Source organism: Grampus griseus (genome assembly GCF_964374135.1).
Source record: "Grampus griseus genome assembly, chromosome: 11".
NCBI classification, from domain to species: domain Eukaryota; kingdom Metazoa; phylum Chordata; class Mammalia; order Artiodactyla; family Delphinidae; genus Grampus; species Grampus griseus.
Genome location: NC_139005.1, coordinates 41,481,791 through 41,553,879, shown reverse-complemented (window position 1 = coordinate 41,553,879; position 72,089 = coordinate 41,481,791). Strand labels below are relative to the sequence as shown.

The following is a 72,089-nucleotide window of genomic DNA, read 5'->3' as shown; positions in this document are numbered from 1 at the left end:
CACCTAGTAAAATAGCCTCAGGTCCAGATTGGAGAAAAACTCTGAGTGGCTGCCAATACTACTTTACTGTCTTATTTTGATATCCTGTGATCTCTTAAATAAATATTAAATGAGTAATATTTATTATCGTTTTTCCTACAGAAAACTCGAAAAATAGGAAAATATAGAAAATGAAAACCGTCTAGAGATGAATGACTATTAAATCCTTCCACGTTCTTTCCTTTGCCCGTAATTTTACAAAGTTGAGGGTCATATTTTATATACATTGCTATAAGATATCTGTGTCCTCCCAAAATTCATATGTTGAATTACAAAAGATTAAGAGTCCCTTATAAAAGAAACCCCAGAGAGCTCCCTTGCCCCTTCCACACATGAAGACACAGTGAAAAGACTGCCTTCTATGAACCAGGAAGCAGGTGCCCACCAGACCTGAATCTGCTAGCACCTTGACCTTGGATTTCCCAGCCTCTAGAACTGAGAAATCAATGTCTGTTGTTTATAAGTCACCGAGACTATGGTATTTTGTTATAGCAACCTAAATGAACTAAAACATACATTTTGAATTCTTTTTATTACAGTTGACTTATTTTATGAAATATTTCAGGTATTAAAAAAACACACAGGGAATTCCCTGGCAGTCCAGTGGTCAGGACTCCTCGCTTCCACACCAGGGGGCATGGGCTCGATACCTGGTGGAAACTAAGATCCTGCATGCTGCAGCCAAAAAACAACAACAACAACAAAAACATATAGATAGTAACAGAACTTTACAGATACAACTGAAGCCCCCTGTGTATTCTTTTCCATACAATTCTTCTCTTCCCTCCTCAAAAGAAACCACTATTTTGAATTAGGTGTTTTTCAAATTCTTGCACTTTTTATATTATTACCACATAAACAGTGTATCCATTTATAACATAAAGGACTGTTTTGCATGTTCTGAAACTTTGTATAAATGCGAAATATTGATCATATCCTGAAACTTGCATTTTTCCGTTCCACATTATGGCTGACATTTATTCCTTCTGACATATTTTCTGCTAATTCATGCATTTTCACAGCTTCATAGTAGTGGGTCATTGTTTGACTATACCACAATTTATTTACTCTCCTATTGATGAATCTTTGTTACTAACAGTCTTGCACTATTGTCAACAACACTACCATAAACATTCTTGTCCAGGCCGCCATGTGCTCACGTGAGAAAGTTTCTCTTGGGTGTATATATACTTAGGAGTTCGATTACTGGGTTCTAGAGTATACGCATTTTTAATTTCTACACTTGAATCTTAAACGTTTTAAATAATAAAACTGAACAGTTCTTCAATACAATTATTCAGGAATACCTTCACCCAAGTATCCCTTCTCTGGTTTGGGGCAGGGGATCATAATTTAGTAAATGTGGACGCCTCAAGACAATGAGCGGCAACCAGGATCTATACAGACAGCTTGCACACAGTGGCACAGAGATGGTTAAACAGTAGTTACACCTGACTATCTTCAGTTTAATGCGCTATGAAGGAATTGTTGAGGCATCCTTAACTCTTACCAGGAGAACTCTCTTCAGACTACATTCAGCAGGAGAAATAAAGAACAAAGGAGAGAAAGACGTATTCTGGGGTCATAAAGAATCGGTAACAGGGGTTTCCCTGGTGGCGTAGTGGTTGGGAGTCCGCCTGCCGATGCAGGGGACGCGGGTTCATGCCCCTGTCCGGGAGGATCCCACGTGCCGCGGAGCGGCTGGGCCCGTGAGCCATGGCCGCTGGCCCTGCGCGTCCGGAGCCTGTGCTCCACAACGGGAGAGGCCACAGCAGTGAGAGGCCCGCGTACCGCAAAAAAAAAAAAAAAAGGAATCGGTAACAGAAATTTTGCAAAGCATATTGGTAAAAGCAAACCTCCTTAGCCAAACAGTTGATGAATATTCTCACTGAAAATGTGATTTTTGAGCAAACAGAGACTAAGAAAATGACTTTTTTTAAGTGGACATTCCACAGCAAAACAATGTGGGAGATAGGTCAGAAAAAAGCTCAGAACCTTGAAAATGATAGAAGGGAATACAGAGATGATTTCCCCTTGGTCTCTGCCTTCCAAGTATTTCTAACTCTCATCTGTGCGTATGTACATACGTGTGTAAACACATCCAAGTGTAAAGTAGATATGTTAGAGTTTGAAACAGCCCTTGGGAATTCTGATACACCACTTCCCTCGGCAATCTCCTTTCCTCTGCTCCCCCTCCCACAGCCTTGGAAAACATCGCTGTGGGTTCTCTATCCAGATGACTGATGCCACATGTAACACAGAGCTTTACAAACGACCTCCACATACGTTACTGCGTTTGATTCTCAAAATAACTTGGCGACGACAGGTGCTGCTATTATTCACATTTTACAGAAGAGAAATATAAAGCTCAGAGAGGTAAAGCGACTTGCCCAAGGTCACAGCAAAGGATGGGGAGGGGAGCTGTGAACGCACTTGAGGAAACAGAACAATGAATGTAGGCTTTGTAAGGCAGACCTCCTACAGGGAGGCTAAGCGCTCTGCAAAGAAGGTCTGTTCAAAAGAGTTGGGGAGGGGGGCGCACACGGCAATTCTGGGCTTCAGGGGAACCCATGATGATTTCTGACATTCAGAAAGAGACCTAGTAAATATTATATTGTATTATATTATATTATTCTCTATGTTTTTCTGTATGCTTAAACCATTTCATATTAAAAATAAAAGAATTCTGTGGGCGAAGTTTAGAGATACCAACATATTGAGGTTAGGATGCCAAGGCGTAGACAGTACCTGAGACCTAGGTAGAAAAGGTTTTACTTCTCCAGGAATCAGAAGAGGTGAAAGGTATAACTATGTTTAGGATGGAGGTTGACACAAGAGCACACAAGCAAGAGAGACAGTTATGCAAGCAGTAGACCTAGAGGGGAACTAGGGAGCCCCCAAAGAAGCCAACAATACTTTACACAGGGTCAAGCTGATTTCAGTAACCTGAGGCCACACACCTAGGACGAACTTTCTCCGTAAACTGTTCTGAAATGATTCCCCCGCTTAACAGAAAAATCGTTTGTGCTTTTTAAAACAGCTGAATGTATCCAAGCACAATGCAGTGAGTCCCGCGGCAAACAGGCATGACTGGTTTGAAAAAGAACAAAGACTAGGAATGCTGGGGTTCACCTTGGAGGAGAAATTCCTCCTTACTTTAAAAGTGGAGGGCTTCCCTGGTGGTGCAGTGGTTAAGAATCCGCCTGCCAATGCAGGCGACGCGGGTTCGATCCCTGGTCTGGGAAGAGCCCACGTGCTGCGCACAGCAACTACTCCCGTGCGCCACAACGATTGAGCCTGCGCTCCAGAGCCCGCAAGCCACAACTACTGAGCCCGCGTGCCACAACTACTGAAGCCCGCGCACCTAGAGCCCATGCTCCGCAACAAGAGAAGCCACCGCAACGAGAAGCCCGCGCACCGCAACAAAGAATAGCCCCCGCTCGCCACAACTAGAGAAAGCCTGTGCACAGCAACAAAGATCCAACGCAGTCAAAAATAGATAAAATAAATTAATTTTTAAAAAAAAAAGCTTGAAAGAAAGAAAAGCGGAGGCTATGGTAAGTTACTTGAGCAAGGGTGGTGACAAAGCCTGGCCAACCAGGAGTCACAGGGTAGGGGGCCATGCTGCCTCATAATCTTGCTGGGAAAACCATTTTATGTAAAAAAAGTCTTCTATCTCATGTGTCGTGCTGGTTTTACCTATTTCCCTAATCCTTCCATATTAACACGGTGGGGGTGGGGGGGGGGAGGGATGTATCTTGCTGAAGGTGCATGGCTGGGCCAAGAATAGAACTCCAGCATCCTGTCTCTCGGTTCACTTCTGGATCATGCTACCTCAGGAAGGAACATTTGGAAACAGTGATTCTCTCCCACCTTGCAAACAAGCTGTGCACAAGCACATGATCGATGAATGAAGCTGGCTAAGTGACTCAGCACCAGGCTGGCTCTCTTGTGAGTCAGGCCCAGAATCCTGAGTGGCTGGAAGCACAATCTCTTTAAATGAGACTTTAAAACCAAGGTCTTTACCACCCAAGAGCACTGAAATATTTCAGGGGTATTTTATTTCGTTTGAACAAGGATCAGGATGTCACTTCTCACATCTTGGGTGTGAATCAGCTTGAGTAATTGTATCGTCCATAATTTTCATGGATGTACTTTCTTTGTACATCGTAGGTGGATTCAGGTAGTAGTCTTAGAGTCCAGAACCAGGTAAAGTGGATAGAGGCAAGCGCATAGACAGGACAGTGGATAAGCGGCTGGACTACAGGAATTAACTAACGATTTAGGATCACATCTGCATCCTTCCTCTTTAATGCAAAAAAGACCCCAAAGTAAGGCCTTCTCATATTCCTCTGAAGATAACAACTAAACACACAGCTTTGGGGGCATACGGGTAAGCTGCCCCAACCTGACCCTGTCAATAGCCGTTGCTTTTGACCACCTGCTCCCAGTAGGGAAGAAGCTAGCCTCTGAGCAATGACCCCTGTGACAGATGGCACGGCACAGACAGAAAAGGGTCAGCCAAAAATATTCCTTCCCACACAGGGAGGGAGCCTGGGTGTTTAAAGGCAGGAGTCAAAGGAACAAAGCAATGAAATTCACCAAGTGTATCTAAAACTTACCCTCAGGATATCAATAGTCTTTTGAATGACAAATGAATCAAAACCCTTGATGAAGGGACCTCAGGACCCTGGGCACAGCAAGCTGCCACCAGCAAGGCTTTAGAACAAATTATCTTGGGGAAAAATGTGACAATGGAGCCATTAAAGAGAACCTGAGCACTTAAGGCAACCTTAAGATCAACTCCAATTTCCAGAGACTGACTAGTCTTGATATAACACAAAGAGTTCAGAGCACAGTGATTGCAGACATCCGTCCTGGAATGGACTTTAAGTGGCAGGAAAAAAAAATCCATTAGCCCCTGCTTTGCTTTGATTACCAGTACTAGGAGGGAGATATAAAAGAAGCAAAAGTGAAGAAGCTGGCATAAAAAATGGTGAGGAAAGGAAATGTCACTTATCATGTGCCCATGCCCGGCACTCCTCAAGGAGCCTTTACACACAGTACAAAGGAAGCATTATTTGTTGCCATTTTTAAACAACAACAACAACAGAAAAGAAAATACCGTAGCAGCATTATTTGCAGTAGCCGAAAAGTGGAAGCAACTCAAGCGTCCACTGATAGATGAATGGATAAAGAAAATGTGGCATATACATACAATGTAATATTGTTAACCCTTAAAAAGCAAATTCTGACACAACCTACAACACGGATGAAGCTTAAAGACATTTTGCTGAGTGAAATAAACTAGTCACAAAAGGACAAATACTATATGATTCCTCTTATGCAAGGTACCTACAGTAGTCAAATTCATAGACAGAAAGTAGAATGGTGGTTACCAGGGGTTGGGGGAGAGGGAAAATGGGGAGTTTCTGTTTAAATGGGTACAGAGTTTCAGTTCTGACAGATGAAAAAATTCTGGAGGTGGATGGTGGTGATGGCTGTACAACAATGTGAATGTACTTAATGCCACTGAACTGTACACTTAAAAAATAGTTTAGGGGCTTCCCTGGTGGCTCAGTGGCTGAGAGTCCGCCTGCCGATGCAGGGGACATGGGTTCGTGCCCCAGTCCAGGAGGATCCCACATGCCGCGGAGCAGCTGGGCCCGTGAACCATGGCTGCTGAGCCTGCGCGTCCGGAGCTTGTGCTCCGCAACGGGAGAGGCCACAGCAGTGAGGGGCCCGCTTACCGCAAAAAAAAAAAAAAAAGTTTAAATGGCAACTTAAGTACCCATCAATAAATGAATGGATAAAGAAGATGTGGTACATATATACAATGGAATATTACTTGGCCATAAAAAAAGAATGAAATCTTGTCATCTGCAACAAGATGGATGGACCTAGAGGGTATCATGCCAAATGAAAGAAGTCAGGCAGAGAAAGACAAATACTGTATGAGCTCACTTACACGTGGACTCTAAACACCAAAACAAATGAACAAACATAATAAAACAGAAACCATGTCACAGATACAGAGACCAATCAGGTGGTTGTCAGAGAGGAGGGAGTGGAGGGAGGAAAGAAATAGGTGAGGGAGATTAAGACGTATGAACTTCCAGTGGCAAAATTATGAGTCATGGGTATGAAATGTACAATGTGAGGAACAGAGTCAATAGCTGTGTAATATCTTTGTATGGTGACATATGTAACTAGACATAGGTGGTGATCACTTTGAAATGTACAGAAGTACCGAATTGCTATGCTGTGTAACGAGAACTAGCATAGTGTTATAAGTCAATTATATTTCAAAAACAGGCAAACTCAGAAAAAGAGATCAGATTTGTGGTTACCAGAAGCGAAAGGGTGGGAGGAGGGGGAATTGGATGAAGGCAGTCAAGAGGTTCAAATTCCCAGTTGTAAGATAAATAAGTAGTAGGGGGGAAATGCTTAAAGTGGTAAACTTTATGTTATGTATATTTTATCACAATTTTTAAAAATGAAATAAACAGGGCTTCCCTGGTGGCGCAGTGGTTGAGAGTCCGCCTGCCGATGCAGGGGACACGGGTTCGTGCCCCGGTCCGGGAAGATCCCACATGCCGCGGAGCGGCTGGGCCCGTGAGCCATGGCCACTGAGCCTGCGCGTCCGGAGCCTGTGCTCCGCAACGGGAGAGGCCGCAACAGTGAGAGGCCCGCGTACCGCAAAAAAAAAAAGAAAAGAAAAGAAAAAGAAATAAAGCATAGGAAACAAGGTTAAGAAATTTGTCAGGTCAAAACTCATAAATGGAGGAGCCAAGCTTCAAGCTCGTGATCTCCTCGGGCACTCCTCCCTCCTCCACCCCAGAGCTGTCCAGGCTTTCAGAGGGAAGGAAAAGGATGAGGAAGAGAACATTGATGTGCTGCTTGACCACAGTGGACTTGGCTGTAATGGCTAATTCACATCTCTCCCCTTGCTCTAGTCATTCGGGTGTCTTTACTCAAACCTTGTCTAATCTTCTCATTTTCATCGCATAGCTCTCTCCCAAGAGTATGCCCTGTTTAAGAAACGTCCTGTATATTCCAAGCTCATGGTCACTCAACAGGTTCTGAAAACCTTCCAACCCTAGAAAGCCTCCCAGAATTGGAAAGTAACTGAATACCACGACTCCAATTATGCAGGCCCTCTGAACAGTTCTTTCTTGCTGAAAAAAAATGTATGCTGCAGAATTCACTTGCAAAGCAAAAAAAAAGTTTAAAAAGTTCTGAGGCACCTTAACGTCACCTGGCCCAGAGGTTCTCTACTGGAGCAGTTTTGCCCTTCAGGGAACATTTGGCAATGTCTAGAGACATTTTTGAGTGTCACAACTCGGGGCAAGGGGAGTGCTACTGGCATCTAGTGGTAGGCCAGGGTTGCTGCTAAACATTCTACAATGCACAGAATAGCCGCCACATCAAAGAATTCTCCCAATCAAAATGTCACGGGTGCCAAGGGGAGATATGCTGATGCTGACAGCCCAACCATTCCATGCCACTTGCACTCCCTTTACAAACTGCCAAGAGACAACAGCCTCTGCTGTCGTGATGAACAGAGAGCTGTGACCTGAGGCAGTTCATTTCATCTGTGAACAAATAAGTGCATTCCTCACACGCCATCAGAATTTGCCTCTAAGGAGCTTTCACCTGTCAACCATAATGCTAATTCTTGAGGTCAAAAGGTAGTCAACTCCCTGATCTACGTGGCGTCCTTCAAAACCAGAAGATAGTTACCACATCTTATAAATGTAGTAGATGGACATTTATATATTGTCTAGACATGCTTTTATGTTTATTTTGGTTTAAGAGCCCTACACTGAAATTGTCAGGCAACATGTCTAAATTGTGTTGCCCAGTTTACCAGTAAAAATATCCAGCCTAGTACTTAATAGTATATAACTAGTACTCATTACTATATAACTAGGTTGATGGTGAACATGAAGGAGGTGACACCTGCCAACCTGCTGTAATTCCTGGATAAGCAAAAGGTTCCCTTATTTTACAGAAGTACCATCACTAGCCCACACAAACACAGGCCTGTTGATATCAATGCTCGACTCCTCTTTCCACTTTAAACAGTCTCTACCACGGAGGCCAGCATGTAGACACAGACACACACACACACACACACACACCCCAGCTTGTGAGAATCCCTACACAGCAAGAATTCTCTTCATCCTCCAGAAGGAAAGTAACCCAAACATCTCCATAAAAGGCTGCTAATTCCTGGCCTATCTGCTTATCTGAGCTACAAAACTGCTAAAAACCCCTGACACTCTACATGGATTATATTATTAATGACATCAGCAGTCTAAGAGATTGGCTCTGCAGAAGCAAGAGGCTTTGTAAGCATTAAGTCTAAACCTTGAAGAGCTACTCCATACAATGACAAGGACTCATTTCTGAACAGAGTTCGAAGGTTGCTTGTTTGACTCTGACAAATGTATAGCCACAGTGAATAACTGCAAGTTTTAAATGATTCCTAAAACCTCAACAACTTGGCCTTTACTACTGTCCCACCAGTTCATGCACCTCCTAATACGCCACTGTCATTCCGACCTCTAACCCTCCATCAGGCATGCCCTTCTTTTGTCTCCCAAACTAAACCTCCAGTGTCTTTAAGGTCTACATCAGGATCTGCCTCAAACCTTCTATCAAGTCTTTTTATTAAATCCTTTCCTTGATGATCTCTCCCAGGCAGTACACCAACTTCTCACTCACTTGCATATATTCTGCTTTAGAATTAGTTCTCAAAGCGTTTAGTTAGATACCCTAAACACTGAACCAGTATCAATGAATCAACAAATATTTATTGAGTACCTATAATGTACTTTGCACTCTAGGTTCCATAGGAGATAGGAAATATATATACTTTTTAGTTACTCCCCTTAAAGTGCCAAAACTAACTCACTCAAAACAATCACGAAATATAAGGAAGAACATAATTACTAAATTATAGCTACAGATGATAAATACTGCCGAAGTTCAGAAAATAAGATCAAGGTCGCTCAGTCCTCATTCCTTGGAGTGAATGTCAGAAACAAAAGAAAAAAGAGATATATTCATTCATTCCCTCAGTATCTTCTGAGGCTTTTTATGTATAAGGCATTGTAATATACCTTACATTTATAATGGACTTTAAGTCTTATTATCTCATTTCATCTTTAACGACAATGAGATAGGTAGACAAAGTGGTAATCATCAACCCCATCCGTAAATGAGGAAACTAGGCTAGAAGGGGGAAGACATCTGACCCAGATGCACATGTTAACAGCAAGGTCAACAGCAGAGCAAGTTTCCTGACTCTAACTCTCTCCTCACAGCCCCAAATAGTGCCCCACAATCCCTCCTCCCCTAACTCCTTCAGCTACACGCACATGACTATGCTCCTTCCCCCATCGCTGCTTTGCAGATGCAATAGTAAAAAGACAACTACCTAAACACAACTTTGGGTTTTTAAAATATCTGCTCCAGATCCTTAAAAGAAAATCTGTCGATCATATGCCGTTCCTTATATCTGTCATGAATGGGAAAGCTCAAATCCATAAAATAAGCTCCTCTAAATCTAAAGTATTGGGTGGGCCCAAAAGTACCTTCGGGTTTTTTTGTTTGGTTTGATTTTGGTTTGGGTTTTGTTATTGGGGTATAGCTGTTTTACAATGTTCTGTTAATTTCTACTGTACAACGAAGTGGAGTTCCCTGTGCTATATAGCAGGTTCTCATTAGTTATCGATTTTATACATATTAGTGGATATATGTCAATCTCAATATCCCAGTTCATCCCTCCCTGCCAACCCCCTTGGTGTCCATACATTTGTTCTCCACATCTGTGTCTCTATTTCTGCCTTGCAAACCGGTTCATCTGTACCATTTTTCTAGATTCCACATATATGCAATAATATACGATATTTGTTGTTCTCTTTCTGACTTACTTCACTCTGTATCACAGTCTCTAGGTCCATCCACGTCTCTACAAATGACCCAATTTCGTTCCTTTTTGTGGCGAGTAATATTCCATAATATATATGTACCACATTTTCTTTATCCATTCGTCTGTCGAGGGACATATAGGGTGCTTCCGTGACCTGGCTATTGTAAATAGTGCTTCAGTGAACACTGGGGTGCATGTGTCTTTTAGAATTACGGTTTTCTCTGGGTATATGCCCAGTAGTGGGATTGCTGGGCCATATGGTAATTCTATTTTTTGTTTTTTAAGGAACCTCCATACTGTTCTCCATAGTGACTGTACCAATTTACATTCCCACCAACAATGCCAGAGGGTTCCCTTTTCTCCACACCCTCTCCAGCATTTATTGTTTGTAGATTTTCTGATGATGCCCATTCTAACCGGTGTCAGGTGATACCTCACTGTAGTTTTGACTTGCATTTCTCTAATGATTAGTGATGTTGAGCATCCTTTCATGTGCTTGTTGGCCATCTGTATGTCTTCTTTGGAGAAATGTCTATTTAGGTCTTCTGCCCATTTTTGGATTGGGTTGTTTGTTTTTTGATATTGAGCTGCATGAGTTATTTGTATATTTTGGAGATTAATCCTTTGTCCATTGATTCATTTGCAAATATTTTCTCCCATTCTGAGGGTTGTCTTTTCGTCTTGTTTATGGTTTCCTTTGCTGTGCAAAAGCTTTTAAGTTTCATTAGGTCCCATTTGTTTATTTTTGTTTTTATTTCCACTACTCTAGGAGGTGGGTCAAAAAAGATCTTGCTGTGATTTATATCAAGGAGTGTTCTTCCTATGTTTTCCTCTAAGAGTTTTAGAGAGTCCAGTCTTACATTTAGGTCTTTAATCCATTTTGAGTTTATTTTTGTGTATGGTTTTAGGGAGTGTTCTAATTTCATTCTTTTACATGTAGCTGTCCAGTTTTCCCAGCACCACTTACTGAAGAGACTGTCTTTTCTCCATTGTATATCCTTGCCTCCTTTGTCATAGATTAGTTGACCATAGGTGCGCCTTCAGTTTTTTAAGTAAAAATAAAAGACACATTTTTCTTTTTTTTTTTAACATCTTTTTTTTAACATCTTTACTGGAGTATAATTGCTTTACAATGGTGTGTTAGTTTCTGCTGTATAACAAAGTGAATCAGCTATATGTATACATATATCCCCATAACCCCTCCCTCTTGTGTCTCCCTCCCACCCTCCCTATCCCACCCCTCTAGGGGGACACAAAGCACCGAGCTGATTTTTCATTTTCACCAAGAACTTTACTGAACAATGTATTCACCCTTTTGTTCTACTACCTTCTGCCATTTTTCAGGCAACTTCATAATTCCATCTTCCCAAAACTTTTTATCTCTTGAGCAAAGAACTGTTCCAGGTGCCTTTTACAGTCTTCCAGGGAATTGAAATTTTTTCCATTAAGAGAATTGTGTAAAGACCGAAATAAATGGAATTCCAAAGGTGCAACGTCCGGTGAATACAGTGGATGAATCAGAACTTCCCAGCCAAGCTGTAACAGTTTTTGCGTGGTCATCAAAGAAACATGCGGTCTGGTGTTATCCTGATGGAAGATTACGCGTTTTCTGTTGACTAATTCCGGATGCTTTTCGTTGAGTGTTGCTTTCATTTGGTCTAATTGGGAGCAGTACTTGATGAATTAATCATTTGGTTTTCCGGAAGGAGCTCATAATAGAGGACGCCCTTCCAATCCCACCATATATACAACATCACCTTCTTTGGATGAAGACTGGCCTTTGGCGGTGGTTCATTTCGCTTGCCCCATGATCTCTCCCGTTCCACATTATTGTACAGTATCCACTTTTCATCGCCCGTCACAATTCGTTTTAAAAACAGAACATTTTCATTACATTTCAGTAGAGAATCGCATGCAGAAAAACGGTCAGGAAGGTTTTTTTCGCTTAACTTATGTGGGACCCAAACATCAAAGCAATTCACACAACCAAGCTGGTACAAATGATTTTGAACACTTGACTTGGATATTTTGAGTATGTCAGCTATCTCCCGCGTGGTATAACATTGATTGTTCTCAATTATTGCTTCAGTTTGATCACTATCAACTTCAACTGGTCCACCTGACCATGGAGCACGGTCCAGCGAGAAATCTCCAGCACGAAACTTCCAAACCACTTTTGACGTGTTCAGTCACAGCACCTTCTCCATACACTGCACAAACCTTTTTTTGCATCTCAGTTGCGTTTTTACCTTTCTTGAAATAATAAAGCATAATATGTCAGAAATGTTGCTTTTTTTCTTCCACCTTCAATATTAAAATGGCTACACAAAAATTCACCAAATTTGATGTCTTTTTTTAAATGCTCGCTGATAAGACAGCTGTCACATACAATCTAACAAAATTGTTTCAAATGAAGTTAAATACAACGAAATGTTACTAGAGCCATCTTAGGGGAAAAAATGAACGAACCTTTTGGCGCACCCTATATATTCAGAAAACAACTGGAGTGTAGGGGGTAGAGGGAAATTGGAAACACAGAGCAAAATAAGAGGATGTATTTTTGTATGAAACATTAATGTTTATAAGGGAGAGAAACGTACCCTATTTATTTGGTTACAAGCTTTCCATCTGTTAGATTAAACCCTGTGTCTTCAGAGACTAGCAAGTGCCTGGCACATGGCAGATGTTCAATAAAAGTTAGCAAATGAATGAATCTGTTTTTTCTGATGTATCATGAGCTCCCTGCAGGCAGAGACCTCATCTCATCCACTTTTGTACTCCTGTTTCATAGTAGGCAGTCGATAATGTATTGAATTAGATTATCCGACTGCTGGGTAGAGGCAGCACCATGCAGGAAGGCTCCATCCGTGCTCTGTGTTTTCGCAGAGCCTGGATTTGTCTGTTTGGCATCCATTAATCACAGGGCCAAACTAATGCCCAGCATCGTCTACACCTCCCCTGCCAGCAAGAGCCCATATTCGGGACGATCTTATTTAACTCTCACACACAAGGCCAATACTTCCCCTGCCCTAAATCAAGCCAGGGCCAGGTACCAGACAACAAGGAACAGCCCCTAGGCCCCAGGATCCAAGGAATTATTCAAACCAGCCAATTCTAAGCCATTTCCCCTGCCCTGCCTTGCCTTTCCCGTGGAAAACACAAAGGCTCTGGGCCATGCCTTCTCCTTGCTACTGACCAAACCAGGTGCTTCTCCTTGCGTCCCCGTGTGATGTGGCATGTCCCCTTCTCCTGGGAAATGTAAATGATAAATTTTTCTTTTAATGGCATTGACCTCTCCACGTTTGTCGCCTTTATATTTATTTACTTATTTTGGCCAAGGGATCCTAGTTCCCTGACCGGGGATCAAACCTGGGCCCTCAGCAGTGAAAGCGTGGAATCCTAACCACTGGATCACCAGGGAACTCTCTCAGTCACCTTTATAAATTAAGACTTAGGCACAAATCAGTTGGATACTATCGCTACCACACCACCAGACACAAAGAACCAAAACTCAACCCAGACTAATCCTATACGCCGGCTTATACCACTGCTCACAATATCTGACCTCCCCTATCAGATGGTACCTCCTTTGACGACTTAAACAAGACCTGCTCTTGTATCACGGACTCACCAAAGTTAATGCTATATACACAGCAGCCACTTGATAAGTTGAATGTTCCAAAGATAAGTAAATAATCAGTTGACTTTTTTCAGCCCAAATTTTATCAATTGTTAATTATTCCCTCTGCCCTCAAAAAAGAAAAAAAAAACACCTGAAAATGGGTGACTAAACTCTAATGCCGCACAGCTGAGCAGTTTACTTAAGTGTTTAGAGCAACTTTATAACTTTAGTTATAGTCCTATAACTTTAAACTGGAAACAACCAAGATGTCTTCCAACAGGTGAATGGATAAACAAATCGTGGTGTATCCACAGAACGGAATATTATTCAATGACAAAAAGGAACAAGCTACTGGTTCATGAAGCAACATGGATGAACCTTCAATGCATTTTTGCTAAGTGAAAGACTACAAATCGTATGAGTCCATTTATGTAACATTCTAGAAAAGGCAAAACTATAGGAATGGAAAACAGATTAGTGGCATTAAACAGAGTAGACAGTGTGACTGCTATGCGGGGACATACGTGGAAATTTTTAGGGTGATGGAACTGTTCTATATGGTACTGGGGTGGTAAATATCTGACTTTATGTGTTTGTCAAAACCCAAAAAACTATACCTTACAAACAGTGAACTTGAATGTACACAATTTTTTTAAAACTCAAAAAGGATATCAAGGGATCCCAAGATAGAATGCAGACTGTGACAAATGAATCTCACATATTATAAATGTATGACATAAACTCACTGAAGGGGGTGGGGGGAAAAAAGGAGCTGACCTAAGTAACCTTGGAAAATGTTGTTTCAATGGGGAACTATAAGGCTAAAGACAAAAGGAACTGTACATAAACACTGTATGCTAATTGGTAAATTTACTGCTCACTGGAGTATGGACTGACAATTCTGAACTTGCTTCACGTGTATACAGAATTAAATAAGTAAGTAAACCCGCCATCTACTGTGGTGGATGGTGACAGGCAGGTTTCTCACTGTCAGAGAAGGAACTGCAGATAAGCAAGGGGGGAAGGCTAGAATAAACTCTGTGGTACTGGATTAGAGTCAGAGATAACACTGTGAATCCATGTTTAGCTTAATATATATGCAGATGGATACATAAATAATTATACATATGGATATACATGTGGGTTAGTATACAGATGTGTATTTCCTAGCTCTCTCTGCTGAGGGGGCCTACTAGCAATGCACACACCCAATGCTCAGATCTTGGTTTCTCCAAAGAAAAGAACCAGGGCTCCTGAAGAAAATGCTGATTCTAGAGCAAGGGCAGGGAAAATACAAGATGAGCCTGGAACATCTCCTAGTTCCAGAAAGTAAGGAAGTGCTCTAGTGGCAAAAGGAGGAGGGCATGTCAAAGGGATACAGAAGCCAGCCTGGAATAGTTCCCAGTAGCTAAAACTGGAACAATTTGAGCAATAAAATAAATAGCATGGTACTGTATTATAACCCAAAATATATGAGTTCATACGGATATAACTTAATGGCAATTAATAAACACACGGGTAAAAAGAGTAAGTCTTCCTTTACAGAAGAATTCGAAATAATATAAGCAGGCAGTACCTCCTCCAGGAGGTGGAGCTTAATCCTCACCCCTCCTCCCCCAACTGTGGGCTGGACTTAGTGACATTTCCAAAGAATACAGCAGGGAAAGGGGAAAAGAGTCACTTTATGGTGGAGAAACCTGGCAAACACTACCTTAACCAAGTGATCAAGGTTAACATCACTGGTGATAAGTCATGTTAGCACCACATCCCCAGACGGGATGTGATGAGGAAGACACTTCATCTCTGAGGTATTCGTCCTCAAAACCCATAACCCTTGTCTAATCATGAGAAAGACTTCAGACAAACCCAAATTGAGGAACGGTCTACAAAACTCCTCACCAGTACTCTCAAAACTGCCAAAGTCATGAAAAATATGGGAAGTCTGAGAAACTGTCACAGACCAGAGGAGCCTAAGGAGAGAGACATGATGACTCAATGCAATGTGGTACACTGAACTGGATCCTGGAACAGAAAAAGAGCATTAGTGTAAAAACTGGTAAAATCCAAACAAAGCCTTGAATTTAACAGTAATGCACCGATGCTGGTTTCTTAGTTTTGACAAATATACCATGGTAACTTCAGATGTTAACATTAGGGGAAACTGAGTGAGGAATGCAGGGTATTTGCAAATTTTCTGTAAATCTAAAATTATTCCAAAATTGAAAGTTGACTTTTTAAACAATCTAACGCTGGTGTGGGGTCAAATTAGTGAGGAACAATTAACTAAATTTTTATTTGCAAGACATCTGTATGACAGAAGTATAGGATCACATCATTGGGCACATCTTTTTACAGAGAGCAAATGAAGTGCACCTGACACACTATCTTATAAACTGAATCTACTGTAATGATACTTCTGTTGATGGAGAAAATGCATTTCCATGGCACATTCACAGTCAGGTGCTTCTTTACCAGAGGGAGAAATAATCCTCCCAGTATAGGACTACATGTTCTTTCTTTGACAAGAACTCCTCCCTTCCCTCCCACACCTCCAGATGAGATTAAGTAGGTTTCCCTGGCCATTTTTGCCTTTGTAGCAGAACTCTGGCCTCTCTTGAGACCCTCACCTTGTCTGGTCTGGACCCTGACGTGCCTATAAGAGGCCTAGGGCTGTGACTGAGACTCTGCCCCTTCCTTCTATCCACTATTGCCTCTGACACACAACTGAAGAAAGCTGAACAATCCCAGTCTTTCCATGTCCAGATTAAATCATTCCCAGAAGCATCACTGTGTACATAAACTGAGAATAGCAATGTCTTAGCCTACAGCCAAATAACTGCATAAGGTATTCGAACTGAGGAGTAATACCCTACTGTCACAATTTTGAGAGCTCACTATCTAAAAGAGGTCATCATTACAATGCACTTTGTATTCCTAAATGAAAATCAGCACTATTTAGGGTAATGATTTAAAATTCAAAGAATTCATCGGCTGCCTTCTCAGAAAGATGAATACTGACTCTGATCTCTAAATCCAACTTCAGTAAACAACTTCAAAAGAGAGAGAGCTTCTAGACCCAAAGAGACACTGTAAGTTTATGATAAGGGCCACACTTGATTAACTTGCTTTATACGATAAGCAGAGAAGATCACAAAACTTTATGATGATAAAAGATAAAGCATTTAAACAATAAAAGTTTCCTTTTTTTTTTTTTGCAGTATGCGGGCCTCTCACTGTTGTGGCCTCTCCCGTTGCGGAGCACAGGCTCCGGACACGCAGGCTCAGCGGCCATGGCTCACGGGCCTAGCCGCTCCGCGGCATGTGGGATCTTCCCGGACCGGGGCACGAACCCGCATCCCCTGCATCGGCAGGCAGACTCTCAACCACTGCGCCACCAGGGAAGCCCCAATAAAAGTTTCTTGACAGTCTTTCCTCTACTGCATTACTCTGTAAAGCCACAATCTGAGGAAAGGCCAAGGATACACCATGAACCATCCTCAGCATCTTCCAGCAAGCCCACTCCATTCAAGTCATTGTAAGAACCGTCACACTCTTCCTTTCCAGTTGGCCCCAGTGCTATCTGATCCTAGTCTTTTTTTTTTTTTTTTTAATTTGACTGACGTGGAACAGGTTTGAAGGGCCATTTCAAACAAGAAATTCCAACAATGTTTTGTGTAACAACTGCTTCACTGTATTAAGTGCACAGCCTTCCAAGATCACTGTTTTCCTTTGTTCTGTATTTTCTACTGAGTTATATTTCTTTTAAAAAGTAATACATGCTCATCCAAATTTTTCCAAAAATATAGGGTTAAATACATAAAAATTAAAAGCAAGATGACTATTTGAAGAGCCACCCAAACCAGTTTTATTACTTAATAATTTACCCAATTAGGGTCCCCACTTGGAGAGAACACACCATTCACTTTAAAAATAGTCTTTTTTTTTCCAGATTAATTTTATAGCTAATTTTATTTTTTAAAATTAATTGAAGCAGATAACAATACAGTCAAAGCCAAGTAAACATGAAAAGTTTTAAGCACCTCACTGATCTGATTTCTAGTCTCGCGTGTAATGTAAGGACTGTTACTAGTAAAATGCTCCATCGTGTTGGAAAATTTGTATGTCAGATTTTCCAAGAAAGCCTTGCTTTCAAATAAATACTATGAACCATCAGAAAAACCGCTAAGCAACAACTCTTTGGTATCCATAATAGTAAATATGTCTCCAAGATTGCTTCACATTAAACATTTTCACATCAAATGTGTTGATCTAGGGATCAGAAAAAAAAAATCATTATGGGCTTCCCTGGTGGCGCAGTGGTTGAGAGTCCGCCTGCCGATGCAGGGGACACGGGTTCAGGCCCCAGTCCGGGAAGACCCCACATGCCACGGAGCGGCTGGGCCCGTGAGCCATGGCCGCTGAGCCTGCGCGTCCGGAGCCTGTGCTCCACAACGGGAGAGGCCACAACAGTGAGAGGCCCGCGTACCGCAAAAAAAAAAAAAAAAAAATCCTTATACTTGTAGGGCTTCTGTTCCACCATAAGTATAGCAAATAATAACAGCTTTCACTTGCCCTCTCTACCTACCTATATGGGCATGGTTGTGTAGGTGAGAACACATGATAGAGAAAATGTTCCTCAGAAGAAAGGCTTTAATGCAAACCAACATTTGAGGTTTAGGAACTGATTGTCCAATCAACTGGTCCAAGATCCAAATCCTCCTGACTGTTAATAGCCTTCCTTTTGAATAGTTCCTATTTAGTTATTTTACAGTATTTTTTTCACAGCTTGTTGGCATGTCTCTTACTAGAGTAAGAAGGGAGAAGAAAGAAGGAAAATGCCAATTAACACATTTTCCTTTTCTTCCATATCATGTTGGTAAAAGACTAGGCAGAACCAGAGTTAGATGTTAACCAGAGTTAGAACACGACTTAAGATTATATGAAGGTTTCTATTACCTATTCTAATTTTACTCTCCTTACCAAGTCTTAAAAAATTGATGGATTATTTGCAGTTGTATGAAATAAGGTATCAATACGCTATTAACAATCTGGTAAATTTAAATGAACACACATACTTTCTAGTCCAGCAATGTCACTCCCAGGTATTTATTCTATAGATATTGCCCCACATATGTTAAATATGTATACAAGGGTATTCAATATAACTTTCCTGTAATAACAAAGGACTGAAATTGATGGAATAAATATTTATTTGCTGACTAAATAATCATTTATTGGTGGAATAAAGTCCATCAATAAGGGACTTATTAAATGAATCATAGTGTATTCATTCAATGGCATTCTCTGCAGCTGTTAAGAAGAATGAAGCCTTCGGTAGCCACTGCTATGGAAAGGTCTCCAGGACATATTAAGAGAGAAAGCAAGGCATACAGCAGTATGCACAGTACACTGCTGTTTTTGTTATTATATGCACACATTCCCATTTTATATTTGGTATTGTGGGGAATATCTCTGTAAGGATACACAAGCAATTGGTACATGGGTGCCTCCAGGGGAAGGAATTGCGTAGCTAGGGGATAAGTAAGTGAGGGAGACATACCTCTCACACTTTGTTCCCTTTATATCTTTCAAATTTTGTACCGAGTTCAAATATAATCTATTTTTTTAAACTTTTAATTTAAATTTAAAAATTAAAAAGGAGGAAGAGAGAGCATCCTGCACTGAAAACACTGGAGCCCTTCCTTGAGGTGTCTTCTCCACTAGGGACCCTAAGGCCTCAGTCCAGTCATTTGATCTTTCAGGATTGATAACCTGCCTTGAAGCCAACACCTTTCTTGCCGCTGCCAACCTTGGTCCTCTCTTAAAATGTGTCTAATAAATAATCAAAGTTTCTGGTTCCTGTTAAGATGGAGTAAGTTCACTCTACCCTGTCTCTCCCACTGAACTCAGCTAAAATCCATGGATAGACAGAGATGCCTCCATGCGTCATCTGATGACTGAAAAGTAACTGATAGCAGGTGGATTGGAAAAACAAACCAAAGCTCAAAATATCGTGAAACCAACAGAGCTTCCCTTTTTTCTTCTTCTGGTATCTCTTGGCCTGGACTCAAAGGCAGCCCAAACCCAGAACTGTGCACCAGGTACAGACAGAAAAAGCTCCAAGAGAAGACCTCCATTTTTGGCCCAAGAAGCAAGAAAGGGAGGCCCTAAGGTCAAAGGGAGTGGAGGAAATCCCCTGATTTTCTCTGTTTCTCTTTTGTCCTCCCTTGCCCTACCTCCAAGGCAATTAGGCAGCAGTGGCAATGACAATACCAGCCAGAAAGGAAAACCTTTTCTCTGACCTGAGGAACTGTGATCCCAAGAGCATAGAGGGAACCTCCACTGCTTTGTTTTCTCTCCCTAGCCTCTTGCCATTTGGTTCCCAAGGAAAAGGTAGGTACAGGGCGTGCAAGGCAGAGCAGAGAAATTCAAGTCTCAGCTTTCTAGCAAGAGGAGCAGGAAGGAGAATTCTTGGACCTAGAAAGTTTGGGAGAACAACAGGAAGAAAAGGGAGTTCAGTGAAGCTGTGTGAACTCCAGGAATCATCTCCAAGCTGTACATGAAAGTATCTGACCCTAAACAGCATACTGAAGGTTTTGACAACTGATATATGAGGTATACCTGCCCAGGTCTGAGTCTAGCCACTGGCTGGTATGTACGTGGAACAGACACAAATAGCACAGCAAACAGAACTTTGAAAACTGAACAGATACTGAACCCCAGCCCAAAGAAGGCAGGTAGGTACTTGTGGCCTGAACCTAACTGGATTGACTGCCTGCTCACATAAACAAACAAACAAAGACATTCTCTACAGGATTTAAACAAGACCCAAAGTCTCATAATATAATATTCACAATGTCCAGGATACAAATCCAAACTGATATACAGTTGACCCTTAAACAACATGGGTTTGAACTGCGTGGATCCACTTACATGCAGATTTTCTTCAATAAATGCATACTACAATACTACACAATCTCCAGCTGGTTGAACCCGCAGATAAGGAACTTCAGATATGGAGGGCCGTTGATAAAGTTATATGTGGATTTTCGACCGCATGGGTGTTGGTGTCCATAATCCCCACACTGTTTAAGGGTCAACCCGTAAAATGAGACTTGAAAATCTCAATATCTCACAAGGGAAAAGACAATCAACAGACACCAACCGCAAGATACTGGAATTAGCAGACTTTAAAGCAGCTATTATAATCATGCTGCAAGAAATAAAGGCAAATGCTCTTGAAGTAAATGCAAAAATAGACAGTCGCGACAAAGAAATAGATGAAGAAAAAGAAGTCGGAGGAGAAGGAGAAGAAGAAGAACCAAATGAAAAAAATCTAAACCAGAAAATACAATAACAGAAATTTAAAACTTCACTAGATGGGATCTATAGTATAACTGAGATGACAGAAGAGTCACTGAACTTGAAGATGGATCAACAAAAATTACCCAAGCTGAACAAACAAGAAAAAAGATTGGAAGACAAAAATGAACAGAGCCTCAAGGACCCACTGGACCTATTTAGATTTAGACCTAAATCTAAAATATCAATAATTATGTTAAATGTAAATGGTCTAAACACATCAATTAGAAGAAAGATTATGAGGATGGATTTAAAAAAAAAGACACACTGTATGTCATCTACCAGAAACCCACTAAATACAATGATATATATAGGTTAAAAATGAAAGGATGCTGAATGTTATATGGCAGCCTGGATTGGATTATAGAACAGAAAAAAAAACATTCGTAGAAAAACTGGTGAAATCCATATAAAATTCTGTAGCTTACTTAACAGTGTACAAATGTTAATTTCTTAGTTTTGATGAATGTACTATGGTTATGTAATATGTTAACATTAGGGGAAGCTAGGTAAAGTGCATATGGGAACTCTGTACTATTTTTGCAACTCACTTATAAATCTGAAATTATTTCAAAAAAATTTTTAAGTAAAAGGAGGGGTAAGTATATACCATGTAAACATGAATTATCAGATCTATATTAACTATATATTAACAGGCTATATTAATATCAGATAAAGTAGACTTTAAAGCAAGGAAAATTACCAGGGATAAAAATTTATTTATCATTTTAAAATTTAAAAAATTGTTTATTTAAAAATAAATTTTTAATTTAGTTATCATTAAATAATGATAAAAGGGTCAATTCACTAAAAGTTATAACAATCCTAAATGTGTGTGCACCTAAGAAAGGAAGCTCAAAATATATGTAGCAAAAATTGATAGAACTAAGGGAAGAAATGGACAAATCTACAATTATAGTTAGAGATTTCAATCTTCCTTTCTTACTAATCAATAAAACAAGTAAACAGAAAATAATCAAGGATATCAAAACATGTTGTACATGTTAAATATATATAATTCCTATGTGTCAGTAATATCTCAATACATTTGAAAAAATAAAGAGATAGGACATAATGTTGCAATTAAATAATAAACCACATTTCAATTTTTTTTAAAAGGAGAAGGAAAAAATTCAAGGATACAGGGGAGTGAGGGGAGGAAAGAAAGAAGTAAGGGAAATAAAGAGGTACAAACTTCCAGTTGCAAAATAAATGAGTCACGGATATGAAATGTACAGTGTGGGGAATACAGTCAATAGCTATGTAATATCTTCGTATGGTGATTTATCATGATGATCATTTTGAAATGTATAGAAATATCACAACACTATGTTGTGTAAAAGGACCTAACATAGTGTTGTAGGTCAAGTATACTTTAAAAACAAAAACAAACAAACACAGAAAAAGAGATCAGATTTGTGATTACCAGAGGCAGGGGGTGGGAGGAGGGGGAACTGGATGAAGGCAGTCAAAAGGTAGAAACTTCCAGTTATAAGACACATAAGAACTTGGGATGTAATGTACAACATGACAAACATAATTAACCTTGCTGTATATTACATATGAAAGTTGTTAAGAAAGTAAATCCTAAGAGTTCTCACCATAAGAAAAAAAGTTTTCTATTTCTTTAATTTTATGTCTATATGAGATGATGGATGTCCACTAAACTTATTGTGATAATCATTTCATGATGTATGTAAGTCAAATTATTATGCTGTACACCTTAAACTTATGCAGTGCTTCACGTCAGTTATATCTCAATAAAACTGGGAGGAAAAAAATCAAGAATACAGAGGAACTGAACAACCAATTGCATATAATTAACATTTATAGAACATTCCACCTAACAACAGTAGGATATACATTCTATTCAAGTGCACAGGAGATATTCACCAGGATAGACCACATCTTGGTTCATAAAACAAACCTTAACAAATTTAAACATATTGAAACCATACAAAGTATGTTCTCTGACCATAATGGAATTAAACGAGAAATCAATAAAATAAAGACTCTAGAAAATCTCCCAATACTCCAAACACTTGAAACAACACACTTCTAAATAATCCATTGGTCAAAGAAGAATTTTCAAGGGAAATAAAAGTCTGACATATCAAACTTTGTAAAATGCAAACACAGCAGTGCTTACAGGGGAATTTATAGTATTAAAAATAAAAGTTTATATTAGGAAGGAAGAAAGGTCTCAAATCAATGATTTAAAAAAGACAGTTTTCCACCTTAAAAAAATAGAAAAGAAAAAGAAGAGTAAATTAACTCAAAGCAAGCAGAAGGAAGAAAATAAATAAAAGAGCAGAAATCAATTATATTGAAAACAGAAAAAAAAAGAGAAAAATCAATAAAATCAAAAACAGGTTCCTTGAAAAGATGAATAAAATTTCTAAGCCTCTAGCCAAAGGAAAAAAAAGAACGAATACACAGATTATCAATATTAGGAATGAAAGAAAGGATATCACCATAGACCCACAGACATTAAAAGGATAATAAGGGAATACTATGAACAAATCCATGTACGTAAAGTTGACAACTTCAAAGCCACAAAGTACCAAAACTCACCCCAAAAGAAGCAGACAACCTGAATTGGCCTGTATCTATTAAAGAAATTTAATTCGTAGTTAAAAACTCTCACACAAAGAAAACTCTAGGCACAGTTCACTGGAGAATTCTACCAAATATGTTTAAAAAGGAACCTACAATTTCTCTTCCCTCAAATACTAAAGGGAACACTTTTTATATTATTTTATAAGACCAGCATTATCCTGATACCAAAATTAGATAAAGACAAGAAAAAAACAAAACTACAGACTAACAACTTCATGAACACAGATGCAAAACTCCTCAACAAATACTAGCAAATCAAATCCAACAATACAGAAGAATAACACATCACAACCAAGTGGTGTTTATCCCAAGAATGCAAGGGTAGGTCAATATTTGAAAATCAATCAGTATAATTCATTATATTAACAGATAAAATAATTTAAAAATCACATAATCATATCAACTGATACAGAAAAAGCATTTGACAAAATTGAACATCCATTCCTGAAAAAACTCTCAACAAACTGGGAATAGAAGGGAATTTACTCAACCTGAGAAAGAGTATCTACAAAAACTAACAGCTACCATCATACTTAATGATGAGACTAAATGCTTTTTCCCTAAGATCAGGAAGAAGTCACAAATATCCACTCTCACCACTTTCATGCAATATCTTACTAGAAGTCTGTAATAAGGGTTGAGGAGAGAGGAAAATAAAAAGCATATAGATAAGAAAGGAAGATATAAAACTGTTCCTTTTTACAGAAGACATAATAGTCTATATAGAAAATCCAAAACAATTTATAATAAAGCTCCTAGAATTAATGAGTTTAACAAGGTTGTAAGAGACAAGTTCAACACACAAAAATCCATCATATTTCTATATACAAGGAATGAATTAGAAACTGAAATGTAATTTTAAAAATTTACAATAGCTTAAAAAATACTTAGGTAGTGTATATATAACTGATTCATTTTGTTGTGAAGCTGAAACTAACATACCATTGTAAAGCAATTATACTCCAATAAAGATGTTAAAAAAAAAAAAAAAAACTTAGGTATAAATCTAACAAAATATATGCAAATCTATATGCTGAAAACTATAAAATGTTGATGAGAGAAATCAAATACGACCTAAATAAGTGAAGACATTTATCATATTCATTGATTGGAAGACATGATACAGTTATTAATTCTCAAATTGATCTACTGATTTAATGCAGTTCCAAGCAAAATGTCAGCAGGAGTTTTTGCAGACACAGACAAGCTATGAAATTTAATGGAAAGATGAAAGAACTATAATAGCCAAAACGATTTTGAAAAAAGAAGAATAAAGTTGGAAGACTCACACTATATAATTTTAAATCTCACTGTAAAGTTACAGTAATCAGAACAGTATGGCATTGGTGACAGGACAGATACATATATCAATGGAAGAGAATAGAGAACCTTGAAGAAGGCCCAAAAAAATATAGCCAATTGAGTTTTGACAAGAGTGCAAAGTCAATTCAATGGAAAAAGAATAGTCCTTTTTTTTTTTTTTTTTTTTTTTTGCGGTACGCGGGCCTCTCACTGTTGTGGCCTCTCCCGTTGCGGAGCACAGGCTCCGGACGCGCAGGCTCAGCGGCCATGGCTCACGGGCACAGCCGCTCCGTGGCATGTGGGGTCTTCCCGGACCGGGGCACGAACCCGTGTCCCCTGCATCGGCAGGCGGACTCTCAACCACTGCACCACCAGGGAAGCCCAAGAATAGTCTTTTAATAGCAATGTGCTGGAACAATTACACATCTATCTGCAAAATACATAAAAATGAACCTTGACCTAAATTTCATACATTATACAAAAATTAACTCAAATGGATCAGAAATCTAAATGTAAAATGCAAACTATAAAACTTTTAGAGGAAAACAGAGAACATATTTGTGACCTTGGATTAGACAAAGAATTCTTATTTATAACATCAAAAACATGATCCAGGGCTTCCCTGGTGGTGCAGTGGTTGAGAGTCCGCCTGCCGATGCAGGGGACAGGGGTTCGTGCCCCGGTCCGGGAAGATCCCACATGCCGCGGAGCAGCTGGGCCCGTGAGCCATGGCCGCTGGGCCTGCGCGTCCTGAGCCTGTGCTCCGCAGCGGGAGAGGCCACAGCAGTGAAAGGCCCGCGTACCGCAAAAAACAAAACAAAACAAAAAAAAACCATGATCCATAAAAGAAAGAAATTGATAAATTAGACTTAATCAAAATTTTAAAGTTAGCTCTACAAAAGACATGGTAAAGAGAAGAAAAAAGTTACACACTAGGGGAAAACATGTCCAAGTAATTAACTTGATGATTTATATCCAGGATATACGTTTTTTAAAAAAAACTCTCAAAACTCACAGTAAGAAAACAAATAATCCAATTTAAAAAATGGGCAAAAGATTTGAACAGACACTTGACGAAAGATATATGGATGGCAATAAGCATGTGAAAAAATGCTCAAGATCATTACTATTAGGGAAATGCAAATTAAAACCACAATGAGATACCACTACATACCTATTAAAATAGCTAAAATTAAAAATCTGAATGCTCAATGTCACTAATCATCAAAGGAATGCGAAATCAAAACTACAGTGAGAAACCACAGCTGTCAGACAGCTATTATCAAAAAAATCCCAAAAGATAACAAGTGTTACCAAGGATGTGGAAAAACTGGAGCTCCCTGCACACTGTTGGTGGGAATGCAAAATATTGCAACTGCTATGGAAGACAGTATGGAGATTCCTCCAAAAATTAAAAACAGAACTACCATACTATCCAGCAATCCCACTTTGGGGTATTTATCCAAAAGAATTAAAATCAGGATCTTGAAGAAATATTAGCTCTATCATGTTCATTGCAGCACCATTCAACTGTAGCCAAGATAGGGAGACAACCTAGATGTCCATCAACAGATAACATCTAAAGAAAATGTGGCATATACATACAATGGAATACTATTCAGCCTTTTTTAAAAAGAAGGAAATTCTGACATATGCTATAACACAGATGAACCTTGAGGACATTATGCTCAGTGTAACAAGCCAGTCACAGAAAGAGAAATGCTGCATAATTACACTTATATGGCGTATATAAAATCATCAAATTCAGAGAATCCAAGTAGAATGATGTTTGCCAGGGGCTGGGGGAAGAGGGGAATAGGGAGTTGCCAATGGGCAGAAAGTTTCAGTTAAGCAAGATGAATAAGCTCTAGAGATTCACTGTAAAACACTGCACCTATAGTCAACAATAACGTATTGTACACTTAAAAATTTGTTAAGGGGACAGATCTCATGTTAAGTGTTCTTACCACAATAAAACTAAAAAACAAACAAAAATCTGACAATACCAAGTGCAACTGAGGATATTAACAACTGAACTCTCATACACTGCTGGTGGAAATGCAAAACGGTATAACCACTCTGAAAAACAGTTTGGTGGTTTCCTGTAAAGGTAAACATATACTTACTGTATTACTCAGCGATCGCCCTTAGGGATATCTTTGAACACTGTAAATTCAGACTCACACCAAAACCTACACATGTACAGCAGCAGGATTCATAATCACTTGAAATTGGACACGTCTCAAATATCCTTCAACAAATGCACGGATAAACAAACTGTTACATAACCACACAATGGAATACCACTCAGCAGTAAAAAAAAAAAGAACGAACTATTGATAAAGACTACAACATAGATAAATCTCCAAGGTATCATGCTGGGTGAAAGAAGCCAGTCTCACAAGGTTATACTCTGCAGTATGATCCCATTTCCATGATATTCTAAAAAAACCAAAACCACAGGAATGGAGAGCCAGTTGGGGGCTGCCAGAGATCACAAGTTACAGAGAGTCTGACTACAAAGGGGCAGCAGAGGGGGGCTTTTTGAGGTGATGGAACTATTGTGTATCCTGATCGTAGTGCTGGTTACATGAATCTATACATGTGTTAAAACTCATAGAACTATATTCCAAATTTTTTTCAACTGTACTGCTTGTAAATTTTTTAAATAATAATTTGAAATAACCAGAGTTGTTAAAAATGATGTTAAAAAGGAAAAAATATATTTGTCATACATAAGTTAGAACTTCAAAAGGTCTTCAAATATTAGTAATATTGAACTTATTCTTCTGAAGGAAATAGTACTCTACTCGGCTATAGGCCCCTAATAGGAATAAATTTCCAAATAGGAAGAAGGATACTGTCCCAGGGGCACTGTGTCTTGGCTCAAGGCCACAACTAGACTTCAAGGGGTATGATGCCTCAATTTCCACCAGAAGACTATCTGATACTCTCTTGCCCAAAATATAGACTAGCAGCCACACTTCGAACTCTACAGATCCACTAGATTTTTATAATACCCTCAAAAGTCAGCATTCAGTTCTCACAAATAAGAGTTCTTACTAGGTTCTGTGATTAAACCACGGAAGGAAAAAACAACTGGCAAAGCCCTGACAACTCAACGTCTATAAACAGAAGCAGTGCCTATAAGAAGCTGATGGCTCTGGAATCCTGGCTAGAAAAGTTGTACTGTTTTCTGGAGGATTTTTTTTTCCTTGAGATTTTGCAATAGATTGCACTGAGTGATAAATGCATTGCTCTTAAAAAAAAAAAAAACTTTCTCTGAGCACTAGCCTGGGCAAAGGCAGAGCTGCAGAGCAGAGCCCAAGCAGGGGCATAGAAGTCACACACACCCGTGTGCTCTGCCTCACCCCTGGGAACCTGGGCAGCCTGCTGAGGAGAGGGAGGTGAAAGATGCGCACCTCTACAACCTGAAAGGGACAATACAGGTCAGAGACTTACTAATGGTCAGGAAGGAGCGTGTGGCTAGGAACAAAGCACGTCAGCCCCCAAGGGTCAAGCTGCACACAAGCTTATTAAAATTAGAGAGGGAAGACGCTCGGATCTAATTAATAACAAGTCTTTGATATCCACTCATCACACAAAATGGACTTCTTTTCTTTGAACTATATAGCTTTTGAGCAATTTCTAATGCAAAGAATCTACACTAAGGTCCCAAAATAAAAGAAATTTCTACCCCTTTAGCCCTTATGGCTGAAGTTTTCTTGTATGAGTCAGAAAAGAAAACAGCCTTGTGAGGTAAGTGAAATACTCATAGGATCATTCTGCTTTGTTTCCCCACTCCATTTAATCACTCAATCTATCTGCGCCTTTCTTTGGTTTTCTACCACCCCTCTTTTCTAGAGACAAGGAAGAAGAAATATTACTAATAGAAGGAAAGTGAAAAAATAAAAACCTATACACCTACTGAAATATTACTTGCACTAGAACATCTAGATTAATAAAACAGATTGCCATCTTTCAGTTTAGTGGTCTTTATGGACTTTCCTCACCCCAAACTATTTTAAGAATGGCTTCCCAAGAGTCTGTTGTTTACCTATTCTTCATCACTGTTACTTTGAGCATTCATACTAGGAAGCAGGTACAAACTTACAGTGTGACTGCGCAGAGAACCTCCTGATGGGATTACTGTAAAGACGCTTTATACCCCTAAACAGAGTCTAAGTTTACTAACATCTTGTACATGAATTCTGCCTGCTCTACTGGTTCCACATAAACCATGGAGACTTCTGCGAACAATCTGAGTGCAAACTATGGCAAATGTTAATGGAATTTGCAAAAACTCAGTAACTTTGGTGGTGAGAAGGAAAATTAAATGGAAAGATTTACTGAATTAAATTGCTTTTCTCCAGGCGCATTCTATTATTTTGCATGCATATGTTCTGATGTTCCAATCACCCTTTATTTTTTCTTTCTTCTTTTTTTTAAATTAATTTATTTTATTTATTTATTTTTGGCTGCATTAGGTCTTCGTTGCTGCGCGCGGGCTTTCTCTAGTTGCGGCAGGCGGGGCCTACTCTTCGTTGCAGTGCGCAGGCTTCTCACTGCGGTGGCTTCTCTTGTCGCAGAGCACGGGCTCTAGGCATGCGGGCTTCAGTAGTTGTAGCACACGGGCTCAGTAATTGGGGCTCGCGGGCTCTAGAGCGCAGGCTCAGTAGCTGTGGCACACGGGCTTAGTTGCTCCGCGGCATGTGGGATCTTCCCGGACCAGGGCTCGAACCTGTGTCCCCTGCATTGGCAGGCAGATTCTTAACCACTGCGTCACCAGGGAAGCCCACCCTTTAGTTTTTCTTATTCAAAGATCTTTACTGACTGCAAAAGACTAGACTAGAACCCAAGCTCCCTGAGCTCACCCTTTGCTCTAAATTATCACAGTATACTGAAATTACGCATTAGGGTCCACTCTCTACTCTCTTGTACCCCAGCTACACCAAGGAAGTTTATGCAAGTCTGACCTTTTGTACTGACAGCCCAAGGTCAATACCTGATATAACAAGCGACATCACTGGCTGATAAGGCCTAACACTTTCCCTCTGCTTTCACCTATTAGAATTCTCTCAGTTGCTACCTTTAATTCAACCTGCAATTTCAAATACTCACTATGGCTTCCATGAAACACACAGAATATAAGCAAATGATCAAAGAAAGAAAGTCACTGAGTTTCAGTAAGGACAAAACAGTCATCCACCTATGGAAAGGTGCATAATTCTTGTTTCTTTATACACTAAACCGAAGGTCAGTTGAGAGTATAAAGGAAAAAGACAGCGAGCTAAGTGTCTATAAATGGACAGAATAAAAGACCACAAAATAAGAAAAGGACAGAGACCCACAAAGATTAAGTAATATTTATCAGTGAGAGAACACACAGAATAAAGAAGTTGGAAGATTTAGGTTTTCCTTAAAGAAAGCATGAGAAGCTGATGGGGGAAAACCCTCTGCAGAGAAAGGATTAAAAATTAGAAATTAAGGTAGCTTGCTAACCAAGATGCTCTGGACTACACTGCCAATGTGTATTACAGAACTTACTTCCTCAGATTTTCTAAACAGAAGAGTCTCTGTCGCTGAACTTTAAAACAGCAAAACAATCTTTAACTCCTCCTCCCTTTTCCCCAAGTAAAGTTATTCACCAATTCCTATTGGGCCTTCCCCGAAACAATTTCTTACATTATAAAAATGCGACTTAAACGCACACATCCGTGTGACACACATATACAAAATTGTATTTATATTCTTTCCTTTCCATCTTCATCACTACTGTCCGAGTCCAAGCCTTTGTCACCACACAGCTAGGCCAAATCAAACAGTCAATTAATTGGATGTCCATTCCTTGTTTTGTTCCATCCTGTTATATACACACTGCTGCCCAATTCTCCTAAAATATTAAAGCACGGCTTTGATGATGTGTCGTTTTGCACCCCCTAAAAAATCTTCTATGTTCTCCATTGTCTCCAAGGATAAATGCAACTTCAAAAAAATTCTTAGTGTTTGGCTAACTCTACTGTATCTTTGCAGGCTTGTCTGCCACTGGGGAATTCTACCCCAGCCCAACTGATTTGTTCTTAGCAAAATTTCTAATTTGAATATAATTCTAATTATACTCTATATCCAAATCCCCAAATTTATGACACAGAATGGAAGAGATACCTTCAACAGTGCCTTCTGAGAAAATGTTTTCATATTAAATGACTTAAAATCCTTAAAAAAATAAAAAGAGGAAATTAAAAAAAAACACTTAAGAATGTCACTAAAATTTTTGCTAACGGGAATTAATTGATCTAAGATGACCTAGAATGAGAGTTAAATCCCCAAACTATTTTTAACAGTCTTCCTCAAAAGACAATGGACATAATTGTGGGGGAGGGCAGGGGAGAGAAAATGTGTGCAGGCATATCTATGTAGAAAGGATACAAGAGAAACTGGTAACAGTGGTTGCCTTTACGGAGGGCACCCTGAGTGACGGTGACAGTATAAAAGACTTAACTTTGAACTCTCTGATTTTTTAAACCTTTGCCTCTGTAACTACTCAAAAAAATGTAAAAGATATATTTTATGTATAGAATACAGAGATACCTTCCACGGTGCCTTTTGAGAAAATGTTTTTTATATTAAATGACTTAAAATCCTTTTTTTAAAAAAAAGAGGAAATTTTGAAAAAACATTTAAGAATGGTACTAAATTTTTTGCTACAAAGCAAGAAAATTTCTCCAGCTTTTCCAAAGCAGACATCAGATAAAGTAAGCAATTTGCAGCAAAGTTCTAGCAGAGAAAGGGATAAAATAACATTTAAAACACAAAACATCTTCCTAAGCTTCTGTGCCCTATCTGGAAAATCGGGACAACTCTAGTTCAGGAAGAAGAACAAAGACATGTATCCAAAGGAGTCTGTAGAGGAGAGAGAACTCTTTCTCTTAAAACATGAGCAGGGGCTTCCCTGGTGGCACAGTGGTTGAGAGTCTGCCTGCCGATGCAGGGGACGCAGGTTCGTGCCCCGGTCCGGGAAGATCCCACATGCCGCGGAGCGGCTGGGCCCGTGAGCCGTGGCCGCTGAGCCTGTGTGTCTGGAGCCTGTGCTCTGCAACGGGAGAGGCCGCAACAGTGAGAGGCCCGCGTACCGCAAAAAAAAAAAAAAACATGAGCAGTTCCTCCAAGTTCACATCCAAATTCCCTTGTCCATTTTCACTGCAGTCATTCTTTCACCTTTCCTCATTCTCCACCCTGATGATTCCTCACACTCTCAATGCTTTCTTCCCTATCACAATATAAATCTGTTTAAAATGCTTTATTTTGTTCAAGGTATCTTTCCTAGAAATAAGACATTCCACCTTTTTAGTCTTCACCAAAATCTTAGGAAATCCAATTAAGAACTCTGTAGCAAATGAGATTTCTGGCTATTCTGACCTCTGAGAAAGCTCTACCAGTCGCATTCGCAACCTGCTCGATTTTTCTCTGCAATTTAATAATAACGCATCAATTTGTTTTCATTTAAAAGCATTTTATTCAGCTTCTTGCTAAGACAGAAAGTCACTAGTGAATGTGAAGAAAAGCCTGCTGCATTATCCTTAATTGAAGAAGAATTCCTTGTGAAACAAGAAACTAGCCATGTAATAAATTAAGCCCTATTTATTACAGGGCTGTCACTCAGTAAACTGAGGGGAAAATGCTATTTCACACTGGCTTCCAGGGAAGCTTTTGGAGGCTCAGCTTTCAACTGTCTGTACTTTAAAATAAGGAGAGAATAAGAACAGACTAAAAATGAGTTGCCTTCCCATTGATCTCTTCCTTTCTCAATCATTATCTAAAAATTTACAGTAACATTTTAATTTTGACTTTTGCTCCCTTCCCAAGTTCACTCTGATGGAAATGCTAACGATCAGTTAAATGCTCAAGATGCAGAAAACGAGAGGAAAATAAGTGACATGTATAATTCATAGCCTAGATAATCCATCCTTGGATAAATAAGCGTTCGCTATATTTCTCTAACGTTCTTATTCCCTAGGAACCCAAAAGATTTCACATCATAAAAATCGCACTAATCAACTGAACATGAAAGGAGCCTGTTAATGTGTCTTTTGAGGGATTTCAGTGCTTTCCATTTCCAGATCCTGGGACAAGCCCAGTGAACACAGGAGGACTCTCGCTACCACCAATAGTGAATATAAAAGCGTTCCAAACCTCTCCAGACAACATTTTAGTTATCCTAACCCAATCGACTCCTTCCAGGATCAAGAGAGCTTCAGTCCCAAACTAAGAGCACATCTTAGACCCTCAGGGTCCTAGCTTTTCTTCTGCTCCACTCTCCTCACTATGACACATCTCCATATACCTAAGGGAAACTGTAACTATTATCTACCTTCACCTTTGCTCTTTTAGATCTAGAGCCTCCCAGAACTTTTTCTGCTTCAACTAGCATAACCCTCCCGCCACCAAGCACCAATTCTTCTCTGAGTCCTACACCAATTTCAGCCTTGCATAAGCAAAAAAGTCCGGGTGATAGTGGCCATAATTCCCCTGTGGTCCTGGTTATAACTTATACTGGCAACGTGGGAGCATTTATGAGTAGCCAAATGTGTATTTATGTGCAAGAGAAATGACGAATGACAAGCAGACACCAAGACATGATGACCTTTAAAAAAGTAGCCAGGATAGCTGCAGAAACAAAACGACCACATTACTTCAATGCCTCCTATTTTCATCCATATTTTATTTATTGATACATCTTCTGTTCATTTTCCCTCTCCTTCCTGCTTCCAAAATGCTCTCCTTCAAAGGTACTCTTGCCCTCCCTCTGCCTATCCCAGAATCCTTCATTATGCCCACTCAGTAAGATATGTTTAGATACCTAGGGTAATGATAATTTCTTATAGCCAAAATCGTTCACAATACTTGGCTATATGAACATCAGAATATAACACCATTTAATGGAAGAAAAATCTTTAAGCATGAGTCAACCAACCTGGGTCCCTGTCTCCACTCCATCACTTAATGGTCCCATAGCCCTAGACAACTCATTCAAGCCCTGGGATCCTCAGTTTCTTCAGCTATAAAATGCATAGGATAATATTTATCTTACCTAACTCAAACTATCAACTGATAGAAGGATTTTTTAAGTTTTTATAAACAGATAAACATAGAGTAATAATTACCAAAAGTAGATGGTCAGCCATGAGACCTAAATGTATGAGACTCATTCAAATAAAGCAATTAAAAGACTATATAATGGGCTTCCCTGATGGCGCAGTGGTTGGGAGTCCGCCTGCTGATGCAGGGGACAAGGGTTCGTGCCCCGGTCCGGGAAGATCCCACATGCCGTGGAGCGGCTGGGCCTGTGAGCCATGGCCGCTGAGCCTGCGCGTCCGGAGTCTGTGCTCCGCAACAGGAGAGGCCGCAACGGTGAGAGGCCCGAGTATAGCAAAAAAAAAAAAAAAAAAAAGACTATATAATGGGAAAACCTAGAAGGGTGCTGAAGACAAAAGCAACTCCAAACCCGTATAATCACTTACTACAATTAACACATTCAGCTCAAGTAAGGATAAAGGGACACCTCAGCCTTTGGGCCCATTCCACTTTCAGATCCCAAACTATAGCTAAAAACAGCTCAGTTGCCTGCCAACCGGCGAATGTCAGAGCATTCCTGTTTGGTAAAGAGTCCTATTCTAGAATAGTTTGGGAATGAATGCAGAAAGAGTTACTTTGGTAACTGCATTTGCACTGTGTTGGTGGAGGTCAGCACTGCAATTATACAGTAAAACTCTTCTCCTTTTATATTAGCAATGTCCACCCAAGTCAGCACACCTGCAGATTCTATTCTCTCTGCCAGACTGAAGATAAAGCAACCGTCTGCTTTTCAGACTACTGAAATTTAATACAGTACATATATACTCTATCAAATACACATATAAATACACACTAAGCTGCTAAATCCCTAGAGGAAAAGGAGCTAAAATATACTGAGCTCTACGTGTCAGGAAACAGAGATTTCATTTAATCCCCACAAACACCTTGCAATGTAGGTATTATTATTCCTATTTTTATAGATGAGAACACTGAAGCTCAGACAGATTAAATGACTTACCCAAGGTGACAAAGCTAGTAAGTAGCAGAATCAAGACTTGAACTTAGTTTTGCCTACCTCCAAAGCCTACACTGTTCCTGACTTTTTCTTCTCAGCAGTGTAACTAAGGCAACCTTCTTGGGTCTTCATTTCACCTTAATTCCTGATATGTACTTAAACGCGGGTCCTGATTTTGTATCTATAACTTCACGGAGGGACAGAGAAAAATTTTCCAGAAGATTTCTTCTTTGTCTTTTATTCACATACATTTACTTCATATTCCTGCACACATTATTTTTTTTAGGTTAAATCACTTCCAGTCAGCATTTCAGCAATTAATATATGGGAAGGGTGAAAGCTCCGTTTCCTTCTTTTAACACTTTAATAGCCATAGGTTTTGAGCAGGGTATAATTTTCTAAGCTGAGTCCTGCCATTTAAAGAGTGTTAGTGCTTAGTGCAATGCTTCACACACAGTAGGTGCAGAGGGAGAATATCTGTAAAGTTTTCTTTATTCTTCTAGTTAACTTGCTATATTTAAATCAAAAGACTTTACAGGAGTCCAATTCTAAGAATGAATTAGAATTCACATGAAAGAAATTTCGTGGAAATTTTTTTTACATGATTCAGAAAATAAAGGTAAACTGAGATATAATGATCTAGCTGTTAAGCCTCTCAATGACTAACTAGTGGACTGTGAACTTAAGAGTTTAAAAGGCTTGGTTTTAAAATACTTATTTTTTGTTCTTCTGAATAACTTTTGCAAGTGCTTCTTGCCCTCTCTACAGAAAAAAAAAAAGACTGAAATAACCATAAACACAGACAACTGTTTTGCTAAGGATGACTTTTTTCCTGTCTTTTATATATTAAAATATTTCTGCAATAAGTATACTTTTTTTTTTTTTTTTTTTTTTTTGCAGTACGCGGGCCTCTCACTGCTGTGGCCTCTCCCGTTGCGGAGCACAGGCTCCGGACGCGCAGGCTCAGCGGCCATGGCTCACGGGCCCAGCCGCTCCGCAGCACGTGGGATCCTCCCAGACCGGGGCACGAACCCGCGTCCGGACTCTCAACCACTGCGCCACCAGGGAAGCCCTACCTTATTTTTATAATTATGGAGACTGATCTGACTCTGAATAAACTGTATTTTTTAACACTTTCTATACAGTGTGGGGTTTTTTTGTTTGTTTTTTAACATCTTTATTGGAGTATGATTACTTTACAATGGTGTGTTCGTTTCTGCTGTATAACAAAGTGAATCAGCTATACATATACATATATCCCCATATCTCCTCCCTCTTGCGTCTGCCTCCCATCCTCCCTATCCCACCCCTCTAGGTGGTCACAAAGCACCGAGCTGATCTCCTTGTGCTGTGCGGCTGCTTCCCACTAGCTATCTATTTTACATTTGGTAGTGTATATAGGTCCATGCTACTCTCTCACTTCGTCCCAGCTTACCCCTCCCCTCCCCGTGTCCTCAAGTCCATTCTCTACGTCTGCGTTACAGCGTGGTTTTATTTTCCTTCTCAGATATAATCTGTAGGAATTAAGTATTCATTAATTCATGCATGTGCCTCCGGAACAACTTGTTACATAATATCAGCACATTAAAGATAATTACTTTTCTTTCCATTCAAGAATGCTTTTCTTGCTTTACGTGGATATGTCTCTATCTTCGTATTCTTTTCAAGCAGGTGCACGTTTCTTGTGCAATCTCTATAGAACACTGAATGTCAATCTTTTCTTGGTAAGAAGCACAAGAATGACATTTGCCCCTGACACAGCCCCAACTTATATGTCTTTCAACTTTATGTATGTTACCTTTTCAATGACACAAAAGTACTTCAATCACAGTGGAACCCAAAAGGAACGAGCTGCTTTATCCCTGTGCTAGGTGAGAGATTCATACAAGCTGAATTTTATGGCTCCCTTCACTATTTTAGGATTTTAAAATACTTTTTTGACAAATTACTTTAGTGAAACAATGAATCACATACTGGCCTCTGCTGTGTTGAGTCCTTTTCCCAGCTCACTGTTCAAATCAACCCAAAGAAGATGCCCTTCTGATCCAGCTTAATTTAGCAAGCTATCTGATTACTTCTTGAGGAGGCCAAATTCCCATAACATTAATAGTTTCTTGCTACTTGAAATTATCAAAATGTGCTGAAATAATGCAGTCAGCAAAATGTCACTGTATGACTTACATATGGATCTGCTGCAGCCTGTAAAAACACTGTCTCCGTGAGGGACAGCCAAAATGAAGAGTTATGTGGGAGTAATAAAATATGGTAACTAGGCCTGCAACTTCAAGTATAAACCCAGCTGCGCATGCACATGCGCGCGCACACACACACACATCTACAGGAAAGCCTGCTGATAATAAAAGCAGGAAAAACCCAAAGCACGTCCAGCACGAGTGCACTCTACGGCAGGATTGTCAGGGAACTGTCCTTTCAGCACCACGGCCAGAAACCCTGGCGCAAACCTCAACACCGGCAACCAAAGCGGGGCAAGTTGGGCCCTGCGAAAAATTTGTTAAAGCCCCTACAAAGAAAGCAAAATCAACTGTATGATTGTTTGTTTGTAAGTATGCTATATTCCATTTCATAATCTTTTATTAATTTAAAATAAAATCCTTCAAATATTTTGATAAAAGTTGACAAAACCCCAAATGAAAACGGAAGCCTCTCCAACTGAACCCAAGAAACCAGTAACTGACCAGCACTGTCAAGAACTGTGTTGTAGTACCCACCAGCAGCCCTACTAAGAAACAACATATTTACACATACCCTGAATCAGATGTCCATAGAACACAGAACACGCTTGGAGCCCTCTCCAGGGAGAGCCTCAATTTCTAGGACAGACAATGTTTGCTGAGTACCAAGCCATCACTACTACCCGCTTCCAAGCAATCCAATTCTCTTTCAGGGAGAACTGAAGCCTTGTGGATCATGAGCTCCAAAGAAAAAATGCTGCAGTATTTCAAGAACCAGGTTACAGGTAACGTGTTACAAAGCTTTCAGCATTTTAAGTCTGATTCCCCTGAGATTTCTACCAGGATGGTGGTACCAGGTGGTAATGTTATCCAGCCATTTGCATTACACATCAAAAAAAAAACCAATTTTTTTTTTTGAGGAAAGAAAAAGAAGTCCCCTAACCACCATTATCTTCTAATACACGTGGAGAAAAGAGAAGTACAGAAAGATTGTGAAACAGTGAAAACCTACCTACCACACCCGAAATCTCCCTTGGAAAGCTAAAACATCCCACAGCCCTAGCACACCACTACCTTTCTAAAGGCTCTCCAGGTTCAAACTCGAGAAAACGGTTATAAAAAGCACTCTCCCCCTTTGCCCCCAGAGCCGTCACCCACACTTCCTGCTTCCATCCCGGCTTCTCCGGTGCCCATTGTGCGTGCATTAAAAGCAATTTTCCCTGTTTGGTAGAGCTTGCTCCATGCTAATTATTTCTCCCTCCCCCTGAATTAGCCAGATGCAATGCAAAGTTTCTTCTACCCCTTCCCCTCCCCCAAAACAGATGCCATCCTTTTATTATGAATACCGACGCTGAACCTTGGCATCTTGGAATCTCCGGATATAAAATGTATTCCCCCATGTTTCAAAAACTGCAGTGTAAGTGAGGAAGAGGGCACAGGGTGGGGTAGTTGGAAGGAAGGCATGGATTGTAGAATCATATTTATCAGGCTGTAAAATTATTCCCACTTCATCCCACCTCGAAACTGGGGCCCTTGAAGGGGTCTGAAAGCCGTGGCTAAGCCCCCCCGAAAGTTAGCTGCCGAGTCTCCACCGGTGGTTGCTGCCGGCAAGGAGGGGATGGAGCTGAGCTCTCAGGAAAAATGCAGAGGCTTTGCGGTCCCCCAAGTACCAAGTGAGAACTAGAGAGGAGGGGTCCAAGCCTGTGGAGCTGGGCAGTCCTGCAAGCCCAAAGCTAGCAGAAGCCCAGGGTGCTGCTGCCGGTGGTAAGGTGGGGGAGGGAAGCAGAGAGGAGGAGAGGAGCAAGCTCTGCATCGGGTGGCGTAGGGGTGGGGGCGGGGGAAGGGGATGTTCTGAAAGTGATGTACTCCCTAATGCAGGAATCCTAGCCTGCCAAGGAAGGTCCCGGGGGCCCCCAACAACCCCCGAGTACCCTGTCGGGAGGGGGACGGATGCATCCGAGTAAAGGACAGGGGAGTCCTGGCTGCCCTAAGAACCCACGAGCCCCAGGCTTCTGCAGTTGGTAACAATCTGAAGCCGGATGGGGGAGAAGGATGCAGTAAGACATGGGGGAGGGGGTAGAGCTAAGGAGCTACCTAGAAGATCCGGACGGCGCTGCCCTTCCAGTGCAACCGGGCGAGGGGCCCCGACTCTGCCCCGGCTCTGAGAGATGGGGAGGAGAGGGTGCTGCCCTACGGAAGGGGCGCCGAGGGCACGCCAGTGTCCCCCAGTGCAGCCAAGAGCGGAGGAGAGAGAGGGTGTATGGGGGTGGGGGCCGGTGGTCCTCAGTTCTCCTCAGGGATCCCCAGTAAACACGGTAGAAGGAAGCAAGACTTCCAAACACCTGTCCAAAACAGGGAGGGCACAAACCCCGCTCCACTGCCCCTGGAGCCCCGCCGCGCACTCTGCGGCAAAGCCCCTGGCTGGAGGTGGGCGAGCCCCGCTCCAGGGTCCCGAGGCGAGAAGGGGAAGCCGGCGGGCGAGGAGCGGCGCCGGGGCGGGGGCTATGGGGCTACTTACGGCAGCGGCGGCAAGGGAGGCAGCGGCGGCCCTAACGCGGGGCCCGGGAGGCGCGGTCGGACTGCGGAGGTGCGGAGGATGCTGCGGGCGGGACTGCGGTCGGCGCCATCTTGGAGCGCTCCCCGCGCCCGCCCCCCGCGCCGCCGAAGTCCTTGCATAATTGATGACTCGCGCCCGCCGCGCGCCGCCGCGCGCGCCCCCGCCCCCCGGGCCCCCCGCCCCCGGGCCCCCCGCCCACCGTGCCCCCGCGCCGACCCCCGGAGCGCGCCCCCTGCCCCCGCTCGCGCACGCCGCCCCCGCCCGCCTGCCTGCCTGCGCCCAGCAGCCCACCTACCTCTGCAGGGCGCGCCCGCCCGCTCGCTGGCTGTCAGGCCGGCGTCCCCGCGCCGCCCGGACCGGATCCGGGGCGAGGGAGCAGGGCGCCGGCAGGGGGCGCCGCGCCGGAGCGCCTCGCGAGCGTCCCCGGGCCCGCCTCCCCGACGCCCCCGCCGAGCCGCGCGGGAGGGGCACCCGGGCCGAGCGGCGGGACGCGGCCGCTGAACGCTGGCGGGCTGTCAGCCAGCACGCGGGCGTTGAAACCCGAAAGGTGCTTTGTGGACTCGAGGGCCCCGTGACCCTTGGAAATGCCAAGTCTCACCTTTCTCCTGAACGACAGTCGCAGAAGGAAATGCCTCGTAACAGTGCAGTGCTCAGTTGTTAGAATCTCTGACATCTAAAAACACCAGGAACTCAATTTACCCGAGCTTTGGCTGCCTGAGAAAAAAACGCAGAAGTCTATGAGCAGCAGCTGGAGCCTTGTGATTCAGTGGACGCGGCTCCGGTGTGAGGAGGAGGGAGAAATCCCTTCCCCCAGGCCTGAAACTGTAATGGTCCCCTTAATCCTTTTGAATCTCAGTTTGTCCATCTGTAAAGTAGGCACGATCATTTGAACTGCTTACTCTACACTCTTACGAGGATCTAGACAATGAATGTGAGAATTCTTAGCACTTTATTGTGCTTCTCACACATATTTCTTTTTACCGCAAGTTCACAGTTAAGAGTGAAAGAGTATGGGCAGGCCGCCGCCACTTGCTGAGTACCCTTGGACGCGAACAACTCTGAGCTTCATTGTTCTCATCTGTAAAAGGGAACAATCATAGGACTGACCTGATAGGTTTGTTGTGAGAATTAAAGAGGAGAATGCATTTCACACCCTGAGAACACGATCTGGCATACATAGTGTGCCCACTACATACATTTTTAAATAGCTTTATTGAGGTATATTTGACATAGGATAAACTATGCATGTTTAGAGTGAACAGTTTTGACATATGTATGCATGCATGAAACTATCACAACCATCAAGGTAATGAACATACCCATCACCTCCAAAAGTTTTCCCAGGCCCCTGTGTAATCCCTCTGTGCATCACTCTCCCACACTCACTGCCTCTCCAAGCAACCACAATCTTCTTGCTATTACTGTACAATAGTTTGCATTTTCCAGAATTTCAAACAAACGGTATCATACAGTATGTACTTTCTTTGTAGGGCCTCTTCTGCTCAGTTTAATTATTTTGAAATTATTCAGTTGTCTATCAATAGTTCTTTCCCTTTTATTGCTGAGTACTATTCATTATAGAGGTATACCACAATTTGCTTATCTAGTCACCTGGTGATGACATTTAGGTTATATCCAGTTTTTGCCCATTATAAATAAAGCTGTTACGAGTATTTGTGTGCAAGTCCTTGTGTGGACATATGCTTTTATTTCTCTTGGGTATAAATGTCTAAGAATGGAATGACTGAGTCCTACTGTAGATGTATATTTAACATATTAAGAAAGGGCCAAACTGCTTTTCAAAGTGGTTGTGTCATTGTACATTCTTACTAGCAGTATACGAGAGTTTCAGTTGCTCCACATCCTTGACAACACTAGGTATGGTCAGTCTTCTTCATTTTAGCCATTCCAACAGGTAAGAAGTGTTATTATGGTTTTGACTGGCATTTCCCTAATGACTAAAGATACTGAGCATCTTTTCGTGGGCTTATTTGTCATCAGTATATGCTCTTGGGTGACGTGTCTGTTCAAGTATTTTGCCTATTTTTTAAGTTGGGTTGTTTGTTTCTTATTAATGAGTTTTGAGAGGTGTTTATATATTCCAGATACAAGTCTTTTATGAGATACGCGATTTGTACATATCGTCTCCCAGTGTGGGTGTACCTTTTTATTCTCTTAAAGTCTTTCAAAGAGCAGAAATTCTTAATTTTTATGAAGTCTGGTTTATTACTTTCTCCTCTTCTATGGATCATGCTTTTGGAGTAATATATAAGTTCTTTTTTTTTGACATTGATATCTAGTGTTCCTGCACTACCTGATTACCCTTGCACCTTTGTCAAAAATCAATTAATCAAGTATGTTAAGGGTCTGATTCTGGACTCTCTATTCTATTTCATTGATCTTTTTGTCTATCTTGACACTAATACCACACTGTCTTCATTACCCCTGCTTTATAATAAATCTTGAAGTCAAATAGTGTCAGCCCTCCGACTTTGCTCTTCCTTTTAAAATATTGATTTTGTTATTCTAGGTCCTTTGCATGGCCATATGAATTTTAGAATCAGCTGGTCAAGTTCTGCAAAAAAAGCCCCCTGGAATCTTGATCAAGATTGCATTGAATCTGTAGATCAATTTGGGGAGAATTGATATCATAACAACACAATGTATCATTCCATTTATTTCAGTTCTCTTTAATTTCTCTCAACAATGTTCTGTAATTTTCAGGATACAGTTTATTTTTCACCTTTCTGGGATTTATTCCTAAATATTTCATATTTTTAATGCTATTAGTGTTTTTATTTTTTAGCTGCTCTGCAAGGCATGTGGGATCCTAATTCCCGACCAGGGATCAAACCCATGCCCCCCTACAGTGGAAGCTCAGAGTCCCAACCATTGGACCACCAGGGAAGTCCCAGTGTTTTTATATTTTAATTTCTGATTATTCATTGGTAATATATAGAAGTACAATTAATTTTTATATATTGACCTTATGTATTGCAACTTTGCTAAATTCACTTATTATCTGTTGTAGATTTCTTTGTAGATTCCATCAGATTTTCTACAGAGACAATTATGTCATTGGCAAATAAAAAATTTTGCTTCTTCCTTCCATTCTGAATGCCTTTTATTCCTTTTTCTTACCTTGTTGCACTGGCTAGGACTTCTAGTACAATGTTGCATAGAAGTGGTAAGAGCAAAAATCTTCCTCATCTTAGGGGGAATACATTCAATCTTTCATCACTAAGTATGATGTTAACTGTAGGTTTTTCCTAGATACCCTTTATCATGTTGAGGAATGTCTCTTCTTTTCCTAGTTTCCTGAGAGTTTTTATCAGGAATGAATGTTGAATTTTCTCAATCCTTTTTCTGCATATGGCTTTCCTTTTTAGTCTGATAATATGGTGAATTACACTGATTGATTTTCAAATGTTAAACCAACCTAGGATAATGTATTGATCATGGTGTATTATCCTTTTTATATATTGTTGGATTTGATTTACTAACATTTTGTTAAGAATTGTTGCATCTGTGGGACTTCCCTGGTGGCGCAGTGGTTAAAAATCTGCCTGACAATTCAGGGGACACGGGTTCAAGCCCTGGTCCGGGAAGATCCCACATGCCGCGGAGCAACTAAGCCCGTGCGCCACAACTACTGAGCCTGCACTCTAGAGCCCGTGAGCCACAACTACTGAGCCCGTGTGCCACAACTACTGAAGGCTGCATGCCTAGAGCCCATGCTCTGCAACAAGAGATGCCACCACAATGAGAAGCCTGTGCACCACAATGAAGAGTAGCCCCCGCTCGCCTCAACTAGAGAAAGCCCGTGCACAGCAACAAAGACCCAATGAAGCCAAATAAATAAATAAATCTTAAAAAAAAAAAAAAAAAAAGACCAGGATTCAAAAAAAAAAAATGACCTTCTTCATCCTTGGCCATATTTTTTGTTCTGAAATTTACTTTGTCTAACATAGACAAATACTGGCATGGTATTTCTTCTTACATTTTTAAAATTTTAACCTATTTATATCTTTATATTTAAAATGGCTTTCTTTTGGGCAACATATGGTTGGGTCTTGTTCCCCACTCTCCACCCCTGCCAACTAACAAGTTATGTTTTTCAATTGGGGTGGTTAGACAATTTACAGTTCGTGTGATTATTAATATGGTTGGGGTTAAATCTAACATTGTGCTCTTTGTTTCCTATTTATTCTTTCTATTCTCTGCTTCTTCTCTTTTTCTGCCTTATATTGATCAATAGGAATATACTTTATGAGTCCATTTCATCTACATTGTTGACTTATTGCCATAACTCTTTGCTGTGTTATTTTGCTACTATATAATTTTAAGTATTTGCCTTAACTTGGGTACTAACTTAAACTGTAACGTCTTTGACCACTTGGGCTCTGTGTGCATTGCATACAGTAGGCTTTGAATACATACTCATTGAATGAATGAGCATTTATTTCTTCTCATCTTACATCAACATTTAGAGATTACCTGCTTAGGGGGCTCCAGATAACTGAACTAGAAGTTGGTTTTGATTCGAGCAGGCCTCATACCAGGTGAAGAGACAGAGAACTGATTTCCGATATGGTAACTATATCAAGATGATTGTAAAGAGAAGGAAAGGAAAAGAAATCCACAAAAAATGGTTAAAGTAGAATTACTAAAGGCTTTATGTAGTATAATTTATAAGAAAGCCAATGTGTAAATAAGTTAGAGAAGTTGAGGTTACAGATTTTTAAAAAATTTAATCCCATGACATAGAGAAACTCTTCTTACTTGCCTTCGTATGTGGTTTTTGCTTTGCATTTTTGAAGCTCTATGGTTATTATACTCAGGATGTATGTCCTCCTTATTAAACCTGCTTTTCCTGAAAATCAGACCCTTTGGAGCTATCATTAGACATTATTTGCCAAAGGGTAAAAGAGGACAGAGTTCTATATCCCTTCTCCAATATTTTCATGAACATGGAAATTCAGCCTCATGGGATTACATGGGGTTCATGTAATAGAATCTGTTACCTTTAAGCTCCGAGTAGCTAAACTTACAAACTTTTCAAAATTTGAGAATCTTTGCTGACTTCACGAGAATCTTCAAAGGCCTTACAAATGTCAAGGATTTCCTTTAACAACTAAGCACATGTCAGAAAAAAATTCAATACACTGAGATGAAGAGGGATTAGACTTCCCAGTGTCGCTCCAGGGGGCAAAACCTAGACCAGGGGTGGGAGTTCCTAGAAGATATGTGCCAGCTCACCATGAGGAAGGACGTTCTAACAGAGATGATCAGCAGCAAAACAGACCACCCCTGAGGAAAGAAGCCAAAAGCATTGGTTCAAGGAGAAACTGTAAGATCAGTTGTTCTGGACATTTTTAGGATGCAGGCCTCCTTTGAAAATCTGATGAAAGCTATGGATTTTTTTCTTCCCGGATAAATTCGCAGATCCATGCCCACACATGCACATATACGAATGCACAGCTTTACATTCTATTGTGAAACTCGTCCTTGAACCCCGAGTTAAAAATGCCTGGTGTACACAGATGTTTAAAGTGTGAAGTGGGACATGCCCCTTCCTACTCTGAGAGCCTGTGACCCTTGGGTTCTACCCCCGTCCTCACCACTATTTTTAGAGGTCATCTATGGTTTCCTGATGGAAATCCAGCAGAAGTACTTTCCCTCTTTGGATGATCTGCCTCACTTCTCATCTCTACCTTTTGACCCTATAATAGTCTACTTAATCTTCTATCCCTCATTCCAGACGTTACTGCTTCCTCTGAATTTACTGTTCCCTTCAATGGAAACAGGATTTAATCCCTTAGCTTTCTGTGATGCCAGCAGACTCCAGTCTGGAACTTTTATCTCTGAGATTACTCCTAATCTTCCACACTGCAGAAATATTGGTGATGTAGAGGACATCACTCATTCCAGTCTTCTTTTGCACTGCAAGCAATGTGAAATCCCCCAGGACAATGTCCACCATGTGTTAGCCTGTAGACTTTTGGACAGTCCTACTTTGGGTTTATCTTGCTTCTGGCTTATCCTACTTTTATTATAGCTTTACAAATAATTTACTGATTAATTTGGTCAAACTACGTCTACAAGAGCATACCTCAGGCCTCTAGATCAGCATCCGGAACCTCAGTGACGGCACTGCTATGCATTCTGTGTAGTAAGTACACTCTCTGATAGGCACAATGAGAGGCAGTATTCATAGTGGGCAGCCACGTGGACTGTGGAGTGAGATGTCAGGGATTCAAATTCAATCATCAGCGTGACTTAACTACCGTCTTTCAAACCTCACATCTGATCCATCGCCAAATCCAGAATTTAACCTCTCTCACCACAGCTACCTCTGGTCCAAGTCACCATTTTCTTTCACCTGACTTGTTTCAGTCGCCTCTGGGCTGATCTCCCTGTTTCTCCCCTGGCCCTTCTTCAGTCTCTTCTCAACTTAACATCCAGAAGGATCCTTTTAAATAGAAGTTAGGTCAAGTTACTCCTCTCAAAACCTTCTAACAGCTGTAAAAACCAAAACCTGTATTATGAATTACAAGCCCTCCCAGGACTGGCCCTTGCTAATTCTCTGACTTCACATCCTTCTATCTGTACTCACACCACAGCACTCACTGGCCTCACCCATTACTCAGACACAGCAGGCACAGTCCCATCTCAGGGCTTTTGCACTTGCTGATCCTTCTGCCTGGATCATCCTTCTTCTCTCTTCCTCCAGACAGCTACAGGGTGCTCCCTATTCCCTTTAGATATAAACCCAGGTATCTCCTTCTCAGTGACGCCTTCCTTGGGCATCCTATCCAAAATTTCAGCCCCACCCCCAATACTTCCTGTTCCCCTTCGTGCTTTATTCTTCTCCTTAGCAAATATTATTATCCAACATACTGTCTATTTTATTTATTTATCTTGTTTATTGTCTGACTCTCCCACTAGAACAGAAACTCTGGGAAGGCAGGGATTTTATGTCTGCTTTATTCACTGCTTTATCCTCAGTACCTAGAAGAGGGTCTATCAGGCACTCAAAATAAATGTCTTGAATGAATGACAGAAGGAAAACTGAAATGGGAAAAAATATATGGTGTTCGCACAGGGTTAAGATGAATAGAGCAATGGAACAGAATGGAAATCCCGGAAACAGACCCCCACTTATATGAACTCTTGATGTACGACCATAGGTGACATTGCAGATCAATGGGGAAATGACAGACTTTTCAATAAATGGTGCTGAAATTGGGTAACCAGATGGAAAATAATGAAATCAGACTTCTACTTCCATGTGGAATAAATATCTAAATGTGAAAGCCAGAACTATAAAAGCTTTGAATATAATACTGGAGAATAACTTTACGATCTCAGGGAAAAGAAGGATTTCTTAAACCAGACACAAAAAGCACCACCTGTAAAGGAAAAGATAAATCCAGTCCTGATCAAATTGAGTCTTTATTTTCCAAAAGATTCCATAAAGAAAGTACAAAGACAAGGTGTGGGGTAGGGAAAATATTTGAAAAACATATAACCAACACAGGCCTAAGATTAAGAACTCCTGCAATCAAACCACCATTAGAAACTAGTCAAAGACTTAAAAGACTTAAATTAAGCACTTCACACGAAGAGAAATCTAAATGGTCAATAAACATATAAAGAGGTGTTCAACCTTATTGATGATGAAAATTTCAAATTAAAACCACAATGAAACGCCTATCAGATTGACAAAAAAATTCAAAGTCTGACAATGCCAAACGTTGGCTTAAATGAGGGACAAGGGGAACTTTCGTATACCACTAATGCGTGCACTGTGCAAGACAGAATGGAATTATCCAGTCAAATGAAAGACAGGCACATTCCATATCCTAGCAATTTCACTCTTCAGGTGTGTACCTTAGAGAAACTCATGCTCATCTGCACCAGGATACATGGGGAAAAATGTTCATAAAAGCGATGTTTACCATAGTCAAATGTCCTTCAACACTAGAATGAATAAGTTAAATGCAGTATAGTCACAGAAAGGACTGCTCTACAGCAATGAAAATGAACTAACTAGCCCTACATGAAACAACATGGATGACTGTCACAAACATCGTTTTGGACACAGAAGCAAGACACAAAGTAAATAGAGCTGATTACTCCCTTTATAGAAAGTTCAAAAACAGATCGACTACATTACATAATTCAGGGATCAGACATAGGAGGCAAAACTATAAAGAAAAGCAAGGAAATCGTTATCACCAAAGTCAGGGTAGTGATCGCCTGTGTAGGGGAAGAAAGGAAATTATAATCAGGAAGGGACAATTGGAGGGTTTCTTGGGGGTCAGCAAGGTTCTGTTTCTTGACTTGGGTGGCATTTTACAGGTCTTCATTTTCTGATTTTTCTTGAAAATGTACTCTCTGTTTTATGCCCTCTGCTGTATGTAGGATGCATCTCATAATAAAATCTTTAAAAGGAGAGGAAAGCTGGCAGATGTTAACACTAGAGTAAAAAGTTAAAAGGTCTAAGAAAATACAGTTCTGTCAAGAAAATGGAAATATTGGATCTATTAAAGAGTGAAATGGGGCTTCCCTGGTGGCGCAGTGGTTGAGAGTCCGCCTGCCGATGCAGGGGACGCGGGTTCGTGCCGTGGTCTGGGAAGATCCCACATGCCGCGGAGCGGCTGGGCCCGTGAGCCGTGGCCACGGAGCCTGCGCGTCCGGAGCCTGTGCTCCGCAACGGGAGAGGCCACAGCAGTGAGAGGCCTGCATACTGCTAAAAAAGTATCAGGTGAGATCAATTAGTAAGAGTCTGAAAGAGTCATTTAAATTTTTCGGTTATACTTTGAGAGGAAAATTTTATACTAAAGTGGTGTATTAATGAAATTGATACAAACTGCAATAACAGATATACACTGTAATCTCACTGGCTAAACACAATAGAATTTCATTTCTCATATGCAGCCTGATGGGTGATGGGTGGCAGGGGGGAAGGGGAGTAAAGTAGCTTTGCTGTACACAGTCATTCAGCAACTTCCTGGATGTCAATACCCACAGGAAGTTTTATGGTTACATCACTTCTGCCCACATTCCATTGGCCGGAATTTAATCACATGGTCCCACATGCAAGGAATGCTGGAAACAAAGTCCTTTGCTAGAAGCCACTTCTCAGCAATAACTCTATATCCTGCAAGGGGAGCATGAGACTTCATTAAACAGATTTCATTAAACACCTCACTGCCACCGTGGTCTTCATTATTTTATCGTTTTTGAAGATTTCAGAATATATATTTTTGATGGTCAACGTTCCATTTTCTTCAACTATAGCATTATTATAGTATGGTGTCTGAACTATGAACTTCACATTGATAAGAACTGAGTCTATTATTTTAACAGGTAAAAATACACAGAAGAAGTTTTAAAACCCCCCCCCTCCTATTTTACACAAAAGTCGGCACAGTGTACAAAATGTTCCACCCCTTGCTTTTATACTTAACAGTATATCTTGGAACACTTCCAATGTCTTTACATAAAGAGCCTCCTCATTTTTTGTTATCGCTACATAGTATTCTGCTATAAAGATGTTTTGTCATGTCTTTAACCAAGGACAGGTCTTATATCCCCAGTGTCTAATAAAGCACCTGACACATAGGGAGACCACTTTATAAAGGTTTGAGAAATGAATAACTCTGCCCTCAAGAAGATGGTACTTAAATAAAACATATAAACCTAGGCATGAAAAAGGCCAAGAACGTGATATATAACAGTATATATGATACAGTACTATTAAACAAACAGATGTAATTTATTTTAAAAGGTAATTATTCAAGCAGTTAAGTAGAACGTGATGTCGAAGAGCCCACGTTCTGGAGTCAGACCACCCGAGTTGCAATCTGAGCTCTACCATTCACTAGGTGTATGACCTTGGGAAGACGATTTACTCTCAGTGTGCCTCCGTTTCCTCATCTCTAAATTGGACTAACTAAAGGGGATAATGCATATAGAAATTTTGTACAGTTCCCGGCACATCCCCAGCACTGAGTACTCAGGTTAGATATCATCGTGAGATGGGGCTAACAAAGGCAGCCTTATGGAGGTGTGTTCTGACGGGGAGAGGGGAGGGTGATACAGATAATAGGAAGGTCTCAACAGGAAGGAGTGTCGGGAACATAGGTGTAGAGGTGGAATCCCTAAGGAGTCTGTCGGAAATGTCAGCAGATTTGTATCTGGGGCACAGACGACCTAAGGAGTAATGAAAAAATGAGATTGGTAAGATGTAGACTTTGATAGCAAATTGAAGTTTGTGATTAATACCACTATAAGTCAGAGAGATGACATAGCAAGGATCTCTTGTTTCAGGAAGATAATTTTAACAAGCAGTGTTCAGGATAGATCAGACGAGAGAAAGACCAGAGAAAGAGGAAAAAATTAATATTGTGCGGTGATCATTTTGTAATGTATAGAAATACGGAATCACTATGTTGAGCACCTGGAACTAACATAGTGTTATAGATCAATTATCCTTCAATTTAAAAAAATCAGTATACCTCCTGACTAGCCAAGTGCATTAACTGAAAAAAAACTAATATTCTTCTCCTATTTTGTATTGATTTTGACACTTCACAAACTTGATCTCATTCTGTCCTCACTCAACTCTATGATGGTGGTATTATTAGCCCTGCTGTAGAAATAACCAGGCTTGAAGAGGCTGGATATATTGCCCATGGTTGGAGAACGAGGAACCAGTAAAGTTAAATAAAAACCTGACTTTGTCTGACTCCAAAGCAGAGATGTGCCGGAGCTGACACATACAGCCTTGTAAGAGCTGATAGTCAAAGCTTCAGGAATTTTATGAGCATTTGTTAAGCACAGCCATTATTAAAAATTAAGTGATGCAGGGCTTCCCTGGTGGCGCAGTGGTTGAGAGTCCGCCTGCCAATGCAGGGGACACGGGTTCGTGCCCTGGTCCGGGAGGATCCCACATGCCACGGAGCGGCTGGGCGTGAGCCATGGCCGCTGAGCCTGCGTGCCCGGAGCCTGTGCTCCGCAACAGGAGAGGCCATGACAGTGAGAGGCCCGCGTACCACAAAAAAAAAAAAAAAAAAAATTAAGTGATTCAAACTTACAATAAATAAATTATATTTAAAACAAGAGAATAAATATTCAAAATTAATTACTTCCTAGTTATAATCATTACTTTTGATTAGTGTCTACACTCTTAAGATTTTTTACATCTCTTAGAGCTATAGGGTGGAAATGCTAAATAATATTGTGTTACTTCACATCTCTTCCTAACTCCATATTCAGTAAGATCACTTTGATAACTTGAAATTGACCACGCTGGGAATATTTACAACATAGCAATTGGCACATATTACAATTCAGGGCTTCATTTATCATTTTGCTGATGTCTAGCCTTAAGAAGGTGGGAAAATGTTCGAAATGTAGATTAAACTTGAAAGTGTGTTGTGTCTATAGCTGTTACATTCTTCATAACACTAGAACACTGAGGGAAGATTCTTTCAGTATTAGAAGACTGTTATCTGATTCAGCAAGGAAATCACTCATGTCATTGACAAACCAGTGAAGTTCCAACATATGTCTTTGCTGTTCACTTTGCTCTTATTCATTAATGTAAACAAAAGTACCAACCAACGTTCATGTCAAAACTGTACTCGTTTGTCAACTGCAACCGTAGGTTGGCTATGGATACAGAGTTAGGGAAAAATCAACAAAAGTGTTCTGTGGGAATCAGTTGGCTATATGGTAATTTACAACAGAGTAATATATTTAATAATATTTTTAAACTGTGTGCTACATATCCTTTATATAAGTAAAATTTATAATAAACCTATATATGCACGTTTTTCTAGAAAACCAGTTGCTAAACATTTATCAGCACTCCAGTGCTCTAAGTTATCATATCACCTTGCCTCCCAAGGAGAGAGGGAGATCAGCCATGCTTTTCTACATCAAGTTAATGAATACCAGCCTCCACCAAACATAGTACATTTATTTTAGGCAAACTATGTTATTTTCTTTTAACCTTTTCCCTGATTTTCTTCTAGGTCCTTGAAATACATCACTTCTTATTTTCAGCCCACATTATGCAAGTATGTAAGACTTCCTCTAATTCTGTAAATAGTAATTTTCTGACTCTGCCTTTTCCTTCAACACACTGATTCATCAGTTCTAAGATGCACATTTTTTTTTCACATTTTAACATCTCTGAAATCGAGAATCCTCTTATAGTCACTGTTGGCCAGGCAGCAGCTGTGTCACTGCTTCACATGTGTGAACTTGGCCATAGCTATTCTACTGGCATCACTGCAGATGAGCTTAGCTGATGTTTAAAATGTCTTTTAAAAGACTGCTCATTGAAATGAAAGGTTATTGTAGTCACAGAAAGGCAGAGAAACACAGCAACAGGGGCACACTGGTAGTAATAAAGCAAACATTTCACTTTGGAGGAATGGCCAAAATTCTAATTCTCCTGTAAAGACCAACCAAGAGCTTTACGGGGCCGAAGAAAGGAAGAGGGCCACAACAAGATGAAGTTGTGTTCCATTTTGTACCTGACATACATATATGCAAAAGCAATGTCAATCATAATACCACCAAGAAAATAAGGCAAATAAAGGGAGGAAAAATAACCAAATCTTTTGGAATAAATCAAAGAAATCTCAAAGCAATAAGAAGCTGATATGACCAATTCATGTGTCACCCAGAACTATTGTTAAGGTATGGTTTCACATTTAATTAGCAGCATTTTCCCCTATAAATGATTTATTAAAATAATGGTCAATGGTATTTGAGATTTGCTGAAATCTGACTACTAGTTTTATCTTCCTCTTCCATCTACCAATTTGTATCAAATATCAAACATTGCTTTGCATGTATATCAAATATCTTATGTTTTGGTGTTTCACTGGAGAAATGTAACAGCTATTGATACTTTGAAACCAAAAGAATACCACCTCCACATAGGCTCTGTCCTAACTCTGTCATGCCTCTCTTTCAGTCTTCCTTCCTTTAGAATATAACATAGCAACCAACCTCTTCTCTTTTTTTTTATAAATTTATTTATTTATTTATTTTTATTTTTAGCTGTGTTGGGTCTTCGTTGCTGCGCTCGGGCTTTCTCTAGCTGTGGCGAGCCGGGGGGGGGGGGGGCTACTTTTCGCTGCAGTGCGTGGGCTTCTCATTGCGGTGGCTTCTCTTGTTGTGGAGCACAGGCTCTAGGCGTGCGGGCTTCAGTAGCTGTGGCTCGCGGGCTCTAGAGCGCAGGCTCAGTAGTTGTGGTGCACGGGCTCCGCGGCATGTGGGATCTTCCCGGACCAGGGCTCGAACCCGTGTTCCCTGCATTGGAAGGCAGATTCTTAACCACTGCGCCACCAGGGAAGTCCCCCAACTTCTTTTTTAAAATAACTTTTAGATTGATATATAATACACATACAAAAAGTGCAAACATTATGAATGTACAGTTCAAAGAATTACTACAAGGTGACCACCACGCAAGTTAAGAAATAGAACATTAATAGTACCTCAGAAACTCTCTGTGGGTCCCCCTCCAGTTACTAACTCTACTCTCCTCCCCAAAGATAACCTTCTAACACCATAGATCCATTTTGCCCATTTTTTAATGTTATATACATAGAATGAGATCGTTTATATTATTTTACTTTTGATTTCTTTCACTCAATAACATGTTTCTGAGATTCATCAAAGTTATTGTATATAGTTTAGCTCACTTGTTTTCATGGCTGTATGCTATTTTCTTGCATGAATATACCATGATTCCTTTATCTATTCTACTGCTGATAGACATTTTGATTGTTTTCATTTTAGGGCTAGTTTGGGGGGCAGTTACCTTTTTTAAGATTGAAATATATCTGACATATACCATTGCACAAATTCAAGGTGTACATCATGTTAATTTGATACATTTATATACTGTAATATGATTGCCACTGTAGGATAATTAGCATCTCTATCCCATATATGATGATCCTTAAGACCCATAAAGTTCTGGTCTCTTAGCAAGTTTGATGATTACAATACAATATTGTTGCCTATTGGGCTGAGTAGTCCTGCTATAAACATTCTCAAATCTCTCTTTTCACGCACGTATGAATGCATTTCTGTTAGATATACATCTAGGAGTGGACTTAATGGATCAGAGGGAATATGTCTGTTCAATTTTAGTAGATACTCCCAAATGCCTTTATGACAAAGTTATCACTGTAGCACAATAAGAAAAAGGATGATTTTTAAAACAGTTGAATTTGTCCTTACCTCATACCATACACAAAACCCAATTCCATGTGAATTTCAAATCTAAATGTGAATAAAAGAATGCTAAAGCGTCTATCAGATAATTTCTGAGTATAGAAAATATTTGAAAAAACACTTCACTTTTTAAAGGTGCGTGAATAATGCCTTTGGCCGTGTGACCATCAATGTAACAAACACCTTTAGCCTGATTCTCACATTGAGTAAACTTCAGGATTAAAAAGGGAGAGTCAATGCTTTTCAAAAATACCTATAACCCTACCCTTAAGAGACTTTGGGATATTTTAATTGCTCTCTCCTCTTCCTCAATGTGAAAACATTTACCTTGCCTTGCACTTTCTCCTTCCCCTACGTTCTTTGAATTGGATTCCTTTTCCCACCATGTCCTAGCACCAGCAGATACTAGATGCTTCAAGGGAGACCCCAGATGGCACTCCCATCACCACGGCCACCCCATCAGGGGAAGAGGTTTATTCCTTGTTCTTGTCATAGTTGGGTAGCATCCAGGGCTGGTACAGTGGCTCATAGAAGGGCAACCAGAAACTCAGGAGCTTCCTTCTATCTTGTTGCTCTGCCATCTCTATGATGCTTCCTGGTCCTTGTGTTCCAAGATGGGGTACCACAACATCTACTTTGTGAGCAGTAGAATGGGGGAGGGCAAAGGGAAAGGCCTCCCCTCTCTTTAAGGGTACAATGTGGAAATCACACAAGTTACTTTTTCTCATAACAGCCTATAAGCCAGAACTTAGTCATACGGCCACACCAGACTGCAAGGAAGAATAAAAAGTTATCTTATTTCTGGAACACCATAAGCCCAGGCTTAGAAGAAGGAGAGATCCCTGCCACCCCATCTTTGGAGGCTCAGCTGAAATGTGAACACTTTTACTAGGCCCCCGTGATGTCCAGTAACCAGAAGCACTGAGTCCCAGCCAGCTCTGTCTCTCAGGAACGATGGTCCTCTGGGCATACTCAGAATCCTTTGCACCTCTTGGATTCTCCCATCACCTCTGTCCACATTTCTTAACCCCTTACCAAATGGGAAGCTCCTTGAGGGCAGGATCCATGTCAGATTCAATTTGCATTTTCCATGCCAAGAACCAATTCTTATGTTGAAACTGGTTCAAGTACTTATCCTGCCTTTCTAAGGGAACTATAAATAGGGATAACCAAACAGGTAAGGAGAAGCTTCTCTTTGTAGAAATATTCCAGCTAATATATAAATAAGAAATGATAGAATTAAAATATCACCACTTTGTATCCCCTAAAGAACTAATAATGGATTGAACATGACTAGTGACATCTCAAAAGAAGAGACAACCGTACATATTTTTAAAACCTCTACAGTTACTAGTTTATTAGCATCATCCAGGACTCAGATGTTCAGTATTCCTCCTGAAATTACATAAACAAATGCAAATGGAAAGAATCCAAGTCCACATTATATAACAAAACTTCACTCCATCACAAAAGCATGTAAAATTACAAGAACGCTATTTTAAAACACGGGCACTTTAAGAGAATGATAATCTCAAAAACCACAAAATTGCCAAAGTGTTCCCTAAACTGCTAAGCAGACAAACCTATGACTCTAATGAATGAGCCTGAGTTTTGTAAAGAAAATTCAACTTCAAATAAATCAGATAATTCATACTGAGATCACAAAAGCCTAAGTGTCTTCTTCCCTCATGTCTATTTGATTTATAAAGGGGCAGACCATAATATAGGAAAATATACCTGATTTAAAATGCGGTATACAATTTTAAAAGTTGGCCCAATTAATTAAAAGTACCTTTAGTGGAGGGTCTCAAGTTTCCTAAACAATCCATATTTAGATAAATAGGAGAAGACATTTATAGCCAGCACTTGTTTTCCAGAGCCTTTGCTGGGACTAATGTCAACAAAAAAATTTAATATGTTAGTCTTGTATTTTAAGCTCACGCTTTTGGGGATACATTCTCAGGTCTCTAACGTGGGAACTGCAAATATAGCTGCCATTCCATGGTAATGGGAGTTAAAGAATGTAGAGTCCTCGTGTAGAGATTAGAACATACTTTTCTATTAGTCCTTCGAGGACAGACTTTCAAACGTTTGATTCTAATAATCCAGTCCTGTGCGTAGATTGGTTACTCTTCACTTTGTAAATGTAACTGAGCTATGTGACATCTGATATCAACCGATCAAGATCTGCGTTTCAGTTATGGATGAAAACTGTCTCAGTTCAACTTTTATTACCCTCATCGCGAGTATGCAGGGTGTCTAGACAAAAGCTTTTTATCAGCCAACTGTATGAAAGATAAACATTGTAATGATTAGTCTGATCCAAAATGGCAAAAGCAAAAGACTACCTTCCCCTTAAGAAGAAAGTTTTCAGACCTATGGAAAGGCCAACAATACTAATAAAAAAAAATTGTATTTACTTAGAAGCATTCAGAATGTCAACAAAACAGCTGCAATTTCTTTTTTTTTTTGCAATTATGGAATGGTATTCAGTTAACAGAACAATAATTATTTCGTATAAGCTCCATCAGAGACAACGGAAGATGAAAAAACTACCATCCCCATATATAACTAATTTGTGCTGTGTTCCGACAAGAACCTGCTTTAAATTTCCATGCCAATTTACAACCCCCGTACCGTACCAGGCAAGGTTAGTGGCTATTGAAAATACCACCAGGACAGGGCTATCTAAAGACACATTCGGTAATGTGTTAACCATACAAAAAGAGACACTGTACAGTTTAAAAACAAATCTTACACAGCCTTACCTTTCAATATTTTTCTTTAAAAGGAGTGAGTTGTGTACAGGGGGGTTAAATGCTTTATAGACAAGAAAAAAAACTGCGCTAGAACCGATTTATTCATCAACATCATCTTCTTCTTCTTCTTCATCCTCTTCATCTTCCTCATCTTCCTCCTCTTCCTTGTTCTCTTGCTTTTTTCAGCCTTGACGACTCCCTTTTTTGCTGCATCAGGCTTCCCTTAAACTCAGTATGCAGCAATATCCTTTTTGTACTTTTCCTTCAGCTTAGCAACCTTCCACTGACAAGGCTGCTTGTCACCTGCAGCAGTGTATTCCACATCTCTCCCAGTTTCTTTGCAGCATCACCAATGGATAGGTCAGGATGCTCTCCTTTGATTTTTGGACGATACTCAGAACAAAACAAGACAAAGGCCGAAGGAGGCCTCTTGGGTGCATTGGGATCCTTGGACTTTTTTGTTTCCCCTTTAGGAGGGATATACGTTTTCATTTCTCTTTCATAACGGGCCTTGTCAGCCTTTGACATGTCTTTGAATTTTCCTTTCTCTTTAGCGGACATGGTCTTCCACCTCTCTGAGCACTTCTTAGAAAACACTGAGAAGCTGACTGAAGCATCTGGATGCTTCTTCTTGTGCTCCTCCCGGCAAGTTTGCACAAAGAATGCACAGGATGACATTTTGCTTCTCGGCTTCTTAGCGTCTCCTTTCCCCATGTTTAATTATTTTTCCTCAGTGAGGCACAGGGGGGCCCAGTGCCCATCCGGCTCTCCCTTGCCCGGGGAACTGTCTCTATGGAGCTCAACGTACTGCAATGGCTATGACAGCTGGAGCCAGACGCAGCCTCCTGACTCTCTCCACTCTGTCGACAGCCATATATTTGTGTCTGTCTGAAAGAGTCTTGCAAAAGTAAATGTATAGGGACTTTCTGGTGGCGCAGTGGTTAAGAATTCGCTGCCAAAGCAGGAGACACGGGTTTGAGCCCCAGCCCGGGAAGATCCCATGTGCCGCGGAGCAACTAAGCCCATGCGCCACAACTACCGAGCCTGCGTTCTAAAGCCCCTGTGGCACAACTACTGAGCCCACGTGTCGCAACTACTGGAGCCCGTGCTCCGAAACAAGAGAAACCACTGCAGTGAGAAGCCCGTGCACTGCAACGAAGAGTAGCCCCTGCTCACCGCAACTAGAGAAAGCCCACACGCAGCAACGAAGACCCAACACGGTCAAAAATAAATAAATAAATAAATAAAATTTTAATAAATAAATAAATGTATAAAATCTGAGGACTTCCCTGGCGGTCCAGTGGTTAAGACTTCACACTTCCACTGCAGGGGGCTCGGGTTCCATCTCTGGTTGGAGAACTAAGATCCTACATGCTGTGTGATGCAGCCGAAAACATAAAATAAAAAAAAAAAATCTGAATTTATTTATTATTTATTTCTTTATTTATTTATGGCTGCATTGGGTCTTTATTGCTGCACACAGGCTTTCTCTAGTTGTGGCGAGCAGGGCTGCTCTTCGTTGCAGTGCGCGGGCTTCTCATTGTGGCGGCTTCTCTTGTTCTGGATCACGGGCTCTAGGTGTGCGGGCTTCAGTAGTTGCAGCACACAGCCTCAGTAGTTGTGGCACATGAGCTCAGTAGTTGTGGCTCACAGGCTCTAGAGCACAGGTTCATTAGTTGTGGCACACGGGCTTAGTTGCTCTGCGGCATGTGGGATCTTCCCGGACCAGGGCTTGAACCCGTGTCCCCTGAATTGGCATGCAGATTCTTAACCACTGCACCACCAGGGAAGTTCCAAAATTTGAATTTCAAAGAAGTACAAAGGATGGAGGAATATTTTAAATAATATCACGGGTGGGAAACTGTGTAGGACAAATGACCTGGTTTCTCCAATACTTAAGTTGAAAGGAAAAAAGAGAGAGAGAAAAGGGAGAAGCCATAGATTAAAAGAAGCTTGAAAGGCGTACCAATCAATTACAGTATATGGACTTTATTTAGATCTTGATTTGAACAAAGTGTGAAAACAACCAAACATGCAAACCTGAAATGAGTGAATGTTTGATACGAAGAAATTACTGTTCATTTTTAAGGTGTGATAATGTTATTATGGTTATGTCCTTATAGTTAGGAGTTCCTATCTTTTGGAGATTCATGTTGACATATCTACAAATGAAAGGACGTAAAGCCATGGGGGAGGGTAGTATGTGGTGTATAGATGGAAAAAAAAAATGGAAATGAGTTGATAGTTGTAGTTGGGTGATGGGTCCATGGAGTTTCATTATATATTTTCTCTACTTTTATATTTGTTTGAAATGCTCCATAATATGTTCTTAATATAAAAAATTGCCTCCTCCATGGTGCCTAGACCAGCATTTACACATAGAAGGTACTCAGTGAAAAATATGTATTGAATGAAGGAATTGTCAGACAGTATCAGCCTTAGCAGAAGGGGCCATCTGGGCTCCAACACACATTTTCAGTACTGGTATTCACTCAACATCTTTCATACAGTGACTGCTCACTGCCTTCTGAGAATTCCCATCAAGCCCCTGTTGTATGACAGGAATAGACAGCTGATCAGGGCCGAATGCACCTGGGGTAGCAACCAAGTCACAGGCAGGTGGGCCAATCAGATTCTCTTTCAATGACTTGAAATAAGATGCTAAGACCTGGTCAGACAAGAAGGAGCCCTACAAGTGAAAGGTTTTGTAGGGTGGGGGGCAAGAGTCTGCACCATACCCTTTTACATGAAAAGAAGTTCAACTTCACTCACTATAAGAGACATACAAATCGAAACTACACTGAGATACCATTCCTTACTCATCATATTGGCAAAAACTCAAAAGCTTAACAACATACGTGGTTGGCAAGGTGGTAATGATACAGACACTCTCATACATTGCTGGTAATAATACAAACTAGTACAGCCCAATGGAGAGGAAGTTGGTAATATGTAACATGTGCCTTTTGGGCCAGCAATCCCATTTCTAAGAATTTAAGTTCAAAAGACACCTCCAACAACACAAAACTACACAGGCACAGGGTTATCTATTATAGCATTATGGGTAACTTGTAACTGCAGAATACTGGAAACCACTTAAATGCCCCAAAGCAGTAAATTGGTTGAATGAACTACAGTACAGTCGAACAATGGAGTACTATGCAGCTGAGAAAACAATGGAGATAATCTCAGTGAACTGAATTGGAGTGAGTTCCAGGATTTATTTTTAAGCGAAAAAAAGCAAAATGCAAAAAAGCATATACAGAATGCTACTTTTGTGTAAGAAAAAAGAGGAAATAAGAAAACAAACACATATCCGCTGATTTGTCCAAAAAGATACAGGCAGAATAAACTAGAAACCAGTGAGATGGTTTATCTACAAGTGGAGGATAGGTCAGGTAGAGGCAGCGATAGGCAGGTAAACCAATTGTCTGGAAAAAATAAAATAAAACCCTGCAAAAGCCTTGGTTTGTAAATTTGCCACTTTCCTTGGTGTAAATACTCCCAACGTGGTCAATTTCAAGCTGCCTGCAGAGATGCACAGAATTGGCTCTTGCAAGCAAGTGCAAGCTGGCTCCAGCAGAACGCTGAGTAGAAGGGGTAGAAATAGTAGCACTTCTCTGAATATACGTTTTGTAAAGTTTTTTCATCAGCTTTATTGAAACGAAATTTACATACAATAAAATGAGTCCACTTAAAGTGTACAATTTGATGAGTTTTGATGAATGCATATACCCTTGCAACCACGCCCCTGCTCACATCCAACATATGAAACATTTCTATTGCCCAACATATGGAACATTTCTATTACCCAACACATGGAACATTTCTATTACCCCCAAGGTTTTCTTATGTTGTTCCTTCCCAGTTAAGCTCTGCAACCCAACACCAGCTTCAAGCAACCAGTCATCTGCTTTCTATTACCATGCATTCATCTTCTTTAGAATTCCATACAAACGAAATCATATAGTATATATTCTTTTGTGCCTGGCTCCTTTGACTCAACATAATGTTTTTTTGTGTTTTTTTTTTTGACAGTTTTGCTTTATTTATTTATTTATGGCTGTGTTGGGTCTTCGTTTCCGTGCGAGGGCTTTCTCTAGTTGTGGCAAGCGGGGGCCACTCTTCATCGCGGTGCACGGGCCTCTCACTATCGCGGCCTCTCTTGTTGCAGAGCACAGGCTCCAGACGCACAGGCTCAGTAGTTGTGGCTCACGGGCCCAGTTGCTCCGCGGCATGTGGGATCTTCCCAGACCAGGGCTCGAACCCGTGTCTCCTGCATTGGCAGGCAGATTCTCAACCACTGCGCCACCAGGGAAGCCCAACAACATAATGTTTTTGAGATTAGTCTGTGTGGTCTCGTGTATCACAGTTCATTTCTATTTATTGCAGAGCAGTAGTCCATTGTATGGAAATACCACAATTTCTTGATCCAATCATCTGATAATGGACATCTGCCTTGTTTCCAATTATTTTACTATTATGAATAAAGTGGCTATGAACATTCACGTACAAGTCTTTGTGTGGACTTAGATTTTCATTTCTCTTAGGTTAATACGTGGGAGTAAAATTCCTACGTCACATGGTAAATACAAAACTTTACAAGTTTATTTAAAAATTGCCAATTTTTCCCCAAAGTTGTTCCAGAGCTCAACAGTATGAGCTTTTTAGTCATCCACATCTTTTTCAATGATTTTATTGTCATTCTTTTAATTTTAGCCATTCTAGTGAGTGTAATCGTATATCATTGTGGTTTTAATATAAATTTCCTGATGATTAATGCTCTCGAGCAACGTTTTTATGCGCTTATTGGCCAATAGTATATCTTATTTGTGAACCAAGGCTTTGTAGAGAAATTGCTGATTCCAGAGCCAAAGCATCACAGCTACAGCAGATATCTTGACATATTTACAAGCCTTGCTACTTGCGATGAAGCCTTCTGGATTTGAACCACTCTGAACTGACCTCCTTGAGGGCAGAAACTGTGTTGTTTTTCATTGCCTCCCCATCCGCAGGGTGTGGCACTTAATAGATGCTCAGAATTGTTTGTTGAAATGAACTGATTTCTATAGTTCTGTTAAGGTCTTGCTACCTGGAAATCCAAAGACCCAAAAAAAGATATTGAAAAAAGAAAGAAAGAAAGAAAGAAAAAGGAACTTCTTGGCAATGGAAGTTAGTATTTTGTTCCTCTCTTGACTCCACAGAGAGTCTACCACTTGGCCTCTTCCATATGCTATTGTGTTTTCCTTTGGCTTGTAACTTCCTCCCAGTATCAGGCAATAAGATACCAGCCGCTGAATAACACCCTATTCCTGATGTCAGTTTCAGACATTCTGTTTTTCTATGACAACTGTCACTTAAAATAGGGGTCTAGTTTCCTGGCTTGAGCAGCTCATTCCCATGCTGGGCATGTGTTCTTAGTGATGCAGCTGATTGGCAAAAGAAGATAGCTGGACTCTCTCCCCACAGGGCAGGAGGCCCTAAGCTGAGGACACCTAAGGGGAGAAGGTCGGTAGATAAATATTTCACTATTGCAAGGGGAAAAACCCTTGTGGGTGAGTGTAGAGTAAAAACACTCAGTGAATGATTTCTGCTATAAAAATATCAGTTTTCTACTGCTGCATAATAAACCCCTCAAAATTTAGTAGCTTAAAACATGAACAATTTATTCTTTTACCATTCTGTGGGTTGAAAGTGCAATTCTTATGTTCGTCTCTCCTGGCCCCATTCATGCAGCTGCATCCTGGGCTTGATGCAACAAAATGGCCTCACTTGTGTGTCTGGGGCCTCGGGTGCGATGGCTGGAATGTTTGAAAGAAATGGGCCTCTCTTTCCACCGGCTCTCATATCCTGGACTTCTTCTCAGCATGGTGGTCTCAGGCCAGAATCCCAAGAGGACCAAAGTGGGAGCTGCTAGGTCTCTTGAGACATCACCTCTGCTATGTTCTGGCCAAAGCAAATCAAAAGGCCAGCCCAGATTCAAGGGGTGGAGAAATAGGCTCCAACTCTTGGTGCAAAGAGTAGCAAAGAATTTGTGGCCATTTTAATCCACCACATGATGTGAAGACAGTAGCATCCCCCAAATGCTATGATACCAACTATATAAGAGAGTGTCAGCACAGAGCTAAAGAGTGGATAAGGAACACAAGCGAATTCAAAGTTGTTTTTGTTTTTCTGGTTGTGGGGTACCTGGGTGATTTTGTTTTATTTCTAGAAAGAGAAGGTCAAGAGAAGAATCCTGAGGGTGGTGGAGAGAGTTCAGATCACCGAGACACAATAGAAGGAGATAGAGCTGTTTGTCCTGGTGATGAGAAGGCTCGGAGGGGATGGGAACTGATTTCAAATGTCTAGAAAACTAGTATGTGTTAGGAGCCTTGTTTGTGTGCTACCACAGAGCAGAACTAGAACCAGAGCTAGAACTATAAGCAGATTTTTCTTAATTTAAGAGAGAACTAGCAATCAGAGACGTACATAAACAAGATGAACTACCAAAGAGATAGTGAACTACTCTCCACTGGGCTGCACAAGCAGATGTTGATGTGACCACTGTCCTAGAAGGTAGGAGCTATTCATGCATCTGGTGGGACCTCTGGGATTTCTCCCAACTCTGAGATTTGATGATGCCATCCCCTTCTATTGATACCTTGGGCCTCTGTGATATGGGGATTACCCAACTGCCGGTGCATTGGGCACTTTCCAGAGCCTCCATGCCACCAGTCACTCCCTGGGCTCTGCAAAATCCCCAAGTGCTAGCTGGATGGCACAACCCTGCACCCATCCTTAATGAAAGCCTCTGACAGTTTTGCTCCTTCACTCTGCTACTGTTCTGAGATTTCCTTCTGATGTTTTCCAGGAGGCGGAAGCGATTTGCTTTACCTTGTCTGGAGTGGATGTGTTTCTTGCAGCCCAGAGGCAACAGCCAACATTGACTCTTTTGCACTGGTTTATGGTGGGATCATCAGTAACTCTGCAAGGCGGCATCCACCCCATTTTACCTGATACCTGGCTCACGGTTATGACCAGAAGGGTCAGTGGCACCTCCGCTTTGAGTTCAGTTTCCTTAAGAGTGCCCAAGGTGTTAACCTAAAGACGCATCTCGTCACTGAAGCCCAGGACAAGGACGTGCTTCCTCCGATTCAGGGAACGCACTCCCACCACCCAAAAAACATGTGGGTGTTTTCTGTGAGCCAGTGCTTACATGTATGATCCCAGTCCCAGTAACACAATTCTATGGGGTGGCTACAGAGGACACGATGGAGGCAAAAGAAGTTAGGTAACGAGCTCAGGGTCACACAGTTGCCAAGTGGCAGAAATGAATCCCAGACAATCTGACTCCAGAGCCTGTAAACTTAACCATGGCACTAGAGGGGCTCCCATTTATTGAGTGCATTACACATTGTGGCAATGTCTTAAGCACTTCACATCCACTCTCTAATTTAATCCTCAGAACAACAGTTTTGTGAGATTTGTGTTATTATCTCCACTGTTCCAGATGAGGAAACTGAGGCTCAAGGAAGTTGAGAAACTTGCCCAGGGACACAGTTGTGAGGAGCAGTGATGGGTGAAACGTGGCCCCAGACTGTTTGACATTCCTCCCACAGAGAGCGAGATCTCTCTCCCTTCTCTTAGATCTGGGCTGGCCTCAGATTGCTTTGACAGCAGAAAGGGGGCTTTGTGAATTCTAGACCCAGCCTTTAAGAGGACTGGCAGCTTGCTCTCTTGGAGCGCTAGCTGGCATGTAAAACATCTGACACCCCTGTTGGAGAGACCACATGGAGAGGCCCTGAGACCACACGGAAAGAGACAGGGGCCCAGCTGAGCCAAGCCCTCCAGCTAACACCACGATGCACCAAATATGTGAATGAAACCATCTTGGACACTTCTGACTTTCAGCTGGTCTTCAGTTGCCAGCTGAAGACCACCAAATGACCCCAGTTATGCCATGTGGGCCAAAGAACTGTCCTGCCAAGCCCCGTCTGGATTCCTGACCCACAAAATCATGTGACATAAAATAGCTGCCACTACGTTTCCAGGTAGTTTGTTACAGAACAAACTGGCATAATAGCAAGATTTGGAGATGAACCCAGGATATCTGGCTCCAAAGCTCATGCAATTCAGCCCCAGGCTACTCAGATGACGTTAGCAGCCATCATCAGGCGAAAACCAACCCCGCAAGCGTTCTGCATGCTTTCGCAGAACACCTGCATTGGTTCTATATTGCTAGACAGTTCAGAGACTCTGTCTACTGCCCCTCCCTCGGTTCCAGGCACACCTTCCTGCATGAGATGATATAGGAAGAACCCAGACGGGCTTCAGTGTTGCAGAATGGACACACGACACGAGAGAAAGTCCGCTGTCGGAGTGGGAGAGAGTCCATCACAACTGCCCAAGAGGAAAGGGAGCCAAGTTGTCCTAATGATAGGGTTCTTAAGCTGGGGTCCAACAAATACCACCCCACCCCCCAAAAGAACAGGGCCAAGTAGAAAAGTACAAACTATATAGCAGGCCCTGAACAGCCCTGGAGACACAGAGATGACAAGGTAGGGGAAAGAACTGGGGACAGGCAGCCTTGTGTTCAATCCCAGTTCTGCTGATTTCCTGCTATGCAACCTCGGGAAAGTCACTTAACTTTTCTGACCACCATCTCCCTTTTAACAGTGAGAGAGAAAATATTTCGCCTTCAGTGTTGCTCTGAAGAATAATATAATCTGTGTGACATACTGTTTGGCATGTCATAAGAACTCATTAATTGTTAGTTTCCCTTGATCCTTACCCAGGGATTCAGAAGATCACTTAGCTCTTTTTATCTCTCCAGTATTTCATGGTTTCTGATCATGAGGATTTGTTACCATTAAAAGGGATCAGGGAAGAGGGGGAGAGAGAGGAGAGAAACGTGAAATCGGAACCGCATCTCCTTTTTTGCAACTAACCAAAGCAACTTACTACCTGCTGCCAGTGAGGAGTTGGGCCTCAGACCTTTTGTTGGGGGGCAGGTGGGCTGTGGCCAGGCAGCTCACGTATCTCCTCTCTCCCTGAGCACATTGGCCTGAGCCCTGATTTTAGCAGGCTGCTCAGCCGTGCCGTTTCAGTGTGAGGTCCGCTGGCTGGTGGTTGTCTGTTGGTCCTGCCGGTGTGGTGTGATGAAGACTCTGCCGGGGGTAGAGAACAGGTTGGGGGACGCCATCAGTTCAGCTGCTGGAAAACCATTTCCCGACACGGGGTCTGGGCTCTTGCTGCTGCAGTTAATGGGAAACGACAGCTGTGGATCTCACCATCTGTCAGTCAGCAGGAGGGAGGACAGGGACCCAGGGAGCTTGTTCAAGCTCCGTCTTCGTAAGGGCAAGAACTGGGGAGTGGCTTGCATCACCTCCACTTACAAATCATCGGCCAGAACTCAGTCAAGAGACACACCTGGCTGCCAAAAGGCTAGGAAAACCAGGCTCACCTGGTACCTTTGTAATTTTGGAAGAAGGGGAGAATAGATACTGGGGAACGGCAAGAGTCTCCACCCACTCCCCCCTTCCAGTTCATGTCTAATACAACAGTATAAATATGCAAGTTTTTGCAAGGAAAAAAACAACAACAAAGTGATACACTCAGAGCAGCAGGACTTTAAAAATATAAAGATCAGCAACTTGTGGTGCCAGAAAGCAAGGAAGCACTCAAAACACAAAAGGATGTCAGACACAGGAACCAGCTTGAAAGAGCACCCAACGGCTAAAGCTGGGACAATCTGAGCGACAAAATAAATAGCGTGGCAGTGGATTACAGCCCAAAGTATAGAGTACGCATGACATCTTGGTATAAATTAATGATTCAGTATATGGATAGGGGACAAAAGACAAATCTTCCGTACAGAAGAATTGCAAATAATACAAGTAGACACTCCACCCTTAGTAGGTGGAGCTTAATTCTCGCCTCCTGTGGGCTGAACTTAATGAACACAGAATGGAAAGGGGGAAAAGAGTCACTTTACAGTGGAGAAGGCTGGCAAGCACTACCTTAACCAAGTGATCAAGGTGAACATCACCAGTGATGTCAGGTCAATAGCTTCTACCCCCCAACAGGATGTGATAGGAGGTCCTCCACCTCTTCAGGGTTCTTCCTAAAAACTCATAACCCCACTCTAATCATGAGAGAAACACAAGATAAAAACCCACCTCTGGATGGTTCGTAGGCTGAGGGACATTCTACAAAATATCTTATACCAATACTCCTCAAAATCGTCAAGATCGTGATAAACAAGGAAAGACAGAAACTATCAGAGACCAGAGACGGCTAAGGAGACACAGTGACTACGTGAAAGGCAGTGTCCTGGGTTGGATCCTGGAACTAAAAACTGTAAAAACGACTGAAATCCAAATAGAGTCTAGAGCTTAGTTAAGAATAATATGCCAATGTTGTTTTCTTAGTTTTAACAAAGCACTATGGTAATATAAGATGCTAACAGGGGAAACCGGGTGGGCGTATGTGGGAACTCTCTGTATTTTGTCTTCACGACTTTTCTATAAAATCTAAAATTATTTAAAGATAAAAAGTCTATTACTATATATGTATATTACTATTTGCATATATATGGGTATTGTATATGTTACTACAATACGTGAATACGTGTGTGTGTGTGTGTGTGTGTAAAGATGATCCAGGTCCAGATTGAGTACCTTCACATCAGTGGCTTTCAGACTTTTCCAACTGGGACATCTAGTGTAAGAAATTCTGTTTGGGGCTTCCCTGGTGGCGCAGTGGTTGAGAATACGCCTGCCGATGCAGGGGACACGGCTTCGAGCCCTGGTCCAGGAAGATCCCACATGCCGTGGAGCAACACAGCCCATGAGCCACAACTACTGAGCCTGCGCCCTAGAGCCCGCGAGCCACAACTACTGAAGCCCGTGCGCCTAGAGCCCGTGCTCCACAGCAAGAGGCCACCGCAATGAGAAGCCCACGCACCACAATGAAGAGTAGCCCCGACTCGCTGCAACTAGAGAAAAGCCCACGCGCAGCAACAAAGACCCAACACAGCCAAAAATAAATAAAATAAATCTATAAAAAAGAAATTCTGTTTATGTTGTGTACACATATATATTACTGTACCACCCGCAGTGCATTCTGATGTTTTCTATTCCATTTTGATTTTTCACATGCTGCTCTCACCCTACTAGTGAGCCTCTCCCTGGGGCTCTGCCCACGTGACCAGCTCCCCAACCTCATCTCCCAGCCAGCCCAGCACATTGCCAAAGTGCCATCGCTCATACCTGGAACACCCATTATACAGATACTGAAATAGCTCAGACCTTCGCTTTGAACGAGTCTCTGCCCAAACACCACCTCAGCCCCAGAAAGTCATTTCCTGACTATCCTGTCTAAAGTCACACTTCCTCCGTAATCCTGTCACTCTCTGTCCTGTTACCCTGCCTTTTATGTCTTTGTAGCGCTGATTACAACCTGATATTATGTCCCGTATTTGCTATCTATTTGCGTGTGTGTCTCTCCCTGACAGCCCCATGAAACGTGGACTTGATCTGTTTTGCTCATGCCTGTGTCCTCCTTCCTGGTACACAGCAGCCACTAAGTAAACATCACTTTGTTGACTTCACTAGACTTCTAAATGCAAGGAGAGAAAGCACGGCTCGACTAAACCTTGGATTTTCTTCCTGTCCCCCCTTAGCTATGGACTCCAGCCCTTCTCTGGTCTCTTGAATTGGTGTTGAGTTCTCTGCAGCCCTGCTGTGACCAGGCCTTGCAACCCATGCCTCTCCTTCTGCTCCCAGCATGCACTCAACTTTTATTGACAAGCTGGCCCCTCTCTGTTTCCATCTGCCTATGCCTCCAGGCTTCTTGGCCATCTTTTTTTTATTTCCAGCAACAATAAGAGAGGAAAGAAAGGATGAGGAGAAAGATGATGCATTGGCCTTCTCTATCACTGTTTTTCTTGCAATTAAAAAAAAAATGTCACTCTTGGCCATCAGGCTTCTACAGGGCTCACTCATTCCGTAGCCTCTGACTTTGGCATTCTCTGCGGATGTCCAAATTGTCCCTGCAAAAAATGACTTAGGAGTTCTCTTTAACTACATTCTGTAGCTCAGTGTCTTCTGACTAGATACAAACTGCTTCTACCTCCTAAAGGGCTGTACGTTTCTTCCCCTTCTGACCATTTTGCTGGGAGGGTTACTAGTCGTTTCCTCATACTTATGGGTTTTAAAAAGGGGATTCGATTGTTAAGTAGAAAGGATCAGGAACATGGCAGTGTGAGTGGTCTGCACAGTATCTTAATAGCTATGTAAAGGGGAAAGTTGGAAAGCATGTCTCCAGTTTTTGCTTGTAAATGCAGAAGATACTGGGAAAATACACATAAGGAATGAATAACCATGGTTCCCTCTGGAGCATCCCTTGGGAACAGGAAAAAATTTCAGTTATTTATTCCAAACACTTCATCAATCAGTCAATTCTAAAAGATTGGCCCTTGCAGGTGGACAAGAAGGTCCATGCAAGTTTTGTTTTGGAGAACGAAGCAGCTTGTCTGTTTGTGGAAGGTGTGACGTCATAGAGAGTGAAATTGAAGGGGATGAAGTTGATCTTTGATACTCAGGGCCATTTTAAAAACTTTGTAAGCCCCAGGGACTCCTACTTTTATTATATCAAATATATTAAAATGCACTCACATCCTACATTAAATATAATTTTGCCCTGAAAATTTGAATGGAGTTTTATAATTTTACTTTAGAAATTATTTGGCTATGAGTAATATTTAATTTGCAATTGGCTACGATTTGTCAGGAGTCATTGTCTCTCCTTGGGAATTCTTATGAATGAGAAAATCTAACCCACAAATTCTATTCAAATGGAATGAATATTTATAAATGCTAAACTGAATAATTAATGAATTTGACGTTATATTTTATTGACATTTAATTAAGTATATGTTAATTTTGTTTTACTGTTTTCTTTTTGTATTTGGAGCCAATAATTTCTCTTTGGATCCTACAAGATGCAATGGCTCCTTTGATATGTGTCCCACACTTTTCCTCTGGAACCTCTGGCTCAGGGTAAGGGAGTCCTGAGTCCCCTTCTGCCCTCTCCAATACCCCAACCTCTCCCCAACCTCCACAGCCAACTGTCTTCAGAATTGTCCCGTGCTCAAGCTCTCCTCCTTTATTCCTTTTATTCTTTTTTTTGCTTTTTGGCCACACCATGCGGTATACGGAATCTTAGTTCCCCGAACACGGATCAAACCTGTGCCCCCTGCACTGGGAGCACGAAGTCTTAACCACTGGAACACGAAGGAAGTCCCTCCTCCTTTACTCTTTAACCTTCTTCCTTTTATCATCTTTCTTTGCCACCTAAAAACTTTTCCCATAACACTATGGCTCTGAGCTCTGGGCACTGCTGACGTGCTAATGCCCTGAGTGGTTAATAACTCACAGTCCAGGCAACATGATGACATCTTTTCATAGTTACATTTTCATTGGGTCTTTTTGAAGATACATCTGAATTCAAAGGACTTCTTTTAATGATGTAAATTTAGGGTTTATTTTTAGGAGACATTTCTGGGCAGGTGCAAAATCTTTCAGGAGTAAATTTCCAAAAAAGAAAAAATCAAGGAAATCCTTTTCTCCTGGGATCTCACAAATCAGTTAGGGAGATAACGTATGTACTACATAATCGTGACATAAGGTAGACAGCACCATTTAGGGAAGTGTAAATGAAGGGCTGTGAGAGCACATAATAAAAGGACTTGCTTCCAGCTGCAAGAATCTGGGGAGGCTTCCTGGAGGAGGTGACATTTAAGTTGGACTCTGAAGGATGAGTAGGATTTGAATGGGATTCTGGAGGCCTCCTGCTTTTGGCTCTGTCCCTCTGGACTAGCCGCTGTTCACAAGTCACTCCAGCAGAGGGCAGGCTGAGCAAAGATGGGATGGAAAGTCCAACCTTTTGGCCAAGTCTCTCATGCTGGTCTCAGCACACCCTGAACTGTCTGGACAGCTTCCTAGACTTACGAAAAAGGGTGAGTCCTCTCTATGTGAGTTTTGGAGTTATTCTGACCCAAGTGTGGGCTCCATATTTACACCTTTAGCTTTGCCTGAAATTGATACCAACTCTGCCTCAGAGGTGGGCTATACGTTCATTTAACAAAGAGTTACCAAGCATCTACCATGTGCTAGATGCAGTGTTTCACTGGGAATGCAAAAATGAGCACAACAGACCTCGTCTCCGTCTTCCAGAAGTTTAGAGTCTAGTCTAGTTACAGGCCAGTTTTTGGACTTTGGCATGTAAAACCATGATTTATCTCCTGATTCTTCTGAGATAATCTATTTCAAAGGTAGGCAGGGAAAAGGGACCATGGAATAAAGGTAACAAATATATGGGTGAGAAAACTCCTACCATATGGTCAGCTCTGCCCTTTGAACCTGCTGCTGCAGATCTGGGGGGTCCTCCAGTGGCTTGTCTGAGGCCAGAGATTTGCTTGAAGCAAGGCTGCCTTCTGAGATGAAGGGCAGCCAGAGAATATCAACGATGTGTCCATATGTATTTATCAAATACTTACATGGCAGCTACTGTGGGCAGTACCGACTACCACCCCATGCTCTGTGCTACTGTGGGCAGTACCCACTGCCACCCCATGCCCCTGTCTGCAGCTCCTGCCATGCTCCTGATGCAGGCTGCGTGTCCTGGGAAGGGCAGCAGACACCACTAGCTCTGCCCCTGGAGCCCCTTCTGGATCCAGTGCTTTCTTACTCTCATATGCCCATCAGCTTAGCCCTCCCATCCCAGACTCATGTCCTCCTTGGCCTCCCGCTAACCGGTCCCTTTCCTTACATCCTTAGAAACCCTCTTTCTCATAGGAACATACTCCCGTTTATTCTTGAACTTTCCTGCTATTGCTCCTGGCACTCTACTTTCACTGAAGCTCAGCTTTCCCCAGATACTTTGGTTCTCAGGCTCTAATCAATGAAGTGGAGATAGAATCAGTCTGAAGTCTGAGAAGCGAGCTAGGGCAGTAATGAGGATGGAAACAGGAGTTCAAAAGAAACACCCAAGGGCAGATCTGAAGGTCCCAGAGTCACATTTCAGTGGACGAGAAAGAGGTGAGGCGCTCTAAGACATGTGGGAAGGGATGATGGACCAAGGCGGTAACAGATGAAATTGCAGGAGCTTGGGAAACACAGAGCCACCGTGATTAGCCCTTAGGGCGCCTTTGTGCAAATTTGAAAAAGGTCCTCCTTCCCCCACCCAAATGCAGCCATGTCGGGGCACACAGCATGGTGAGTGGAGTGAGAGCTGGGTTCCAGCTCCCGTTTTCCCTTTGACCTGGGCACCTTTCAGGGCGACCTGTGCATAAAT

The 72,089-nt window shown here is 41.3% G+C and overlaps 1 pseudogene across 1 annotated transcript; it reads right to left on the bottom strand.

The window, feature by feature from the left end:
- Positions 1-56,848: 56,848 nt before the first annotated feature.
- Positions 56,849-57,464, bottom strand: LOC309829273 (high mobility group protein B1-like; annotated as a pseudogene). The gene has a single exon. The product of its transcript is annotated as a high mobility group protein B1-like (transcript).
- Between the last annotated feature and the right edge of the window lie 14,625 nt (positions 57,465-72,089).